Genomic DNA, 71,005 nt, shown 5'->3' on the forward strand with positions numbered 1-71,005 from the left:
AGGGCCGGCGATGATGCAGTCATGATGATGTCATTGACATACGGAAGAAGGTACGCAGTAGGGGTTCCCTGGCGGTAAATGAACAGAGAAGTATCAGATCACGTGGACTGGAACCCCTGTTGCTGAAGGTAGGCCGCAATCCACTGGTACCAAGCCCGAGGAGCTTCCTTCAACCTATAAAGAGAACGGGAGAACATGCACACATGGTCCGGAGAAGTGGCATCGACGAAACCAGTAGTCTGCTGGCAGAACACCTGCTCGTCGAGGTGGCCATGCAAGAATGCATTGGACACGTCAAGTTGATGAACCGGCCAAGCACGAGAAGCAGCGAGCTGGAGCACTGTGCGAATGGTACCCGATTTTATAACCGGGGCGAAGGTGTCGGTGAAGTCCAGACCGACGCGCTGTCAAAAACCACGAACCACCCAACGCGCCTTGTAGCGCTCGAGAGAACCGCGAGGGCGAGTCTTGTGGCGGAATACCCACTTGCCGGTAATGACATTGGCATGGGGAGGCCGTGGGACAAGCTGCCATGTACGGTTGTGCTGTAAGGCATCGAACTCCTCATGCATCGCAGCGAGCCGGTTCAGATCCCGAAGGGCTGCGCGAACAGAGGTGGGTAGTGGTGATGTAGTCGTAGTGGACGCCGAGGTAGACGCTGTGCAAGCGTACTCAGCCTCGGGGTAGCGCGTGCTGGGACGCAAAGTCCCAGTCCGAGCCCGAGTGACCGCACCGGTGAGGGGCGCAGGTGCTGCCGGCCGACCAGAAGGGGAGCTCGGCGAGGTGGATGTCGAGCCGAGCTCCAAGGACGCCGAAGTGGCGTCAGCGGGGGCGGAACCTGGGGCGTCCAGGAGGACGACCGCGCCGGCGGTGCCGCTAGGGGGAGCAGCCGAGCCCGGGGCCACCAAGTCCCAGAGGAGGAAGGTGCAGCCGGGGCGGTGGGGGTGCTCGGCGCGGGCTCGCCGAGGATGATGGCAGGGGCGAGCCTGGCCGCGGAGGGCACCGTGGTGAGCTCGGGCGATGGCGGGACCTGCTGGAATGGAAACACAAACTCATCAAAGTAAACGTGTCGTGAGGTGTAGACACGATGGGACACTGGGTCATAGCACCGGTAACCTTTGGTGTTGGGAGGGTAACCAAGAAAGATGCAAGGAACCGAACGGGGAGCAAGTTTATGTGGGGTGCTGGACGCGGTGCTAGGATAACAGAGACACCCAAAAATGCGAAGACCATCATAGGATGGAGCCGCACCGAAAAGGAGTTGATGAGGAGCATAGTTCCAGCGAGGACGACACGGGCGGATGTTAAGTAGTAGGCTGGCGGTGGCAAGAGCATCCGGCCAGAATCAAGGTGGCACGTTGGAGTGGAAGAGAAACGTGCGGACACGGTCATTGAGAGTGCGAATGACGCGCTCGACGCGACCGTTTTGCTGGGAGGTGTAGGGACAAGTGAGACGGAAGACAGTGCCGTGAGAAGCAAGGAGGTGGCGAACGGCGGTGTTGTCAAACTCTTTTCCGTTATCAGTTTGCAAAGCGAGAATAGGACGACCAAATTGTGTAGTGACATAGGAATAAAAGGCGGTAAGTCTGGCGGGTGCGTCGGATTTACGACGGAGGGGAAATGTCCACATGTAATGAGAGAAATAATCCAATATCACTAAATAATATAGATAACCAGTGTTGCTAGCAACAGGGGATGTCCAAACATCACTACGCAATAACTGAAACAAAAAGGTGGAAATAGTTGTTGACTCACTAAAGGGCTGACGAACATGCTTGCCGAGACGACATGCCTCACAAGAATGATTGTCAACCTTATTATAGGAGAAAGCAAAACTATGAAGAATTTGACGTAAAACTGTGGAGTTGGGATGACCAAGGCGAGCGTGCCAGAGGTCAACGCTGCCGGCGAGGACGGCTGGACGGGTGGCCATGGTGGAGGTGGAGTGATGCACCGGGTAGAGATCGTCGGGGCTATCACATCGGTGTAGAACCATCCGGATACGGGCGTCCTTCACAGAAAACCAACAGCGTCAAATTCGACAGTAAGTGGATTTTCACGAGCAAGACAACGAACAAAACAAAGGTTTGAGACTAAGTCAGGAGAAACCAAGACGTTAGACATGCTAATGGGAGTGGAAGTAGAAGGGAAAGACGTATGATCGACATGTGTAATGGGTAAAGAAGCGACGTTGCCGACGATGATGCGAGTGGGGGTGGAGACAAAAGTAGCAGATATGAGGTTACCGGGATGAGATGTCATATGAGGAGTGGCCCCCCGAGTCCATGTACCAGTCGCCGCCACCACCATAGTTACCAGGCGTCGGTGCCGAGTGTAGAGCGGCGAGGAGGGAGGGATCCCATGGGGCGGCACCTCGGGCGGGTAGAACCCGTCGTATGGTGCCGCGGGGGCGTCGTAGGCCCCTGGAGCCGGCGATGCAGGGAGGGCCGGCTATGGCGCGGCAGCAGGGCGGCGCCTGGCCCGACGAGGTAGGCCTGATGGCTCGGCGGAGGTGGCCCGAGGAGGCTCAGAGTAGGGGCCCACGGCACCGGCATGGAGTATGCGTGTACAACGCCCTTCTATGGGTTCGTGCCGTAGGTCCAGGGCGGAGAAGGGTGATGCTGACGAGGCATCCCCCCGGATGCGGAACCGGCGCAGGTTTTGCTGCTGTTGCTGCTGCTTCAGGCCGCCGCCACGGCGGTTGCCGCGCCGCCCACCACCATGTTGCTGTTGGGGAGCAGTGGGGAGAGCGGGGGCCGCAGGGTAGAACCCCGGCGGTGGGTGAGGCGACTATTGGCGTGGCGCGGGAGGGGCGGGATGCTGCGGTGTGCCGCGGGTGGTGCTAGCTGCGAGCACCTGGTGCTGCACCCTCTTCTTCACGCCTTTCATCCGGCGTTCCTCCAACTGCAGGAAACGACGAACTTGGGGAAGGAGGGATCCGACATCAAGGTGAGGTTACCGGCGGCGTTGCCGAAGTCCTCGTTGAGGCCAGCGGTGAGCGTGCTGAGAAGGAGATCATTGTCGACCTTGGCGCCAATGTCGCGGAGCTCATCGAAAAGTTGTTTGAGACGGCGACAGTAATCTTCGATGGACTGGTCATCCTGATGACAGGAAAAGAATTCCTGCTGCAGGAAAACACGACGCTGAAGCTTGCTGTCGGTGAAGAGTCCGTGAGCTTTCCCCACACGGTGCGAGCATCATCACCATCACTCACGACCGTGTAGAACAGGTCCTTGGAGATGGTGGTGAAGAACCACCGGATGAGCGTCGCTTCGATCGCGGTCCACTCGGGATCGTCTCCGATGGCGCGCGAGTCGAGCGTGCCGTCGATGTGATCCACAAGGTTCTTCTTCTAAAAGAGAAGCGAGAAGTAGGTCTTCCACGTGTAGTACGTGGAATTGGTGGTGTCGAGGATGACGGGGACGCGGTCCTTGATGTTGATGTCGCGGATGGCGGCGGGATCAGGGCCGGCGAAGGGGTTGGTGTGGGACGAGGCGATGGACATGATGGTGGCGCTGCAGAGGAGCGAGGAGCGGCGGTGCGTAGGGAGGAGCGCGACGGCTAGGGGAGATGGCGGCGGCGTGGGACGGCGACGGCAGCGACCCAAGGCGGCGGCTAGAGTAGATGGCGGCGGCGTGGGGCGGCGGCGGCGGCAGCAGATGGCGGCGGCAACGGCCCGAGGTGGCGGCTAGGGTAGATGACGGCCGCGTGGGGCGGCGGCGGCAGCGGTCTGAGGTGGCGGCTAGGGTAGGTGGCGGCGGTGTGGGGCGGCGGCGGCGGCTACAGATGGCGACGGCGGCGGCGGCCCGAGGCGGCCGCTAGGCTAGGGTTACGGAAGCTAGGGTAGGATAGAGACGGTGAATGATACCATGTTAGTTTTGGAGAGAAGGAATTGTGCATCGATAATTCTCATTGATCGTGCAACGGGCACATATATAGGTACAAGGGGTGCGACCGGTGTCTTGTCTCCCAAGAAAGAGATAAATACAGAGAAGAGGTAGACACTACATGTACGCCGTACAAATCCGGACCTACATACGTACAAACATGTTTAACAGATAGAATATAATATTTGTGACAAAGCAAAGAATGTTTTTTGTGACACCGCATCAGATTTAGCACAATTAATTCTTTTTATTTTGAAACACATTTTTCAGGTTGAAGCGTGTCTTTTGTGTGTCACAGCATCAGATTTAACAGATTTTTAGTTTGCCTTTGACTTTATAGAACTGGCTCACATACCAATGTATTATGGCGATGACATGTGGAATGTGGACTGACCAATTTTAACAAAATTGTTGCATTTTGTTAGGGCAGGGTTGGGGTTAGCTTTTCCTCTTCCGAGTTCCAAGCGCAATAAGTTTTTTAAGAAAAGGAGGAATGCCTCCTGTCTCTACATTCGAAAGATGCATACGGTCCCTTTATTAAATAAATCAATCAAATAGTTTGCGATCCAACACAAGCTCAAAGAGAGCTATGAAATAATCCCCAAAGTAAAAAAGTTGCCACAACTTGTCATAGCACACCTCCCATAATCTTGAGAATCGACCCTTCATCCAGCTTCTTCCAGAATCTTGTATCCGTGTGTTCTTTACAATCCTAGTTGTTCACATTCTAACTAGTTAGGATTGTAAAAAAAAAGATGAATTCAAGATTTTGGAAGAAGCTGGATGAATGATCGATTCTCAAGATTATGGAAGAATCGGCCAAAAGAACTGGACCTATATCAAATAAGCACCCCGGTTATTGCGACGGAAGTGTTTCGGTTATCAGGAATCTCATTTCACTTAGATGGTCCTCGCGATTTGTGCCGAGTGGCAACATGTTAACTGATAAGGAAAGTGTAGCACAGTCACATCAAATCAGCAATTGACAACCTTCAAATTCACTGGCAAATCTACCGGAAAAACTACAATGAACACACAAACAAATCAATGCATGTTGCAGTACACCGTTCTGATGGATCTAACTCTGTACAAAACTGTCATACACAACACATTTGTTTCTGCCGGAAGGAGGAAGCTACAAACGGTAGCTCTCCTCTAGTATGTCCTCCCAGAAAGAGTCACCCTCCAGAGAGCACAGCCCGGGCAGCTCCATCATGGGCTCCAGCAAGCCGCCGAACTCCTGCGCCGGCGACCAATCGCCGGCGGGTGCAACATCATATGATGCGGCAGTGTTGCAGAGCTGGTCAGCCGGTTCAGCTGCTGCAAAGGAGCTCGTTCCCGGAGACGTATCATTGGTCAGCTGCTGCTGCTGCACCACGTGCTGCTCTGCAAAACTGGGGGTGTTGCAGAGATAATCCGGCTGCAGGTAGTCCATCTGGTTCGGAACGATGCTGCTGCTTGAGTTCAGCATTGTGTTTGCTGCAGCCAGGTTGGCTATGAGGCCGGTGGTGCTGTTGTTGGAGCCGATTGTCCGGAGGAGCTGCTGCAGAAGCTGCGCCTGCATGAGAGCGCCAGTGTCCAGGCCGCCCAGGCTGGCGACCGCCGCCGCCCAGAGGAGCGCCTCGGGAAGGTGGTCGTGGCTCTGTTCAGCAGGTGGCAGCTGCTGGTGGGTGACGGGGTCGACGCCCATGCGCATGAGCTTCTTGCGGATGTGCGTGTTCCAGTAGTTCTTGATCTCGTTGTCTGTCCGGCCTTCCAGGTGTGTTGCGATCGTCGACCACCTAACGTACAACAATAATTTATCCAATCAGGGTCACTTCATTACTAACAACTATGGCAAAAGGTCTAGCTGGAGGAAACTGACGGTGCATCGTGCATGCATGGGGCATGGCGGCTAAGCTATGTGAGTGGAGTAGTTGAACTTGACGTGAACAACGTACTTGTTGCCGAGGCCGGCGTGGAGGGTGATGATGAGGCGCTCCTCGTCGTCGGAGAAGTTGCCGCGCTTGATGTCGGGGCGGAGGTAGTTGGTCCACCGGAGGCGGCAGCTCTTGCCGCAGCGGTTGAGCCCGGCGGCCTTGGGCAGGCCGCGCCAGCGGCCGACGTTCCCGCCGCGCTTCTGGATGTACTCCACCAAAGTCTTGTCCTCCTCCTCCGTCCACGGCCCTTTCTTCACGCTCGCGTCGCGGCAGCAGCACGGCGATCTCCCCATCAGATCAATTCGCGGATGCACGCTCTGCTAGGTTGTTCCTCAGACGTCAGAACTCAGAACTCAGAAGTGGACAGAAGTCAAGTCAGAACTCTGAATCTGTTCGTGTACTCTTCCGTTGGTCAGGTATATATAGAGGAGGAGAGGACGCAGCCATTGGGTGGTCGTAGTCCATGACAGGTTGACGGGGCACGCGCGAGAGGTGCAGTGGAAGCTGCGAATTTTCCTTCCATTTTGCTCTCGTGGCCACTAGTGTTGAACAGTTTGCGTATGTCGGATACTCTAAACGAAAGGCGTGCGTACGATGTAAGTCAAAGAGGGCGGTTGCTCCGGAGATCTGGCCACGTAAGATCAGACATATTCTGCATGCTTCAGTTCACACACGTTGCTTCCTCTGTGGCTCTGTACATTCATGCGCTGCTGCCGCTGCATGTCACGAGGCAACAAGGAGGACTAAGAGCATCTCACACCTCCTCACCCATCCATAAAATAATCGTTAAAATATAGATTCATAAGGAAAAAAAGTTGTCTCATTAGACCCCTTTAAACACGTCGGATCCGTAAATATTTTTGCGGCGCACGGAAAAATTTCCACCCCAACCCGCGAAAACGCAGGTTCTCCCCCTCGCCCCGTCAGTGCCCTGTATATAGCGGGAGCGGTTGGCGGGTCGGACATTTCAGCCCGTGCTTTTCCCCCACCCACCTTCACCGGGTTGCCGCCTACGATTCCAGCCATACCAGTTGCCCGGATCACGCCGGCGGGCCGCCACACGCCCGGGATTGATCTCTACCCTTTCTTGCTGCCTCGACCGACTGAAAAGTTGCAGATCGGCGATTGTTTGTCGTGTCTGTCGGATCTGGCATTTCCGGCCACCAGCGGTTGCGCCAAGCCACAGATTGGTCGGGGATCACCTCGCACAGCTCTGGCAAAGCGCGAGCGTCGCGTTCAGGTACTGGTCCGTCCTCTAGTCGCCGTCGTCGGTCTGCCGGCAAGGACTCGGCCGACTGTCGACCGGGCTCGATGCTCGCACAGCGGCTCTCCGGCTTGCCGATGCCGCTCATACAATGCAACGACTGCACAGAGACAGTGTTGCAGCTAACATCTAGCACGCGACAACACCTCAGATGGGTCAAATGCAATAACAACGGGGTATGTTCTTGTTTCCGTTCGGCTTTTTCAACTTATTTGGTTCAATTTCAGTAGCTTATGAAAATGTTCATGTGTGTAGGAAGATGGATGCTCATTTTGGTATTGGGAAGAAGAATACATCGATTTATTGATAGAAAGAAACTTAATAGATGTTCGTGCATTCCTTAGTATAATTGAGGCAAATGATACGGGTGCATGTGCAATTAGAAAAGAAATTAGAGGGGAAGCAACGTCTAATTCTTTAGAATCAAAGCCGAAGAATGAAGAATGTAAGATCAAGAATCTGTAGATCAACAATGAATGCATGGAGAAGATGTTGGTCCAACTAATGAGAGCAATTATGAAAGTTGGATATCTTCTAAAATGGTTAATTGTGATTCTTGTTTTCTTTAATCTTGCTATTTTAGCAAAGATTTGATGAATTATTATGTATTAAATACATTTGAAGAAAATAAAGGAGCAAAAAAAAAAAATGTTTTCATGCTCGAAATTGAAATGCACATTACTGATTTATGGGTCGACGGCGGGCGACGGCCGAACAGACCCCACAAACTGGACCCGTAAAAAAGGATATTTCAATATTTCAATATTGAAATATCCTTTTTTACGGGTCCAGTTTGTGGGGTCTGCTCGGCCGTCGCCCACGCCGACCCATAAAACCGCTTTTTCGCGAATTGTAAACGACTTTTGAGGATCGACGATATATGAGGTATGCTTGAGATGCTCTAAGAGCATCTACATCCGGACCACTGAAACCCGCCTCAAACGTTCGGGCAACCGGTTGCCCGATCACTGACAGGTCACAGAAAACAATTCAGTCAGACCCTTCATACCCATCTCAAACGCATGGACTGACCGACATTCTTCATATCCCTCTCAAATATGAGGACGATATGAGGGCTCACACACGTGTCCGGGCACGTCCGGTCAATCCGCCATGTAGGACATGACCCCATCCCGGACCACCTTTTCTCTTTCTTTATTCATTATTTTCTCTTCCTCTTTTCTTCTTCACCAATCACGTGCAAGGGACCAGACATATGAGAAAAAAATATGAGAGGTGCGGCTGCGCAGACGAAAAAAATAAGGGTTTAAAATAGACACATCCGGTCATTAACTGGTCGTGTGTGAAAACGTTTGAGGAATCGAATTTACAAGTTCCGGTTGTATATGCTCTAAGGTGATCCTCATCAACAAGTGGCATGCTGCAGCATAGAAAATGTGTTATGAGGTCAGTCTGTGTAGTGTAGCTTGCACCTAATTCAGGATCTGGTGAAAGTACGCGTAGCTAGGGCTAGTGCCACGCACGAATGAGGTAACCAGCCCGGGACTTTCCTTCAAGGAGGAACCTTTCCCGGTTCCTTCCTCTGAGTGCTGATGGACACAGTGATCTCCCTGCCGAATAATGCAAAACTTTGTCGCAAAATAAAATTAAAAATCCAAGACTGCAATTCTTATACTACAACTGTATACGGTAGTACTCCCTCCGTTCTTAAATATAAGTTATTTTAGAGATTTCATTAGGGGACTACATACAGAACAAAATGAGTGAATCTATACTTTAAAATATGTCTACATACATCCGTATGTAGTTTTCTAGTGGAACCTCTAAAAAGACTTATATTTAAAAACGAAGGGAGTATTTCTTAACTAATCATAGTGGCGGCATGATTGAGATTTTGGCAGATGACTTGGGTCGTGAATTGGTGAAGAATCCCATTAGAAAATACCCATGAAATAACCGCTCCCAATGGTTAGTCAGGCCTGCGTTGGATGAAACATGACGGATGTTTATCGAGCAAACGTACGGCACCGTGGCGCTTGTAGCTCCACTGGTGCTTCTGAATCTCTTTTTTTTCTTTTCTGGAACACACGAGAGCTTTACGTAATATACAAGATGTCAAATCCGGTTACGTATTGATTCATTAAGAATGGAGCAACGTTTACAAGATGTCAAATCCGGTTACAAAGAGTCATAGAGGGTGCTTCTGAATCTGTGTGCTCATGACCATTTGACGAGCGTTCTTCCACGGGACTTGAGACCATGGTTCACCGGCCATTTATTCCCATGGAAAACCACACGTTGCCTTCCCGTTCAGACCGCCACCTGATCCACTAGAAATTCTCGTGAATGAATGAGAGCATCCATCTGCCCGCCTGGCTCCACACTGCCATGGTTAGGGGATTGGCGGATCCGCTAGAAGAGCCCGTGAATGAGAGCCTGTATCTGCCCGCCTGGCAACTAGCTGGGTTGAGTGGCAAAATCGACAAATTTGATCCCTCGATTCAAAAAAATCACAAACCGGACTACTTCGAAAAGATTTCACCTGAATGATCCTTTTGTGTGGCGTCGGACACATAGATATCATATTACACTGTTTGACGTCTTAGACATAGACGTCACACTTCCTGCCACGCTGGCATCGCAGACCCCACCTTCAACAGGGTGACGCCTAAGCCTCAGGCGTTGCACTTACGGAAGTGTGATGCCTAGCGCTTAGGCGCCACACCCACGCTGGCGCCCGAACTCGCGTGTGCAGTACATGAGGTTCGACGCATGCCCTGCTCCCTTGCGATCCGCCCATGACGCAGAGCCATGCACGGGCCAGGATGGGCTTGATTGTTCCGGACACCTCTCGCCGTGCAGTCACCACCGGCTGCCTCTGCATGCGTCGCGTCGCCAAAGCCGTAGGAGATGTTCGATGACACCGTGCAGAAATGACTTGTTGATCCATCCTCTGCATGCATGCATGCTCTTTCTCATCCATGAGCGATGGTGTAGCAAAAACTAACTCTCTCTCTTTCTCTCTTGACGGCGCGGCCACGATGAGCCATGAGACACGGGGCGATGCACGGGGCGACGCGGGTGAGAGTGTGCGGCGCTGCTCGGGGCGATGCGCGTGTGTCCTTGGCGCGTGCATCTATGCGCCTGATCTTGCAGCTACGCGCCATGGCAGCAAGCAGAGGGTAGAGCTAGCGATGTTGATCGGCAATCGGCAGAGAGAGGGTGAGAGGGATACGACGCTCATAGAGGGGGCTGGAGGACACGCTTGACATAGGCCGAGGATGCTGTCGACGACGACGCGGGCGCTTGCATCTCCCACCTGCCCGAGCCGACGGGGATGACGGGGACAACGGGGACATCGACCTCGTCTCACATTCTCGGCGAAAACGGCACTGGCGAGGTGCAGCGGAGCTTCGGGACCAGACGGGGAGGACGGGACGAGCTGGCCGATGGAAAGTTCACGGCCGACCTGGCCATGGCGACGGCGACGCGGGGCAGCTCGAACCGACGGCATCATGCTAGTTTCCAAGATGCAGCTGTTTTCTATGCAGCCTAGAGAGCCGGGACTGAGAAGGCAGCAGGGCATACATACCACGACCCTTCTTTCTTTTTCATATCACATGAGCTCTATGCCTGTAGATTGGGCAAAGAACAAGCGGCTCCACGATCTTTTGCAAAGGTGCTGCTGCCATCTTTGCTGGACTGGACTGCAAGTGCAACGCCTAAAGTTTAGGCGTCACACTGTTGAAGGTGGAGTCTGCGGTGCCAGCATGGCCGGAAGTGTAGCGCCTACGTCTAAAGCGTCACACAGTGTAGTGTGACGCCTTAGCGTCGGACGCCACACAAAAGGGTCATCCGGACAAAATATTTTTGAACGTAGTTCAGTTTGTGATTTTTTTTAGACAGAGGGATCAAATTTGTCGATTTTGCCGGGTTGAGCAGCTGAGCCGTGCACACATACCGGACCATGGCGGCATATAGTCATCTGCCATGGTCGTCTTTGTTCATTGATTGACGACCGCCGGCTCCACGTCGCCATGGTTAGCCACGAGAACGTACATCAGCGGAGAGCAGCAACGGGTTGTGCGTGCGGCAAATGGCCAGGGGAAGGTGAGGCAGATAGTCATGTCGAAACTGTATATCATGGAAGGACACACATCTCACATATGTTGTAAAAATTGCTTGGAGTAAAATATAGGGAACAAAAAGAATGCTTTTTAGGACACGCCAAACTCCGCGTCTTGAACAACTGCCCTAAAGTGGCATCTTACTATTTTATTTTATTTTAGAAAAAAAGGATGACCCCCGGTCTTTGCATCTCGGAGATGCATACGACCATTTTATTGATTATTTCCGAGGACCTTACAAAGTAATACAATAATATGTCTGAATCCGCCATCTTGATAACATTTTTCGCTACTCTTATCCATATGATGAAGGGGTGCAAGGTAAGCCAAATACCCAGACCTCTCACCTAAGCCTAACATCTAAAGCCGGAGGCCCCGACCGAGCCATATACCGGGTCAGAGGCACAAACCGGTCTGACGCACTCACATGTGTCGCCGCCATCATCTTCCACCGGTTCATTTTCAGAGCCGATTGAGGTATCAGCCTTGACAGGTGCCTCCGCCATCGACGCCACCATGACGCCAAACGACGACCTCCACCTACGCGAGTCCATCTCCAAGCAGCGGACGTAGATCCATGCTAGCATAGGACCGCACCACCACCGTCGCCCACCACACAAGCGCCACCTAGCCCAAGGTTCCCAAAACGACGCCTTCAAGAAGGAAACAACGTTGTGAGCGCCGCCGCCGCCCAACAAAGTTAGGGCTTTCGCCCGGTAGACCTAGGGGAAGGGGAGGTGAGGGGATCAGTCCATACCGACGCCTCCAAGGAGAGGAACGGCGTCCTCAGGCGTCACCGTCGACGCGGCCGGCCATGGCCGGCTAGATTTCGTCCGAACTAGATCCCCGTCACCAGAAGCGCCTCCTGTACAGAACCGGCGACCCAAGGAAGTGTGGCCCGACCAGGCTAGCCCGCACGCCGAACATGGGAGGAGGGGATGCGCCAGATCGCGCACACCGACCACCGCAGAAACCGTCGCCGGCCGCCAACGAGCACTGGATCCCGCCGCCCGCGTGGCCCGAACGCTAGATCCACCACCCGCACAGCTGCTAGCTTGTCGTGCCTCGTCCATGGAGCCGCCACTCCAGATCCAGAATTCCCCACGCAGAGGCACGGCAGCCAAGGCCCCGCCGCCACGATCCTTGGCGCCCCAGGCTTGTCCAGCGGCCGCCTCACGCGACAGCGAGGAAGGGAGGGAGAGGGAGTGGGGCGGCTAGGGTTGGGAGGGGGAGGGAGTTGGGAGGAGCAGGAGGTTGGCGCTAGGTTTCGGTGACCTTCTGAGAGATAGCCGGGCTCTGCTCCCGCGACAGGCGATCGCTAGGGTTCCGTCCTCCTCCCGTCCACCGGTCAAGCTTCCCCGCCCCCGTCCCCCTCCTCCCCTTCCTGGATCCGCCCTCGTGCCGCCTCCCCGGGAGGTGGCCGGGGCGGCACTCGAGCTCCTCTCCTGCAGGCGTCCTCCTCCCCCGTCTCCCTCCCCCTCCCCCCCCCGGTCGTCGCCGACGGGCGCCCCCGGCACTGGTCTGGGTGGCGTCGGCGACGGTGGGCCCTCCTTCCCCCCGAGCGCATTCCTCCTTCCTGGGGCAGGGGACGGCGGTGGTGGGTGCGGTCCGGTGACCCGACGACGGTGGCTGACGGCGGGTGAGGTGGTGCCGCTACTCCTTGGCGGCAGGGCGACGTGGTGGTGCGGGGTGGCCGACGGCACGTCCCCGACCCAGATCTGTGCCCTGCGGGCCCCATCTGGGTCCTAACGAGGGCGGATCCAATGGACATCCAAACTAGTATATCACCCTAAACACTACTACGATCGACTCCTACGTACACCCTACAGGTTGTCCCAACATCTCATCGTCGGACTCGTCACTCTTGCTACCACCACTCTCACACTCAATGGTGTCTCTGTCAATGCCGAGACCCTTGTTGTCGAACTCCACCTTCACCACCGATGAAGGCCCTGCCTCATCCACCTTCACTCCCTCCTTCTTCTCGTGGTCACGCTTCCAGAAGAACATCATCTCCTTCTATATGAGGTATAAATTATGAATTTGTGATGTACTACGAGATCAACAGATTTATGGTTTATTTTTTGGCCCTTTAATTCGAAATAGGGAAACTCATAACCCTATGGAAAACAAATAAATACTCTCGATGAGGTTTTATTATTTATAAATAGAAATATTTATCTTAGAACTATCCAACAAAATATACGTCATGTGTCATACCCTAATTATTATCTAGCAAAATAATGTTTGAAAACAAGTTATAATACAATAATGTAAGATATCTACGCAAAATATTTTAAAAAATCCAAGACTTAGCAATGATGTTAATAGGCAAAAAATCATCGAAAAGAAAAAGATACCAGGTATGTTAGACCAGTGAATGCCATTACTTTAATAAGGCACAACCACTAGGTCTTTCTAACCTTAACTAAACTCTTACCTTTATGAATCCAACAATGCTTTTTTAAAATTTAGAATTTTGCAAATACAAAACCCAATGAAGGGAAATAATGTACTCCTTTACAAAATAACTACATGTGCTCATCTATTTGAGGCAGAAAAAGCTGATGTATAATAATATTGAAAAGTACATTTTACATACAGATCTTATATATAGTTTGAACCATGATCACACACTAATATGAATACGTAACATACAAATTTCTAGTATCGACAAACATATTGACTGGTTCAACGTGGTAGGCTCGATACTCACATGCTTTCAAATTTGAAGAGCTTAAATGAATGTCCAAGTTCTATATCATGGTTAAGACTAACAAGTTGAGTTTTCCTATGTTTTCTTCAATGGTCATGCATCATGTTCTATACGACTTATCCTTATTAAGGTGTGCTAGTTTTTGCAAATATAATGAAAGAAGAAAAAAAATGAGTTTTCCCGCAAAAAAAATAAACATTATGTTAAATCAGTTAAGAATCAAGGAATTTTTTTTTTTAAAGAACCAATGACACATCATATTTTTACACATTCCCTTTTTCTTCTGGTGGATATGGAAGAGGGGCGGGCCGTATGCATACGGGGTCCTGGTTGTGTACCTTTTCCGTCCAGTTTTGCTAAGTCTCAATTGACTTGAATGCTATATTCATCTAATCTTGCATGAAGATTCATATAATTCTTTCTTTAGTTTTTTTTCTTATATACTACTCTCTTTGTTCCATAATATAAAAATGTTTTAAATATTAATTTAATTAAAAACGTTCTTATATTATGAGACGAAGGAACTATATTATTTGACTAAGACTTGATTAACTCTCAATCGACTGAGATCTAGCCACATCCTTTTTCTTTTTGACCGTTCTTATCTCGTATTTGACCACGCAGAAAGTCTAAGCACAAGCAAAAGCCGAGGTGTTCTTGGAACTTGGAAGAAGAAGAGCGCCTTCGACTGTCAGCATTGCTTGTCTTATATATCCCCAAACACTGCCGGCGTTTCTCTCCGGCAGGTAGCGGCTGCAAGATCCTACAGGTTAAAAAACAAACGCACACCATCAGAGTCTTCGTCGAGCATAGGTCTTCGCCGGTGACCTTTTTCACATGGAAAATGCATCGCACGCATGACATTTCCCTGTGCAAGGGAGCCACCGATCGAGACTACCTCCGGCAGCCGGTACACATCGTAAATATCCAAAGGTTTTGGCTATTTTTATGACTGAAAAATGTTACCATAAAAAAATGGCCAAAGATGTAGCCTAGCTGCTGCATAGTGGTTTGGTTGGCACGTCGGCGTCGAGGCTTCGGTAAACGCGGCGTGCTTGCGGACGTAACTGATGAAATACTCTCTCGTCGCTTCACTTAGGGCGGCCTGCGTTTCCTCAGGGTGCATGCATGCCGATCCCTCTGGACAAACGGCAGTCAAATACGTTTCCCTTTGTGCACCAACTGATCCATCAGCTAGCTTGCTCCTGTTTGTTTGCCCGGCCTGATGATTGGTTCAGCGAGGCAGGGTTAGCTTCGCGTAGAATCTTCCTCAATTGCCCACGTTCACAAGCATTTAGCAGTTCGTATGTGGTTTCCTGATGGTTGGTTTAGATTCACCTTTTACTTCGTTGGCCAGAATTACTCAATATGACAAGCGGCTCAGAATCGTGTGAGTCCGCTCATATTCACGCTAAAAAAACGTGTACCGAGTCCAATTGTGCCACTCCGCTTCTTATTCAGCTCCAAGAACACAAATGAAACAACATCCTCAACTAGTAGCTTGGCTTGGCACGAGCAGAAATGTCAACAGAGTTCGTTTTACCTTCTACTTAAAAAATGCTACTAGTCATTATCCATTGAAATGACGCAAAGGACTTCCCTAAAGGTCCAAGATCAGAATAACCTAACGTTGATCATTGATCACTCACCTCGATCCTTCGTTAGTTTCCTTATTTTGTTGGCACAAGTCAATGGCTTCAAACACCGGGAAAGCCTTTAACCTACCTAACTGCTAACTATAAACGACCCTTTCGCTGCTCTTAGGGGATCGATCAGCTAGAGCGCCAAGTCATCGATAAGGAGTTATTCTGCGATACTCCAGCTTCATGAAATCTAAGAATCCGTGGGACATTCTTTTTCCGCTCCGTGATTTTTAACCGTTGCTTCATCAACTTTGGGAGTGAAGTTGCGGAGCGGAGGGCCTCCAAACAGGCCCTAAGTCATCACTTCTTTATGCTTGCCACATCTAGCTAGTCACTAGATTTAATCGATACTATTCCATGATCGGAGGTAAAACCCTTCGTGTAGACTTCCGTCTCGGCTCTAGAAGGCCGCGCGTCGGTCTCAAGGTGATTGAGCTAGCTCCATCACATTACATTCGAAGTCCAAGTCCAAGCTCCATCACCTTTCAACACTGCACAAATAACTTCCTACCCCATCTAATTAATAAGGTATCAGACAGAAACAGGACAATGCATCTGCGGGATGGTGTTACGTCCATAAAATGCAAGTCTATCAAATCATTAGGTCCTTCTTAATTAATATCTCGAGCTTTCCTGTAACATCGATTGGACTGTAAAATTGTCTAAATGTCGTCCTCTACATATGTTCCTGTCCATTAATTGTTTTTGTAGATCATTTTTCCACTAAGGTGCAAATATTTTAACAAAAGGAATCTAATATTTGTGGCAAAGCAACATGCTGAAACGTGTTTTATCTTTGTGTAAAATCACTACAATGGATTTAATATAATGTTTTTTTAGTGAATGGATTTAGCACAGCTAATTATTAATTAAGTGTCCAAACAAATTTAGCGGTTGTCCAACCAGATGCTCTAAGGGCTAAAGGCTTCAAAATCTCCAATTAAATTGGTAGAAAATAAATGATATTGCGCTAAAGGCTTAAAAATCTTGAAGGAACAAAATGTTGTCATCAGCATATTGTAAACTAATCACACCTCCAGAAATAACATGAGAAAGCAGACCAACAATCAGACCATGACCAGCAGCCTTAGACAACATTTTGGTAAACACATCAGCCATTAAGTTAAAAAGCAGTGGTGAGTGAGGATCACCTTGCTTGAGACCTCCTCCCCCCCCCCCCCCCCAACACACACACACACACAATAAAAAATGGCCCATTAGTATCATTAATCCTGACCTGAAAGGTCTCGTACAATGTCCTAAACACCAAGCCAATCCATTTTTCCGCAAAACCATTAGAAAGGAGCATCTCTTTGAGAAAGTCCCAATTGACTCTATCATAAGCTTTTTCATAATTTAATTTCAAAATCAATCCCCCCGAACTAGATCTATGGACCTCATGAATAACTTCAGGACTCATGAGCCATCACAACACCTTCAAGGAGAATCTCCCTTTGCTAAAAGCAATTTGGTTTGTAGATATGAGCTTGCTGTCACAAAGAGGAGAGACTCTTGTAGTCATAGCTTTGGAAAAAAAAAATTGACAACACAATTACTCAAGCCAATAGTTCAAAAATTCTTCATCTCCCTGGCTTGAGGAGTTTAAGGAATAAGACTGAGATCTAGCCACATCCTTTTTTCTTTTTGACCGTTCTTATCTCGTATTTGACCACGCAGAAAGTCTAAGCACAAGTAGAAGCCGAGGTGTTCTTGGAAGAAGAAGAGCGTCTTCGACTGTTAGCACTGCTTGTCTTATATATCCCCAAACACTGCCCGTGTTTATCTCCGGCCGGTAGCGGCTGCCAGATCCTCCAGGGTTAAAAATCAAAAGCACATCATCAGTCTTCGTCGAGCACAAGTCTTCACCGATGATCTTTTTCACATGGAAAATGCATGGCACGCATAACATTTCCCCGTGCAAGGGAGCCACCGATCGAGACTACGTCCGGTAGCCGGTACACAACGTAAATGTCCAAAGATTTTGGCTATTTTTATGTCTGAAATTTTTTACCATAAAAAAATGTCCAAAGATGTAGCCTAGCTGCTGCATAGTGGTTTGGTTGGCACGTCGGCGTCGTCGCTTCGGTAAACGCGGCGTGCATGCGGACGTAGTAACTGAGATATCTTGTCGCTTCACCCTTCACGTAGGGCGACGTGCGTTTTCTCAGGGTGCATGCCGATCTCACTGGACAAACGGCAGTCAAATACGTTTCCCTTTGTGCACCAACTGATCCATAAGGGCTAGCTACTGTTTGTTTGCCCGGCCTGATGACTGGTTCATCGAGGCAGGGTTAGCTTCACCCACTGTTACCCGCGCACGTTCACAGGCATTTAGCAGCTCGTATATACTCCTTTGTCTCTAAATATTTGTAGTTGAAAAAAATCAGACTAGTTTTTCTTAACTATAAATATTTAAAAACAAAGGGAATATGTGCTTAATGCTTTCGTCATGGGTAAGCAGAAAATCAGCATCGATGTTGTTAGGAGTTACCAAGTGAATCAACAACGATACTCTCAGCAGAAATTACTCAAAGGAAACAATATCCTCAACTAGCTTGGCGCGAGGTTTGGTGGCACGCTCCGACGCATCCGAGATGAATGTCAGGATCGGGGGAAACCCCTATCGGCCTGGCCGACACCGATGCGGTGGCGCCTGTGGGTACCGTCAGACCTTCCTGAAGGGCGTCGGGGGCTATTCTTCTTCTCGCCTCGTCATATACCGAGGAAAACCCTTGACAGCAGCGTCGTCATCGTCGCGGTCCTTCTTGAAGGTGTTGATTGGTACCGGTGCTTCAGAGCCTTGGAGCTTGGTGGGAGTTCTTTGGTGGGCGCAATGGTCGCGAAGCTTCTTCGTTTTTGTCGATCCGCCGTTGTCGGCATTTATTTCTTTTGTCTTTTCCCTTTTTTGTGTGACTGTGCTGCTTCTATCCCAGCACCTATCGTTGGTTGTATCGGTTGTTTGCTTTGTAATACAAAGCGCGAGGAAAATCCTTTTTCGGCTGACTAGCTTGGCACGAGCAGCGAATGTCAAGAGAGTTCTTTTTACCTTCTACTTAAAAAATCCTACCACTCATTATCCATTGAAATGACACAAATGATATCCTTAAAGCCTTGTTCGGTTACACCTCTTCTCAAAAGGATTGAAGGGATTGAAATGGATTTTGACTTGTAGAAGATTATATCCATCTCAATCTGTGTCAAACCACTCTTAAATCCCTGTCAACCGAACAAGGCCTGGAGGTCTATGGTCAGAATAAACCAACGATGATCATTGATCACTCACAGATTAATCGGCTGTTTCCTTGTTTTGTTGTTGGCACAAGTCAATGGCTTCAAACATCGGGCAAGCCTTTAACCTACCCAACTGCTAACTATAAACGACCCTTTCGCTGCTCTTGCAGGGGTCGATCAGCTAGAGCGCCAAGTCATCATTTCTTTATGCGTAGCACATCTAGTCATTAGATTTAATCGACGATGTTACATGATTGGAGGTAAAACCCTTCGTGCAGACATCTGTCTCGGCTCTAGAAGGCCGTGGGCCGATCTCAAGGTGCTTGAGCTAGCTCCATCACATTTCTTTTGATGTCCAAGCTCCCTCAACTTTCAACACTACACAAACAACTTCCTAGCCCAACTAATAAGGTAACAGAGAGAAACAGGACAATGTATCTATAATCTATTGGATGGTCTTACGTCCATAAAATGCAAGTCTAATAGATCATTAGACCACCCTTAATTAATATCTTGAGCTTTCCTATTACATCGACTAGGACTTTAACATATGTTGATGTTCATTAATTGTTTTTGTAGATCAACTTTTTCCGCTAGGGTGCAAATAATTTAACAAAATGAATCTATATTTGTGGCAAAGCAACTGAAGGATTTTTAATTTTTTTTGTAAAGTCACTACAATGGATTTAGCACATTATTTTTGAGTGAATGGATTTAGCACAATTAATTAATTATTATGTTTCCAAAAAGATTTAGTGCATGTTCAACCAGATGCGCTAAGGGCTAAAGGCTTCAAAATCGACAGTTAAGTAGGTAGAAAATATATGATATTGCGCTAAAGACTTCAAAATCGTCAATTAAGTTCGTAGAAAATATATGGTTCTTAGTGGAACTGTTTTTAGGAAATTACGGCAGGAAAAAACCATTATGAACCAATTTAAATCCAGAAATAAGTCTTTGCAAAAGGTGGCAATGGTATTTACAATAGCTATTTAATCTAAATCACCGCTTAAAACCATTCGGTACAAACGTATTTACAAGAAATTGTAAGGAAGGCAAATACATTATTGAAATCATAGGGTTCACTCCCGCAAAAAAAACATAGGGTGGTTTCGGCTAGTTCTCTTCAAAAAAATTGTCACATATCTACATACATCCTCATTTTCTTCTTATGAAAAGGTACTGTCCCTGCCGGTTGCTTGATTTTTTTTAAAACGAAATCTACTCAGGTTTTGACGACACCTTAGGTTCATTTGTGTATTAGCTAACATGGGCTGTGTAAACCAGTATAACATTCCATTGAAGTATCCATTGTTAAGTTCAACCGTAACCAAATTCTATCTAATAAACACCACGGTCATTGCGACAAGGTGTTTCAGTTGTCTATCATCCTAGTGGCAACATCTTAACTGTTAAGGAGCACGGGTCACATTAAATCAGTAACTGACCACCTTCAACTTCACTGAAAATCTATTGGAAGAAGCGCAATGAACACAAGCAAATCAATGTGTGTTTTATCATCTCATCTAAACCTCTACGATGGATCTAACACTGTACAAAACTTTCATACACAACAGATTTGTTTCAGCCTGAAAGAGGAACCTACAAACGGTAGCTGTCATCCAGTATGTCCTTCCAGAAAGAATCACTCTCCAGAGAGCATAGATCGGGCAGGTCCATCATAGGCTCCAGCAAGCCAGCGAACTCCCGCGCGGGTGACCAGTCACCCGCGGGTGCAACATCATGCGATGCAAATGAAGCTGCAGTGTTGCAGAGCTGATCAGCCATTTCAGCTGCAGTGAAGGAGCTCATTCCCGGAGACGTGTCATTGGTCATCTTCTGCTGCATCACATGCTGCTCTGGAAAATTGGGGGTGTTGCAGAGGTAACCCGGCTGTAGGTAGTTAATCTGGTCCTGGAGCAGGATGTTCGGAACGATACCACCGCTTGAGTTCTGCATTGCTTTTGCGGCAGCTAGGTTGTTGATGAGGCCAGTGGTGTCGTTGTTGGAGCCGATAACCTGAAGGAGCTGCTGCAGAAGCAGCGCCTGCATGAGGGCGCCGGTGTCCAGGCTTCCGAGGCTCGCGGCAGCTGCCGCCCAATGGAGCGCCTCCGGGAGGAGAGCGGCGGCGGTGCCGTTGAGGTGGTGGCTGGTCTGGTCGGGTGGCAGCTGCTGGTGCGTGACGGGGTCGACGCCCATGCGCATGAGCTTCTTCCGGATGTGCGTGTTCCAGTAGTTCTTGATCTCGTTGTCCGTCCGGCCCTCCAGGTGCGTCGCGATCGTCGACCACCTAATGCCCAAGAAAAATTTATCCATGCATGTCAGTGTAACTTCAAGACTAACACAATTACTGTATCTCAAAGGCAACAGAAGAGTCATGGCGGCTAAGCTGTTGCGCGAGTGGTGGTGGTGGTGCGTGGAGTAGTTATATTTTGGACGTGGACAGGGTACGTACTTGTTGCCGAGGCCGGCGTGGAGGGAGATGATGAGGCGCTCCTCCTCGTCGGAGAAGTTGCCGCGCTTGATGTCGGGGCGGAGGTAGTTGGTCCAGCGGAGGCGGCAGCTCTTGCCGCAGCGGTTCAGCCCGGCGGCCTTGGGCAGGCCGCGCCAGCTACCGACGTTCCCACCGCGCTTCTGGATGTACTCCACCAGCGCCTTGTCCTCCTCCTCCGTCCACGGCCCTTTCTTCACGCTGGCGTCGTGGCAGCAGCACGGCGACCTCCCCATCAGATCGGTTTCCTCGATACAACACAAGCTCTCCTAGCTAGTTGCCTAGTTGCTCTGATCGTTGTGATGGATATGTTGTCCAAATCAGGAGAACTCACAAGCTATGTTCGTGTCTTCCCTTGGTCAGGTATATATAGACGGGTAGAGGGCACAGCCATTCGGTGGTCGTACTCCATGACAGATTGACAGGGCACGCGCGAGAGGTGCCGCGGAAGCTACGAATTTTCCTTCCATTCTGCTGTCGTGACCACTAGTGTTAAACAGTTTGTGTGTGTCGGATACTGTAAACAAAAGGCGTGTGTACGTACTACGATCGATACAAGTCAAAGAGGGCAGTTGTCCTCAGATCTGGCCACGTAAGATCAGATATATCCTGCATGCCCTGCATGTCTCGAGGCAGGCAACAGGAATAAAAGCGATCACTCTCAACAAGTGGCAGGCTGCTGTATAGAAAATTCGTTATGAGATCGCTCTATGTAGTGTAGCACCTGTAATTCAGGATCGGGTTAAGCACGCTAGCTACATCCTTAATTTTGGGGGACGTAGGTAGCCGGGCCGGGGCTATCTCCAAGGAGAACCTTCCTCGGTTCCTTCCTTGGAGTGCTGATCGACACAGTGATCTCACTGCTGAATAATGTTCCAAATTACGTCCATGTTTTGGTCTCTCGATGCAAGACTACGATCATCATCCTACTACTATACTATAGCACTATTTTCTTAACTAATCCTGCTGGCGGCTTGGTTGAGGTTTCGCCAGATGATTTGGGTCGTGAATTCGGTGAAGAGCCCAACTAAAATACTCGTGGAAAACCGGTGCCAAAAGTTAGGCATGCGTTCGATGAAACATGACCTATATATGTTTCTGGAGTATGGACGTACGGCACCGTGGCTCTTGGTAGCTCCTGTGTTGCGTCTGAATCTGAGTGCTCATGAGTCATGACTATATTTCAGAGTCGGGAGTCGGGAGTCCGGATCGTGGCTCACCAGCCATTTCTTCCCGTGGAAAACCACGTTGCCTTAGCGCGCGTTCAGGTTCAGACCGCCACCTGATCCACTAGAAGAGGATGTTTGAGGCAGCTGAGTAGCCGAGCCGTGCGCGCGTACTTGGACGTGGTGGCGTCTACTAGTTATCTGACATGGTCGTCTGTTCATTGGTGTCGAAAATCTGTAATACCTTATGACCGCTCAACCTGAGCCAACCCTCTCTCGTCTTCTACGACCAGCTCCACATGGCAGAAGTGCGTGAGACGATCGAGCCTCGTGCGAACAGAGGAAGCTGAGACCCGACGGCCATGCCGACAGCGTATACCGGAGGAAGACACAGCATATGTTGTAATATCTCGTTTGTTTGTTGACTTGTGCGGTGGGGGTTGAGTTTAGGCATGAAACTTTTTTAACACAGTTTGACTAGCATATACTCCCTCCATCTTAATTTTTTTGTCTTCTACTCCCTCCGTTTCAAAATATAAGACCTTTTAGAGATTTCACTAGGAGACTACATACGAAGCAAAATGAGTGAATCTATACTTTAAAATATGTCTATGTACATCCGTATGTAGTTTATAGTACAATCTCTAAAAGGTCTTATATTTAGGAACGGAGGGAATATTTGTCTACATATGAATGTATCTAGTTACGCTTTAGTATTTTGATACATCTATTTCTAGACAAACCTAAGACAAGAATTTTGAAACGAAGGAAGTACATACAGTTATGTAACTTGAATGCAAGTCCTCACCCCTTCGGTTATGTCCACTAGATGTTCTTTTCCTCTTCAATTCATAGAAGCTTTTCCTCTATCCGCCGTCCACACAACCGTCTGCAGCACGGCACGACAAGCTCACTGTCAACACCCTCCCTGTCGGCGACCACCCATCAACGCGAGCTGCATCCTCCGTTGATGCAAAAGCACGCGCCCCCGTTGCCAAGGATGATTCCAAGGGGGGCGGGGGGCTAGAAACCCAACGAATATGTCTCCACTTTCTTTTGAGCTGGCTATGTCTCCACTTTAATGGCGATTAAGTAGATCGGCTAAGCACATGATTAATTCAGTTTTGCTAAGTCTTAGTCGACTAAGAATTTGTTACGTCTTAGTCCATACTTGATCTTACATGAAGATTTGTGTAAACAATTTCTTTTCATTTTTTTCTTTTTTCTTTTACATACTATATCATTTGACTGAGACTTGGTTAAGTCTAAGTCAACTAAGGCCTACTCACATCCTAATTAATTACTCCATTCTCACCCCCTGTGTCCCGTTGGCTGGTGTAACGCAACGTGAATCTCCCCTCAGGCCCAGCCCATGTGCGTACATGAGATAGCAAAATAAAACCCAGCAAAACAAAAGCCTACCATCGAAAAAATGCCAAGGGAGAGCAACTAATCAACTAGAGTTTCTAAAAAATAATCAACGAGAACTCCTTCAATAGCCTCCACAAAGGTTTTTTTTGTGGTCTAAGAGCATGCCGCTTTGCGCTTTCGGCCTCCGCGATGTGCCATGCTCTGGGCATTTTCTTCTAATTTAGTTTTTTATTTTTATTTTTTATACGTGTTTTTAGCTTTTAGATGATTTTTTCCTTTTTATGACTTTTCGGTTTCCCCTGTATTAATATTTTTTAACGGAAAAAAAAAATTCTTTCGTGAGAGACACAGGTTTACTTCTCGTGAAGGCACGGAATTGCTTCTCACAGAGATAGGGATTTGCTTCCTCTATGAGAGGCACAAATTTACTTTTTATGGAGGTGCAGATTTAATTCCGCGAAAGACATGGTCGTGCCTTTCGTAAAAGAAAAAAAATGAGTTTTCTTCTTTCCATGAGAGGCACAAATTAACTTGGATTTGCTTCCGGAGCGGACTTTGTCGTGCATTTCGTAAAAGGAAAAAATGTGTTTTCTTTTTTCCTTGAGGCACAAATTAACTTCTCATGGAGTCACGGATTTGCTTCCGCGAGAAGACGTCATCGTGCATTTCGTAAAAGAAAAAAACGTGTTTTACTCTTTCCATGAGAGGCATAGATTTATTTTTCGTGGAAGCATGAATTTGCTTCCGCGAGAGACATAATTGTGCCTCTCAGGAAAAAATGCATTTTTTCGGGAGAGCCACAATACTTTTTTTCTTCGATGAGAGGCATAAATTTACATCTCATGGAGGCATGGATTTGTTTCGGCGAGAGAAACAGTCGTTTCCAAAGTTATTAGAATCGCGACTCAAGTCTTCACAAACTATCCCCTCCGATTCTACGATTTTGCTGATAGAATTTAAGTTTCTACAATCCTGGTAGTTATAATTCTATGACTCATTATCTTACCAACGGAGCTCCGATCTGATTTAGAATCGCGATTCTGACAACTTTGGTCGTGTCTCTCGAAAAAAAAGCATTTTTTTCGTGAGAGGCACTGATTCACTTCTCGTGGAGGCACATAATTCCTTCCGCGAGAGGAACAATTGTGCCTCTTCAGAAACGAAGAAAGAATTGTTCTCCCGGTTCGGATTTTTTGTTTTTTATGAAAAAAATCGTCGAAACCTACTAACATGGTATTTAGTTTTGAAGATCTTCACACGATGAATCCAATGGCAAAAACAGTTTAAGATTGGGACGCAGAGTTTAAGAAATAAAAGATTCAAAATAAACAGATTTATGAAAAAAAAATCTTCCAAATTGCTACAAATGACGCACATGTAATACGCTGTTTGTCGTAACCTGAGGAGGTAGGAATGACCTTTACAAAAAATACTCCCTGCATAATGATTTTGATGCCAGGGTCCACGGTACACACGTGCTCGTTTCGTTTCTTGGCCGCTACGATCGTCATGATTTATTGCTCACAGGCACGGTGTTATGCAAGGGACAAGCGGCCTTGAGGCAGGCACGTTGGCTGAGGGCTCTAAGGGCAACCCACACCCCGAGCTCAGATGAGCCCAGTGAACAGTAACATAATTGATGATACAAAAAAGTTTATAATTTTTTTAAAAAAATATCGGGGAAAATGCTCATCTGCGTGAACTCCGTGTATTTTTTGTGAAGTTTGAACATTTGAGGAGCTCGCAGCAAAAAAGACAAAATCAGAGATAAACAGTGTGATCTTCAAAAGTTTCTCGGACATCTGAAATTTATCTTTTTTGCCACGAGTTATTCGAATGTCCAAACTTCACAAAACATATTTACTGAGTTCATACATAGGAGCATCTTGCATCACAATATTTTTTTCTTGAAATTTCGAACTTTTTTGTACCTTAAATTACATTACTGTTTATGCACAGGCTCATCTGAGCCCCAGAGTCAAATCGTTGCTCAGCTTCTATGGGTGAGTGTGGCGGAGCAGGAGCGCTCATGGCCTTGAGCCTTGCCACCGCCGCCGATGAAGCCATCTTGAGGAAACTTCTAATGATTGTATCCTCTACCCTGGATCATGTGTTCGTTATGGGATGAATGATTTGGACTTCTTCACTGTACCGCGACACCAATTAATTTGGACCCAAACCAAACATAGCTACACTGAAACTGGTCATGATTCTTGACGGTAACACTATCTATTAAATGTCGGAAATTGTTCTATATGTGATTCTATAAAGTACCAAAAACATGGCAGATTCCTGAAATTGTCAGTACTTGCCCATGGAAAAATTAATAGAAAATATTCTAAAAAACATGGAAAATATTAGTAACATGGAAAATTTGATGTTTCATATATGTCTGAAAAAATGTTCAGTGTGCTGATTTGCTTGAGTGGAGTGTGATGTCAAATCCTTAGAGCCAATCAAGATGTTAATGCTTACCTACAAGTTTTGCCATGTGTACCTACAGACATGACAATTTTTCTGAAAATATTTGTTATCATTGGTACATGGTAATTTAAGTTAAACTGCTTCTCAAAATTATTTCATTTTTTATATAATGGCATAGAAATTTTAAAAATAACCTTTTCAAAATTCAGAAAATATTATTTTCCGAAAAACATGGAAAGTTTAGATATTTTCTGCCATTTTCTATTGAAACTTTGTCAAAGTTTTTGCCATGTGTTAAAATGTTAGTTATAGAAAATTACAGAAAATGTTCTAAAAAACACATGGCAAAGATGTAATTGTATTACGTTCATTAGATGGAAAATTTATTTGCTTTATGTACAAACTAGCCATGGTATTTCTTATATATATTTTTGCCATGGGCACTTTTAGGTTTTTATACTGCATTTTTAAAATACTTTTTGTCATGGAAAATTTATTGCTTTGACCAAAGAAAATTTATTGTATTGACTGTGGCATTGTTTACTTGTTGCTACCATGGCAAGTTTTACGAACAATTGCATGCTATGTTATAGTAACATCGTGACAAGTAGTCTACATCTATATAGTTACAATAAAAAAATAAGATCTTTTTGCCAAGCCACCTTAAGTTTTGTATTGCATTTCAATAATTAATACAACACTTATCAAAGATAAACTTTCCCAGGAATCTTAATTTGTATTCGATGTATGCTTATTGCATGGAAAATTTACTTGTTTTATTAGCTATAAACTAGTCATGGTAAACTTTCTGATGTTTTGCCATGGCAACTTTAAGTTTCATACTACATTTCAATAATTGTTCTCATGGAAATTTTATTTTATTGACCATGGCAAATTTGTTTGTATTGACCATGGCACTTTACTTATGGCTACCATGACAAATTTATTTAAACACCATGACAATTGTGCTGTAGATACCACAACATTTTTATTGAACTTACCATGGCAAGTATTTGTTTTTTTAAATATACCATGACAACTTATTTTACACCTAAAATACATCCCGTGATTTTTTTTCGATGATTACACGACAATTAAGAACTTTTAACATGACAAATATTTTATTTTCACTTAAAAGATGTTTATTGTATTTGTATGAAATTTCTAATTTGGTACCTTTCTTAGCATGGCAATGTTTTCTCTATACCATGGTAATTTATTTTTAATGGCATAACAATTTTATAATTTGGATTATGCCAAATTTCTTTGTGTGATTTTATGTTATGATGACAAACAAACTACATATCACGGCATTTTTATTTTGAAGACGATTAATAAAATGAGATGGAAAATTTTATGAAATTCTTATATACTTAAAATCATTTTAAAACATTTTAAGGGTTCTATTCAGTAAATGGTTATTGGCCTTGGAGCCCTGGAAAACGCCTATTCGTCAAAAACATTCGTTGGGGGTGCTTCTCCCACTGAACGAATTATTCACTCACCCCTGCGCCCCTAGCTGCCATACGCCAGATATTCAGGTCCTAGTAATTTTTTTGATAAAAAATAAAATTTGTTTAAATAATAAAATAAGTAAATATATTCTTGTATTACAAAATATATTCTTCGATTTGAAATAAAAAATATGTACTTTTAGAAAATATTAGTTTATTCTGAAAATTGTTCATGAAATTTAAATAAGTGTAGATATTCTAATATATAGAGTAAAATAAATGTATCTACACTCTAAAATACATCTATATACATCTGTATGTGGTTCATATTGAAGGAAAAATCTAACGGGAGGCGTGCGCAGCTCGTCCTTCTCATGCGGCGGCGTGCTGCGATTCCCACCAGCCTAATTCTTGGCTTGCTACTCGCGCGTCCACTTGCATAATATAGAAAATAACAGAGTTGTACTTTTTTTGTCAGCCCGCATGCACGACTAGTTATAACAGAATCACTTTCCTCTGCACCTATCATCATGCGCTCCTAGCCCAAATGCTACAGGGTGTCATATAGTCAACACCACTATATTTTACTGTTATAGTAGATGTGACAGTGTGTTACATGCAACAGTACAATCAACCATGTGCTGGGGCTGGGAGTGTTGCGTTAGTGTACTAAACGACTTTCAGTCCAGGGGAGTAAAAAGGTTTAAATCTACAACAAGTATTTTGGAATTGACAGACAAAATATTATTTTTATAAAATTTGGCAACAAGTGCTTATGATCCGACAACTATATGCCCTCGTAAAAAAATAACTGGCAACTAAAATCATTTTTATTATTAGAAATAAGTACATTTAATCTGGCAACTAAGTTATTTTAAGTTTGAAAACCGAGTACCTGTAATGTGGCAAGTTAACTTTCTTAGCAACTAAGTACTTTGTATATCTGGCAAATAAGTTCATACAAATCTGACAACTAAATATGTATAATCTGACAACTAAGTATTTTTTTAGCAATTAAGTACTTATATTCTGGTGATTAAGCATCGGTAATACGACAACTAAGTACCTATAAGGCCGGCAATCACCTTCTGTAATTGGACAACTAAGTAATTGTAATGTGGTGACTAAGTATGTTTAGTATGTCAATTAAGTACTTGTAACCAGGGAGCTAATTACATAATAACTGACCACTAATTACTTGTAATTTGGCAATTAAATATTTTTTAAATTGGACAATATGTCAAGTAGAGCTGGTCCATATGACGAATAGTGTTATTTCTTTTTTGCCTTTTGCGGTGCTTTGAATGCATGCATTCTAGTGCGAGTCTGCCATCACTTGTATGCATGCACTTTACGGTTTTTCTCTTCTGCATGCATGCATGAGTACTACTTTCAGCCATTATAATTTATAACGAAAAATCAGACATAGCAGTCACGAGTACTACTTTTATGCTGACGCTAGAGTATTTAGCGGGTCATTTTTCTATTAATAAACGCGTGTAACGGGTTAGTAGCAGCCGCCGCACTGGAGCGCACGGATGCGGCGCCCCTACATAGTAAGGCCCCATATTGAAATATCTAAAAAGACTTATATTTAGAAACTAAGGGAGTAGTTTTCAAAACTGTTTGTGTCTTTGAAAAGAATGTTCACGTAATTTTACATATTGTTCATGTACTAATTGTAGGTGAAATGAAACTTTGATCTCCCCAAAAGGAGATCCTCGTACACATGGTCCCAGTGTTGAAACGGATGATTTCCAGAATTGTTTTCGTAAGAACATGATGTATATGATTTCACGTAAAGAAATCAGGGATAAATCCCTCCAAACAAAAAACAGAAAAACATAGCAATATAGGGCGCAGCAAGGATCCTCTCCTAGTGGTCCGTGGCCGCTGGCGCTATCTTCCTCACCGGCCGCGGCGCACCATGTTACCTCTGCGGCCTTGGAGGGCATGGCACCTCTTGCCTCTGGGAGATGCTCAATTTTAAGACCATGGAGATCATGCTGCTACCATATACGCCTTCCGTTCCTAAATATAAGACTTTTTAGAGATTGCACTATGAACCACATACGGATGTATATAAACATATTTTAAAATATATATTCACTTATTTTGCTCCGTATGTAGTCTTCTAGTGGAATCTCTAAAAGGTCTTATATTTTAAAACGGAGGGAGTATATGTTATCACTTATCAGGAACGGAGTAGAGTAGGCAAGGGAATTTGCTTTCGGCGCCAGGCATTCGTGATGGACCAATTAAGGGCAGTGCCTCAAACACTATACCGCCTTACCCTTGGTTCAAATCTTTCAAGAATCAATGAGAAAGAACGCCCCAGATCGCCGCGGCGAATCAACCAAATGTTTTTCGCATTTTTATACTGCGAGTCCAGCCTACACAGCATATTATGGTACTGTGGCTGAGACTGGTTTTCACAGGCTAATTAATTAAATCACCTAAACGGCAGCCGGCCAGCACATGAGGATCACAGTGACGTACAAATGATTGGCTTCCATGATAACAAAGCAGCAGTAAACAAATTATCGACGCAATCAGACATGTTAGCAAGAACCAAGTGCTTATAGGGGAATCAATTCTCCAAAAATAATAAAAAGAAAAGGGCTTGCAGGAGAATCGCTTTGTCCACTGGTCCAGGCAGGCCGAAATGCATAATATAGTACACTTCAGGCCTGCAAAACACGCAAATACTTTATTGGCCTTCAAGCCTTGAAGTTCAGGCCTTTGAAGTTGAAGGGAAACCACCCAATACTTTACTCGTGGCAAAACAATGCCAGGATAACTCCAGCCAAAAGCGTCCGCCTCGTCGTCGCCGTAGCATCTCCACCTTCGAGATTCCGAGCGAAGACTTAGAGAGAAACCGTGCCGGGTTATTATCATACCCTTGACCTGCCTATATATACAGTCGATCAGTAGTTGTACGCACAGTCACACACACACACACTCAACTGCTTCAGCTTGTTCTTGTTGGTTGACAGACACTTCCCTTGTCACACACAGTCCACAAGTCCATGGGGATGAGGAGGAACAAGGTTCACGAGTACGAGGCCGATGCGCCCGCCGCCGAGCTATGGGGACTCTACGGCACGCTCCGTGCGGCGGAGCTGCTGCCCGAACTTCTCCCGCAGGTGCTCTCCAAGATAGAGCTCGTGAGCGGCGACGGCGATGTCGGCACCATCTTGCAGCTCACATTTGCTCCAGGTGAGAGAGACATCCTGAAACCACCTCTTAGTTGAATCCTGCCTGACGACATCAATGGGCAAAGTAACTGTTTGCTGCTTTTCCTAGGGATCCCTGGCCTGGAGACATACAAGGAGAAATTCATCAAGGTTGACAATGAGAACTACATCAAGGAAGCACAGACGATCGAGGGAGACATTCTGAAGCTCGGGTTCCTCTATTACATGGTCAGGTTCGAGATCATCGCCAAAGGACCCAGTTCTTCTTTGGTAAGATCGACAATTGTGTACGAGATAGATGAGGCAACCCACCCCCATCTTGAAGCTATGGTCAGCACCGGACCTCTGGCTGCAACTGCTGAGAAATTTGAAGCATACCTCAAGGAGCAGAAGACCGCTCAGAGCAATTAATTCTTGCAACAGCTCAGAGCAAACTTCATCAATGCTTCGAGAGAAATAATGTCTGATTATTCCACGTTGTGTGTTTTCCCTGAAAAAATAAATGACCAATGATCGAACATATTAGGATAGTATGTTTGATCATATATTTATATCACATAGTTGATATATAGTTATTTCGTGGTCCATGTACCTTACCTTTATCAGTTTCATGAAAATGAAATTGCGAGCCCTGATGCTCCTTTTCTCGAAAAAAATGTACCCTAACTTTTTCTCGTTAATGAAGGTTTGATTGAAAAAGTAGTTCCATAATTTTCATTATGTATCATTACATACTTGGAATTTTGGAAAAGATTCTCATGCATATGCATTTTGCGGTTATGGCCAGTTAAGCCAAATAAAGACAAGATACAACTCAGATTGATGGCAACATGGCACCTTCTGGTTGACCATATCATATAAACACCAGATTTCTTTTAACGTAAATTGTCTATTCAGAATTGTAATGTTCTGGTGGTGACACATCTCAGCCTGTCAGCCACATATTCCAACAACTGCGATGACTTACGTTCTACACGGAAATAATCTATGTGGCGAGAGGCTAGAACTCACTGTTCGATCTTTGGCAAGCCACACAGAACTCACAGAAGCAATGAAAGGGAGCCTCTGCCATGACTTTGAGACAGGCCTCCCCGCGGCCGAGGTATGGGAGATCTATGGAGGCCTCCGTATCGGCCAGTTAGTCCCTGAATTGCTTCCCGATATGCTCAAAAAGGTTGAGCTTGTCGATGGAGATGGCGGAGTCGGAACAGTTTTACATCTCACCTACTCCCCTGGTTAGAACCTCAACGCATACAATTCAGTTATGCCCTTTTTTGGCTTTCATAATATATGCTTCAGCTTCAGGTAATTTCATTTTGGTGATTGATGTTGCTAGGAATTCCTGGATTCGAATATCAAAAAGAGAAGTTCATCAAGATTGACAATGAAAACTATGTCAAAGAGGCACTGGTAGTAGAAGGAGGCGTTCTGGATCATGGATTTCAGAAATGTTTGGTACGATTTGAGATTATAGGGCAAACAGACGAGACATCTACAATAAGATCAACCATTGAATATGAAATTGATGACGACAAGACAGATAACGCATCCTTCGTCAGTACCAGTGGTGTAGCTCATATTGCTGAGGCCATCACAAAGTATATCAAGTCACAGAAAAGCGCTGAGCAAGCTCATGAAGAAACGTTGTAAGAACAAAGCATCTCCACAGTGTAAAATAAGTTCAGAGCAACTTTCTTTATAGCTTGTTATTCGCTGTATTGCTGTTTGTAGTTCTGGGACTTGTTATTCACTGTATATTTATTGGATGATTATATGATTTTGTTGCAGTTTACAGTCATGTGTAGTCAACTTTTGTCTATGATTTCGATGGTTCTCAACAGGATGCAGTTTTGGGGACGCAATAATGGTGCATCAAATGAGTGCGATGCAAAAAGGGTTGATTACCAAAGTTCAGAAGGCCAGATTACCCTTTTGCCAGAAGGCCAGATTACCAAAGTTCCCATCTGAATGGAATTACACAATCAACCTTCAGCAAGAAATCTTGGGCCTAATCTAGTTATGTACATCAATATTCACATCCAAAATTCCAAAATATGATCTCACATACGAGTTTGCATGAAGTATTCAATTTTCTTTTTTTCTAAACTGACTTGACTCTGTGTATTTATTCAAAAAACAACAGCGATATTTCAGTATAAAACACTTAATATATTGTTTTTTAAAGAAGGTAGAGTTCCCTACGTAATATTCAGAAAAGCCGCAGCGGGTGGGAAGTACAAAGAGGGGCACAGACTGGGGGTCTGGGAACAGCCAAAAGATGGAACGAAGAACTAAACGGACAAGAGCAGAATAGAAACCACAAAAGAACTGGCCGAAGGCTGGACTGAAAACTGGAAAATATGCCCTATACGACCGTAAATTTGTTGACCCCCGCGAGAAGCGTGGTCTTTTCTGAATCCTTCCTTCGACGGCAGGTCTACAACCTGAGGGCTGAGGTTGTCGCAGATCCTGGCTTTGATCAATGCAGTGGGAGTCTGTATTCTGCTGAAAACTCTGTCATTTCTACTCCGCCAAAGTTTAACACTGCAAGCTGCAAACATGACTGGCCAGAGACCAGAGATGATGCTGCGAATGAGTATACTGGCCAAGTAACTGCTTGCTGTTTGCTAGGGATTCCTGGGCAAGGAAGCAGACACGAACGACCGTGACATTCTGAAGCTCAGGTCAGGTTCCTCTATTTTGATCAGGTTCGAGGTCATTGGAAAAAGATCCAGTTCTTCCAGAAGGCGTATGACCGTTTTGATTGGTCCTTTTTGAGATTGGTGATGCAGCGACGCGGATTTGACGAAAGGTGGTGTTCCTGGATCATGCAACTCGTTAGATCTGATAACACGACAATCAACATCAACGGCGAAGTGGGACCCTTTTTCCAGGCTTCCAGGGGTAAAGCAAGGGGACCCTGTATCCCCTTGTTTTTTAACATCGCTGTCGACGCCCTAGCCGGCATCCTGGATAAGGCCAAGCTAGCCGGCCATATCCAGGGGTGGTTGGCCACCTCATGTCGGGCGGTGGTGTTTCCCACCTCTAGTATGCGGACGACACCATGATCATGGTCGCGGACTCCGACTCAAACATTGTTAATTTTATGTTCCTTCTGCTCTGCTTCGAGGAAATGTCTGGACTTAAGATTAACTTTGATAAGAGTGAGGTTGTGGTCCTTGGCTATTCCGAGGTTGAGCAGCACAGGATCGCGGACAACCTTAATTGCAAGTTGGCTTCCCTTCCCATTTCGTATTTGGGGATGCCCCCGGCTGAGTCCAGGATCTTGGTTAGCGGGTTTGATCCGCTTGTGGGACGAGTAGCGTCCCGTGCGGAGCCCTGGTGCGGCAGGTTCACGTCGAAGGGCAGCAAGACCGTCCTCATTAGCTCTAACCTTGCGAGCCTCCCCATGTACATGATGGAGATGTACATCTTGCCCGAAGGTGTGCATAGCACCTTTGACAAGGAGCTGGCTAGGTTCTTCTGGCAGGCAGGGGATGGTCGACCCAAATACCACATGATGAAGTGGGCCGATATCTGCCTGCCGAAGGACCGAGGGGGCTTGGGCATCCTTGCGTCTCGCCGCATGAACGTTGCCATCATGCTTCGTTGTGCGTGGCGGATCCTTCAGGGAGATGGGGGTTTGTAGCTACAACTGATTGAGGCCAAGTACTTGCGGGGTAGACCCCTCTTGGCCTGCTCGCACTCGACTGGGTCGCAATTTTGGAAATCTATCCAGGGCATCAAGGACGAGATTAGGTTGGGTCTGCGGTTTTCGGTGGGCAATGGGTCTAGGACCCAGTTTTGGTTGAACCCCTGGCTTGATGGGGAACCGCTGCGCTTGCGGTTTCCGAGGCTCTTTGCTATTTGCGACGACCCATCTCTGCGGCTGCTTTGGAGGCGGATGGCATTTTGCGTTCCGCCGCTCCCTCGGGCCGGCCGAGGTCCAGGATTGGGAGGCCTTGAAGGCAGTGGTTCCTCTCCCGGACTCGTCGGTCAATGACAGTGTCTCTTGGAGTCTCTCTCCTTCGGGAGAATTCTCCGTTAGCTCGACTTATCTGGCGCTCTGCCGGGTGCCGGTCCTTCCATGGTTATCCCCACTTTGGAAGGCACCACTGCCCCTGAAGATCAAGATTTTCGTTTGGCAGCTTCTCCGCGGCCGTCTGCCTTCGGGGACCGAGGTGCTGAAACGCCATGGTCCGGGTAACGGCTCCTGTCCCCTGTGCCATGTCCCGGAGACAGGAACTCGCATTCTTTTCTCCTGCGTAGCGGCACAGGCCCTTTGGTGCTCCGTGCTTTGTGCGTGAGGCGCTGGGACCGGAGCGGGAGGCTCATGACCTTGCAGAGTTTCTGCAGGTAAGGGCCACCCAGGTTGGACGTAAGCGCCGACTATTTTGGCTGGTCTTCGCAGCTATGATGTGGACTCTTTGGACTACTCACAACAAAACGGTGATTGAGCGCATGTTTCAGCGGCGCGCATCTCACTTGTTCTTCAAATTCCTTGCCTTCTTGCAGCACTGGCATCCGCTCGCTAGGACTTGAGACCGAGACCGGCTTCAGCGATATCTGGACGTGCTGCTGACGTCCGCCCGGCGGCTCTCCGTCCGTTCGCCTGCTTCTTAGCTTGCCCCTATGATGGCATTGTTTGTACCTTTTTCTTTTTCTTGGGCGTGACTGTGTTGCGGCCCCAACAATTTTATGTTTCTGCATTTTGTTGGGTTGTGATTGTCCGGATGCTGAAATATTTACTTTATATATAAAGCGGGGTGAAAGTCTGTTTCGAAAGTACGAGATAAGTGAGGTGAGGGCGCCCCAAACTTGAAGCTATGGTCAGTACTGCACCTTTGGCGGCTACTGCTGAAAATTTTGCACGATGCGTCAAGTAGCAGAAGATTGCTCAGAGCAATTCATTCTTGCAATAGCTCAGCGCAAAGTGTGTCTATACTGACAGATAAATGTCTGATTCCACGTTATTTTGCTTGCACAAATATTATGTGCGAAATTGAGAGCCAGATCAGACTAATGATGAAGCATAATAGGATAGTATGTTTGAGCATATGAACGCCACCCATAGTGATACACAGATATTGTGCGGTCCATGTACTTTAACTTGGTTTCGTAAATGAAGCTGGGGTAACCCTTTTTGATGATATAATTTACCTTAAATTTCATGATGTATCATCACATACTAGGAAAAGAGTCTCAGTCAAGGGCATTTTGTTTTTTTTTTTGGAAAAGGAGGTTAAGAACCCCGGCTTCTGCATCAATCGATGCATGCAGTCATCTTTATTATTTATTCAACAAAGATCTGACAAGAACATACATCAAGCCACCCGAAGCCCCCACTCACACCTACAAAACACGATAATGTGGAGTGCTCTCACTCCCCATATCTAAAACCGGTGTCGTCACCGATCCATCCACATAACGTATCGGAACTAACAGCCGGTGCAGCAGACGTAAAGCGTACACCACACACACACACGTTTTAGAAGCCGCCATCATCATCGAACCGCTGACCCATCTTCAGGAGAGAAATCCGCATCATACATGCCAATTCGGCCATCCGTCGACGTCACCACGGCGCCCAACGGTGCCACCTTCCTGCGCTCATCCATCGAGACGCGAAGACTCTGTAAGATATGTCGTGCGTAGCACCTGCCGAACAGGCATGACAAAGCGTAGCACCTGTCGGTCAGGCATGACCTGACATCACCACCGAAGCTCCGTGCAAGACGAAGACGCTCCACCTCCTGCCTCTATCTTCCAGCGCTTCTCCACAAACGATGCTCCCTAGAGAGGAACGACACCGCAATGCCGCCATCGTTCGATCTGGAAAAACAGATCCTAGGGTTTCCCCTGGAGCAGCACGAGTGGATCGACCTCCCTGCGCTCATCCATCCAGACGCGAAGACTCGTAAGATCTGTCGTGCGTAGCACCTGCCGAACAGGCATGACAAAGCGTAGCACCTGTCAGCCAAGCATGACCTGACATCACCACTGAAGCTCCGTGCAGGACGAAGACGCTCCACCTCCTGCCTCTGTCTTCCAGCGCTGCTCCACAAACGATGCTCCCTAGAGAGGAACGACACCGCAATGTCGTCATCGTCCGATCTGGAAAACCAGATCCTAGGGTTTCCCCTGGAGCAGCACAAGTGGATCGACAGTAGTTACAGGATGAAGCCTTCATCAAGGTAACGGTGCAGAACGCCGCCATCGTCCGCCGTCGGCTCGGTTTTCACCGACAACTATGTCTCCCCGACTCGCAGCCAGTATCGAATCATGCGACGAGCCCGGTCACGAGATCCCAAGATCCACCGTCACTGGTGCCGCCACAAAGACCCACCACCTGGCCCGTCATCCCTGGCGGAGGGGACACCGCCACCACCATGGTCGGATCCGGGTTAGCCGTCGCCGTCACCACCGCCAAGACCGGATCCGGGCTGAACGTCGTCGCTGCCACCGCCACCGGCCACGCCTAGCTCCACCTTCATCTTCTAGCCACGTCCAGCCGACCGGCACGCCACGCCCAGCCAATCTCCACCCACGCCGCCATGCGTCGCCGTCGGGAGCTGCTGGGCCGCCGTGCTTTGGATCCGCATGACGCCATCGCCGAAGCCGCCGTCCCGCGCCGCACGACATCGAACGAGGAGAAGGGAAATCCCCGCCGCCGACCGGATCGGCAGCGCCGGCCAGGCTTTGCCCGGCCGCGTCCTTAGGCGGCGGCGAGGAAGGAGGGAGGGAGAGGAGGCTGCTGGAGGTGGTGGCTGGGGAGCCCTCCCCGTCGCCCACGGGAGCGACGTGGGAGGGTTAGATGCGATCTCCCGTGTGAGAGGTGGCTTATGGAAAAAGCTGGGAAGGAGGCGGTTTAGGCCAAATACACCACTAGTATTGAGCTTTGGCTGCAACAACTCTGGGCATTTTGTTTTTAAGGCGAGTTAAACCGAACGAGGACAAGATGTAACTTAGGCTGATTGGAATGGGAAGTATCATACACCTGTATTAATGCATAATATCATGCGTTAGTATCATATAACAGTTCATTTATTGTCATGCATGACACATATTCCCTCCGTCACAGTTTATAAGGCATGCACGTATACCTAGGTCGTCAATTTAACTTATATAAAATATATTATTTAACATAAAAATTATATCATTAGAAAATATAACATCTAAAGTTTCTAATGATATATTTTTTGTAATATATGTTTTTCGTTAAGTTGGTCAAATTAACGACCTAGATACACGTGCCGGCCTTATAAACTAAAACGGAGGAAGTAGTAGCACAACATTTAATATGATATGGTATCATAATATGATACTCAATCCTCTCTTTCTTCATTTAATTTCATGACACCTCATCAAATATGTCTAGTTGGCATGCATGATACTACTTATGATACTCCCATTAGTCTGCTCATAGTGGAGAGTAACATATAGTAGTATCATGCATATGTTATTATTGTATGATACTACCTTCATAGTGTATAGTAACATAAACTAGTATCATAGGTGATCTCATTTATTGACATGCATGACACATAGTAGCATAGCATTTAACATGTTACGGTATTTACCTATGTTACTCTAATCATCTCTCTCTTCTTTAATTACTTGCCACATCACCATGTTTGCTAGTCCCAAGACTATGTTACTAGCTATGATACCCCCACTATGGCCAGCCTTAGGGCATCTCCAATGATCGTATGATTATCGTTGGTAAAATTGCCACATAGATGGTTTTGATGACATGTCACATAATAAAAGAAGAGAGAGAATGAAACCGTATGAACTTGAAGCAACGGTTCATGCACAAGCTCCGAGGCAAACATGGTTATTTCTTCAACATTTAATGAACCCACTTAGTTATTTTGCATACAATTAACATACACTCTATTGAAGAGCTTGTATGATGTGTTGTTGGTTGATGATGCGGACACTTATAGCAACGATTGAACATACAGACTGTTGGAGATGCTCTTACGACCAGCCTTAGATTGATGGTGACATGGCACCTTATGGCTGGTTACATCATATAAACAATTAAAGCAGCGCTGCTGCTGCCTTTCCTTGAAAAAGATGTTCATGCATAGGCATTTTGTTGTTATGACCAGTCAAGCCAAATAAAGATAAGATGTAACTCAAATTGATGGCAACCTGGCAGGCCTGGCACCTTATCGTTAACTATAGCATATAAACAGCGGATTGTCTATTCAGACTTGTCATGTTCTGGGGGTGTCCCCTCAATCTGTCAGCCACATATTCTAAGAATGTAATGACCTATAAGTCTGTGTACCGAGAAGCTAGAACTCACCGTGCAATCTTTGGCATTCCACCCAGAGCTCACGGAAGCAATGAAAGGTAGCCTTTGCCATGAGTTTGAGACAGGCCTCCCCGCAGCGGAGGTATGGGAGATGTATCGAGGTCTTCGTATTAGCCAGGTAGTCCCTCAATTGCTTCCCGGTATCTTCAGAAAGGTCGAGCTTGTTGAAGGAGATGGCGGTGTCGGGACAGTTTTGCATCTCACCTTTTCTCATGGTTAGAACCTGAACACATGCACTTCAGTTATGCCTTTTTTTGGCTTCGTACTATATGCATCAGCTTCAGTGATTTCGATTTTGGTGGTTCGTGTTGCTAGGGATTGCTCCATTAGAATATCAAAAGGAAAAGTTCATCAAGATTGACCATGAAAACTATGTCAAGGAGGTCATAGTAGTAGAAGGAGGCCTTCTGGATCATGGATTTCAGAAATATTTGATAAGAATTGAGATTATAGGGCAAACCAAAAAAACATCTACAATAAGGTCAAGCATCGAATATGAAGTTGATGATGAGAAGACAGACAACGCATCCTTTGCCAGTACCGGTGCACTAGCTAACCTCGCTGAGGCAATCACAGAGTATGTCAAGGCACAGAAAAGTGCTGAGCAAGCTCGTGAAGAAACAGCGTAAGGACAAAGCACCACACACACCCCCCCCCCCCCTAACCCCCAGTGTAAAATAAGTTCAGAGCAAGTTTTTTGTATCTTGTTATTCACTGTATTACTTCTTATATTTCTTGGATAATTATATGATGTTGTTGCCATTTACCATCATGCGTAGTCAAGTATGCATATGATTTCGATGGTTCTCAAGAGGATGCAATTTTGGGGACACAACAATGGTGCGTCAAATGAGTGCAAGACGAAAAGGGTTGATTTTATGTTTCGGGGGTTAAAAATGGCTAGATGATAAAACAAAAGGCCAGGCTACCCCCTAAATTCCCACGTGAATGGAACTTTGCAATCTACCTTCAGCAGAATATATTGAGCCTAGGGCAATCATTTACATCACATATTCATATCCAGAATATGATCTCATACACAAGCTTGCAGTAAGTATTACACTATTTGTTTGTTCTAAACTAGCTTAATCCAATGTTCATATAGTATAAAACACTAAACAAAATTTTGGGGGAAGAAACCCAAAAGCATTGCTTTTTGCGTCGAGGGCGACGGCTCCACCCGCCACTGCGGCGTAATCGACAACCTAACACGCACAATCACACATGTAACAAACTCAGCAAGGGGCCTTCTTTTGTGAGGACCAAGGTTCGAGTCCTGGTTAGCAGTCCCAGTCCTGGAGGTCTTACCACCGTGCTATTCTCGGTATAAAACACTTTAAAGTGTTCAATATTTAAAGTGTAAAACATTTCAAAGAATTAAATGCTTAAGACGCTAAGCTAAATGTAGACAAACAATAGTGATGCAAGAAATTCAAGACAGTAAAGTTCAGGAACTAGAAAGTGACAAGAGAAGATACAAAAACTTTGTTTTGGTGCTCAGTCATTCTATCTCTTGTATTAAAAAAAAAACCTCATGAGAGCTCCCCAATTGGTAAACAAAACATCCAGCACTAGAAAACAAATACTCACAGCCAACACAGCATCCTTGGAAGGCATAATACCCATCGTCTCCAATACAAACGCATCCTTGAGTAGCAGTTTCATCAGCTTCAAGCCAGCCTTTGTATTAGAAAATGTATCTCATACAACAAACTATTCAGCACACTTATCCATTTAGACCTTGGCAAGTTTAACCTATTGCAACAGAACAACGGTCTCCAGGGATCCACGCAGACCACGCTGTTTCTACAACTCTGCATGCAGATGGTTGGTGGAAGTCCGAGCCATTCCGCACAAGGCAACTGGCGCCTCCTCGTGGCCACCTACAAATTGCAAACTGAAATATTGCCTGCGGATTTCCTATGATCAATCAACTCAGGAGATGGTGGATTTACCTTTCCAGGCCTCGAATTGTCCATAAACACTTAGAAACAGCTAACAGCCTAACGCGGCAGTGAGTGACAAAATCCTTTGGTATAGTGTAGTGCTTGCACAAATCAGTTGCGGCCTTCTCGCGGCCAAGGGCATCTTGAGGCTGAATTTTGGAGTACATTGGAGGAATTAAAATTTGGGTGTTTTTACCCTTTGGACTAATAAAAACATGACACAGTATTCTTATGGACATACCTCGGCAGGCCAAGTATCAGCTTCCTTCAAGCTCAAATTGGATTCAAGCTGATTCAGGGTATATGCATGCGCTCAAGGCATAAAAAGAACCTGCAAGAACGAGAAGCAGATTAGAACCAGTATGGGCTGCATAAAACTATGTGGAGTTGAGGTTTGTACTTGAAAAGCGGCTATGTGCTTTGCTAATTATAACAGGGCAGGGAAAAGCAGAGTTAATTGTTCAAATATCAAGGAAGCACTGTGGTTTTTCTTAAAGTGCAGTTTGCTACTAACGATAATTTATCAGACCGAAGCCTCAAAATAAGAGTTGGAGATTACCAATGCAAGCACAGTTCCATATCCTCTACCTCTGTTTTCTTCCCCATTTGCAGATACTTTAAGACATACGTACATGAAATGGACCATAATATTCATCCATATTCAGCTGGCATTAATATTCAAAGGGGATCAAATTTTGAAGGCATTAGCTTCAAGTTGTGAAAATGAAGTTGGGGCAATGCTAAAATCTTAAGGCGCCAAATTATAACAGCAGTACAAAAGGACCTTATCCTTAATTTAAGAAAGACCGGTGCCAAAAACACAGACAATGTGAACCAATTCATAAGTACAGTAATAAACTAATAATACTAACAGTTAATCGAGAAAGTATATCAACATAGAACTTCAATACGTTGAACATACCAACGACATGTTTGACATATCATGTCGGCAAGATTAAGGTGGAAACATGACTCAGTTTGGCCTCAGATGAATCAAGAATCACATCCAGTTCCCTCGCCTTGCGCCTCCGCCTCCTTGCAACGATGTCCGCCGACGCCGCGACGGAGCCCCGGCGGCTAGGGTTTTGGTATCGGCCAAGAATGTCCGCGGATGCGCAGCGTGACGATCACTTGGGTTTGGGCCATACCTGGCCAAACGGGCCGACCCGGCCGTAAACGGGGCGGGTCGTGTGCGCAGCCTCCCGGCCCAGGCACGACACGGGAGCTAAACGGCCCGGCCCGTCGACAAGCTAAACACGATTTTAGATCTCTTTTAAGTAGTTTTTGACTGATTTTGACCTATTTGGCCTATTGGACTATTTTATACGTTGTATACATATAAAAATATATAAATAAAAAATGTAAATGGGTCGTATCGTGCTTGCCCTCGTGCTCAGCCTTCAGACCCAAACACGGTCCGAGACGGGCTGCGTGCCTTGCATGAACCCGTTTAAGTCGTGCCATGTCAGGCCCGTGATGTGCCGTGCCGGCGGGCTTGCGGGCCAGCCTGTTTAACCTGACCCGTTTGGCCAGCTATAATTTGGGCCTCCACTTGTAGTGGCCTCGTGAAATTGAACTAATCGCCTGGTCCTGGCCCACATCCCTCACCCTCCACCGGAGCTATATGTCGCCTCAGGAGCTCCCTTTGTGGCTCGCCTAGTTGTGTGTTTTTAAAATATTTTGTTGATCGATATGAACCAGTTTTCAAACCTTTTGTGCGGGATTTTCTCTTGTGTTTTTTTCTATCAGGTTTCAGCATTTTTTGGGTTATTCTTTTCATTTTTTTCTCTGGTTTTCCTTTGGGTTTTCCTTTTTTTGTTTTTAGTTTGTTTCGCTGGTTTTCCAGTGTTTCTGCATCGGTTTCTGTGGATTTCTTTCTTTTCTTTTTTTTCCTTTTTCAGAGCATGTCTACTTTTTTTATGAACATGCATTTTGCATGTACTTTTGGAACTTTTTTATGCATGCTAAACATTTTTCTAAATAGATGATGAACATTTTTTTCAAATACATGTTTTGAATTTTTAAAAAATAAGTGTTAAACTATTTAAAATACACACTGAACATATTTTTAATGCCATTAAACATTTTGAAAACTAAGGGTACATGTTTTACATTGTATAATTTTTTCCAAAATATCAAGAATATATTTTTAAAATGTGTTGACATTTTTGAAAATTTCACATACATCGTTTTTAAATGGTACTGTTTTTGTTATTTTTGTTAAACGAGTTAACATTTTGTTAAAATGTCACTTACATTTTTTCACTATCAACATTTATAAAGTTGCAATAAACATTTTAGGCAAACATTTTTTTAATGTGTGATGAATGTTTTAAATAAGGTATTTTTGAAATATATAATTTAAAACTTTTGAAATGTAAAAAAAGAGTAAAAAGGGAAAAGAACAAAAAAACAAACCTAACACGACTGGGCTTGGCCAACCATACGCTCGAGAGTCGAGTAAGATATAAGAGCCGCCATTCCTTTCCGTGAGTTATGTTGGCCGAAAGAAGCTCCTTTATGTCTTGCGGCCGACAAAGACAACAAGCGTCGGCGTTGTCACGCAAACGACATGATCTCTACAACTTTGCATAAACAGGGTTGCTTTGGTGTGCGAAAACACACAAAACATTGTTGTTGTTGTTTACACTAGGTCACACAAGGGGTCCAGAAAAGAACCAAGACATGTCTCACCATAAACGTGATGTCATGTGAATCAGTGATGCACAGGCCACTTGTCTTGTGAAACTAACTATACTTCCCTTCACAATTTTTTTTCTAGATTGGCCTGCATGAAGTTAAAGTATGGCTAAAAATACTCTCTAAGTATACAAAATCAAGCCACTTGACAAAAAACAGATGTACAAAAACAATCCCTAAAAAGCATCTTTAAGATTGTTACAACATATTTCATCATATGTGGTTTTGGTAATTGATGACAATACCTATGGACTAATTGTTACCTTAAATTATATTCGAAGGATTTGTCCATAGGCACTTCTTGAAGTCCATCTGTTGATTTCAAAGAGTTTATATGATAACCAATGTGGTATTCAAGGTATTATTCAAAGAATGGTCAAAAAGTCACAAGGTTGATCAAGACTAAGAAAAAGATTAAATCAAGTTGATCAACATACAAATCGTACAAGATGTACCGAGAGGGATCAAGTGATCACATGGTATGATAAGCATTGTCCATTACGCTTTTGTGTACTAACCCTTGTTCTTTGTGAGAGTTCTATGTGGGGTTAGATGTGTTTCCATGGGCTTGCGTCAAGATAAAGATCTCATTCAACCCATGGAATATTGCAGTGTGCAAGTTCAAATTAAGCATCACGAAGATATCATGCTTGAAGATTGATGTCCATTATGGTGGCAATGAACTTGTGAAGATGTGCTGAAGAATGGCTCACCCATAGTGAGTATGGGGGAGCAATCAACTAGTCTTCATCAAGCCAACGCAATCAAGAAAGATGGTCTATCTTGAGGAAGTCAAGATCATCATCATCTAACTCAAGTGGACTAGGTGTAAGGTATAGGTTTGACCTTGATGGGTTTTTCTATTTTAGGATAGATTGTCGTACTGTCAAGGGGAAACCTCAAGTGAGTAGCTTGATCGTATCGTTCATTGAGAGCTCAAACCATTTGCATCCTTGCATCATATTTCCTGGTTTTTGTTTGGTGTTTCTCTTTGTGATTTTAGATCTTATGGTCATCTTTATGACAAGCTCGAGTTCATCGAAAACGGAGTTCATGTGCATCTTCTATGATGTTTTCGATGTTGGAGGCTTTACCGGTTCTTCATTCATAAAGGTTTCACATATCTATAGCATTGGAATTTTTGGATAGCTCTTGTCGTCCTGAATCCAACAAGCTCGAGTTTGCTCAATTCAGAGCTCGTATGCGAAAGTTATGGCAATTAACGACATGTTTTCTCTCTCAAGCGGAAGTACCGCTCAGGCAGAGTGGTAGTACCGCTCTGGCGGTACTGCCGCCCTCCCTTGTCGGCTTCTCTTCCGCTTATATTTTTCTTCTAGCATCTTTGGGGTCTTTTTCCATTTTGAGCGGTAGTACAGCTTGGGGGGAGCGATAGTACCGCTAGGGCGAACGGTAGTACCGCTCTGGCGGCACTACCGCCCCGAGATCTTTGCCATTTGCACGATTTTCCTTGAAACTTCTGTTCTAGTGGAAGTACCGCTCGCCTGAGCGGTACTACCGCTTGTGCACAGGTTGAGTGCATAACGGTTCGATTTGGGGAGGCCTGTAAAAGAGGGTCTTCTTCCCCAATGGTTATCTATCCGTAGAGCTCGTGTTCTTACCCCATTGTTGACCTTCTTAGAGTTTGCTAACTCTCAATCCATCCAACGATTATTGCTAGTTCTTGAGGGAAAAGAGAGAGGAGATTTAGATCCACATTTTCACCAATCACTTTTCTCCTCTATGTGAGGGAAACCCCTTGGATCTTGACTTTGGAGTTCTTTGTGAGCTCCTTGTTCTTCCTCTCATATTCCTCCATAGTTTTTATTGTTGTGGAGGGATTTGAGTGTGACGGACTTGACCACTTCGTGTGTTTTTGCCATTGCATTTGGTGCATCGGTTTGAGTTCTCCATGGTGATACGTGGAAGTGAAAAAGTTGAGAAGCTTATTACCCTTTGGTACTTGGTACCCTGGAGATTTTTCTTCGTGGATGCTTTGTCGTCCTAGAAGCTTGGTGGTGCCTCAGAGCTTAATCATTGTGGTGTATAGCTCCGGGCAAGCGTCGATGTCTCCAATTAAGTTGTGGAGATTGCCCCGAGCATTTGAGGTCATCATGAAGCCACAGTCCATTGTGGTGAAGCTTCATGGTGTCGTTGGGAGCCTTCAATTAAGTTATTGATATTGTCCCAAACTTGTTTGTACGGGTTCGGTGACCACCCTCAAGGGTCCCTTAGTGGAATCACGGCATCTTACATTGTGCGAGGGCGTGAGGAGATTATGGTGGCCTTAGTGGCATCTTTGGGAGCATTGTGCCTCCACACCGCTCAAAATGGAGATTAGAATCCGCAAGGATGTGAACTTCGGGATACATCGTCGCCTCCGTGTGCCTCGGTTATCTCTTACCCGAGCCCTTTACTTATGCACTTTACTTTGTGATAGCCATATTGTTTTTTGTTATATATCTTGCTATCACTTAGTTGTTTATCTTGTTTACCATAAGTTGTTGATGCACATAGGTGAGCCTAGTTATTTTAGGTTTTGTTCTTGACAAATCAAACGTTAGTTTTATTTCGCATTTGTTCAAGCCTAAACCGTAATTATTTCAAAGCGCCTATTCACCCCCCTCTAGGCGACATCCATGTCCTTTCAGAGATACTATGCTTCCCTAATATTTTTTATATTGGGGGTTGGCATACAAAAAAATTGCTCGAGCAGACCCCCTTTGTGAGAAAAACATATTGAGAGCTTCCAATAAAAATACCCAACTCGACTAGTATATTATACAATTTGACACCTCTCGGTACTAATTCTCCCAATAAGTACCAGGTCAGCTCGCCGCCGAGGAAGTCTGCAGCGTCGACACCGCTTACGTAAATACCCATCATGTTGTCGCTGCTCGAGTCCTCCATGCCACCCACGAGAGAGAGGGGCATCACATTAGCAAATGAGCATTGTAGCTCATATTAAGTACTGAATATGAGATTATTGGGGTTCTGATAAAGCACCCCACATACACCCCCCTAAATTATCGGGAGAGTGTCGAGAACCATTTATTAGGGGAGTGTTTCTAACCTCTTAGGATGCTCTCGGCATGTAATGAAAACTGCCTTCCAAGTAAACATAAAGGGGATTTTCTTGTGTATTTCACGTTTCAACTCAACCAAGAAAAATATTTACATAACTGGCATTGAAAAGGATAATGGAACTTCTTTATTCATCTCCCTTTCCATATAATATGAACAATACATTGACCCATGGATCGGCCAAGCCATTTGGTAACATATCAGAAAGATACACCATCAAATTTGTGCAAGAATAAGACGAACCATCTTATATTTTCACTCCTGAATCCAGATTATCCTTGTATCATGTTGTGTAACCGGAAGGGTGTTTGACTCGTGCAATCAAACTCGTCGACCAATTCTCGGGCTTTGAGTTTCCACCACCAGCTGTGGTGATGTAGTTTATGCCATTGTGCTTTGTGATACTCCTTGAGATAATCTAGATAGAAGGACATGATAACGAGCTGGTATGGCAGTAACCGCTCCAACCCCACACTTTCTTGAGGATGTCATGATACATCTTTCTCGAGGATATATGGATACACTACGATCTGTCTGGGTGGTACCTTGCGCACATTGCCCGAATCTTGCTGATATATGATCCATTTAGCCATAAAACCATTTATCATCTTCTCGAGGAGCGAACTCCTTTGATAGACTACTCATGGTTGCTCCCGATCTGATCTAATCGGATCGAGGGTATCCTTTTTCATACATGAAAGGGGAATGGAGACCGAATACCCCAGATCAGATCAGGATCATCATCCTTCTCCATCAGTTTATGGGCATGGCATAAATGGCGTCACAGAGCCTTTTTTGTCACCTCGATAGTTCATTCCCCCCAAACAAAAAACTTTATTGAATTCTTAGATTGATAAATTGGCTTAAATAGTGTGTTGTTTACCTGACATAATGGGAGCAACCCACTACACACTAATGGGTACATTTTTTTATTTTCTCCTATATATTAATGAAATTTATATTTGCTTTCTAAAAAATACCAGTTGGTTTAAAATAGGAAATATATTATGTGTTGCTAAGGCATACCAATTATAGTTTTCCTACATTTGAAAAGATCTGGGCATGCATTAAAAAGGATGTTTCTATATGTGAAACAATTATTCATATGTTTCAAAAAGTCATTCATGGTATGAAATGTAGCATAGATATTAATGTATCATGCATGTAAATAATAAGTTCACATGTATCAAATAAATGATCTTATATTTTATAAAATATTCATGTGTTTGCATAAAAGATAAGAGCAAAAAGGAAAATAACTAGAAAATAGAGAGATGTTCTGAGTTGTTTATGATGAGCCCGGATGCACAATGTCCTATTGCTGCATTATAGATTGGATATACTAGAGATGTGACATCAAATGAGTCATTAGCTGTGTTCTTGTGGAATCATCCTCTCTAACAAGCATCTTAACCATTAGCTAATGTTCTTAGGCGAGTGTATGCGCGTATGTATTAGCGTTTTCGTTTATACTATATTTAAAAAATAAAAAAATATTTTCATTATCAACTAAAAATGCTTCATTGAAAATTCACAGAAGTATCCAGTTTGTGCATGTTAGGATATCATAATAGACGCCTAGACCTTTCTTCGTTAGGCAAGACCGCAGGAAGAGATGTTTTGGCCTCATTTCAAAGGTATCATTCATGAAATAAATGTCTGTTGGAGTTGTCACTTCTCCTGAACCATCATTTTCTAAGGACCGGTCATTGTTTTTTTAATTATGTATTCTCTTTGTCCTAAAATAAATGGCGTTGATTCAATGTAAAGTTATACTCTCTCTGTATCTAATATAAAAGCATTTAAATTGTTAAAATAGTATTTTAAATGTTTTTATATTAGTTTACGGAGTAAGTATTAAATTAACAACATTTATTTTGAAGAGGAGGAGGAGGGAGGGAGGGGGTACTTTGTAAATCAGAGATAGCTTCCCATTCAAAAGTTGTTTAGCACACATACTGTGTGGCTTTTTCATGCGCACAACATCATTGAGTATCTCGGACTCATGCATGATGCCTTATTTGTACTCTTTTTCAGTATTATACTTCCCGTTTTTAAATACTTTCTTCGTCTCAAATTTTTTGTCTTAGATTTATCTAGATATGAATGTATCTAGTCAAATTTTAATATTTAGATACATCTATTTTTAAAACAAACCTAGGACAAGCCAAATTCTACTATTTGAGAAATGTCATCAGTTAAGCAGCAAGCCAAAGTCTGCCAGGAAAGCACAAGAGCCAATCACCACACTCCTTTAGTAAATACTCCCTCCGTCTCAAAATAAGCGGTTCAAAAATGACTCACTTTTGTACTAATTTTAGTACAAAACAGACTCATTTTTGAGTCACTTATTTCGGAACGAAGGGAGTATTAAACAATGAAACTGAAATCATACAACATTTGCTTTCAACAGTCAACGGCTTGCTCACCCTGGGCATTTGGGTGCCCTAACCCATTGCCCGATCCTGAACCAAGCCGAATTTACCCGAATTGTCGGGTAATTCGGGTGTCGGTTTAGGGTTCGGTTCTTATTTCTTGGTTATTAGGTTTTCGGGTTAGGGTTCGGATTCCAGTCTAGAAAACCCGAAATACTCATACTATCTGAATTATTCATACTACCCAAATTATTCATCATATTATTAGACTGTCATGTTACTCATAGTAACTAAAATACCCATATTATCTAAAATTATTCATACTATCAAAATTATTCATATTAAAACTTGATGTGTCCTTCGAGTATTTCGGGGTTTTTGGATACCCGAATTACCTGAAACAAAATTTTGGATAATTTGAATTCGAGTATTTTTTGACAGAAAAAGTTCCGGTTCCTATTTTTAAGTACCTAAATTAACTATAAACCGAACTACTCGGACTGAAATAACCGAAATACCCGAACACCAAGTGTGAACTGCAGCAAACTTGTCAGCTACTCTACGTCATGGCAGAGGCGGACGTGTCCGCTTCCCGTTGACCAACGATTGCATCGAACAGTGAACCATGTCCGGTCACTGCTGCCCGTCAAAAACGAAATAAAAAACGAAAGAGGAACCAAAAAAAAGAAGTGAAAATACGCCTTCCACATTTTCCATCGAGCGAAATACGCCTCAAACATACCCCTCGGTGTCCAGCGGCCCAGCTCCAGATAGTCCAGCTGCTTTAATCGCCCGCCCCGAGATTCGTGCCGGCCCGCGGCCGGCGCCCCCACCCCCACCGCCGTCAAATTCCGGGCCGCGCCGCCGCGAAACTCAGACCCCTCTCCCGCTTCTGCCCCCGACCTACGCGACCTAGCCCGACGCCGGCACCCACCGCCGCCAAGGGGCTCGACGGCGATGCCTCCTCGCAAGTCGTGGAAGCCCAAGGGCAGCCGCGGCCAGGCGCAGAGGCCCCACGGGAAGTCCGCCGCCGCCGCAGACCCTAACCCCGCCCACGAGTACCCCTACGACGCCTCGGCGGCCGCTGCCGCAGAGGCCCTGGAGCGCCTCGACGTCTCCGCGGCCGCCGAGGAGGATCCTCCGGTCGAGACGCCGCCGCCGCCGCCTCCTCCCCAGCCCGAGGCCCCCGCGCCGGCGCCGCCGTCTCAGCCGCCGGTGGAGGCTTCGTCGTCTGGGTCTGGGTCTGGGAGCGCCGCAGCGGGTGGGGGCCGGGCGGAGGGGGCCTTGAGGAGGCTGCGGGAGCTGGTGGGGATTGGTCGGGAGGAGGTGGAGTTGACTGAGGAGGAGGTGCGCGCCAACGATCAGAGGCAGGAGGACGAGGTGACGGCTTAATCTCCCCCTCTCTTTGCGACTCGTGAATTGTCTTGGCTGCTCAGTACATGGAAGCATCACTGAATAGCTTCATTGCCTTAGAAATAAATAAATAAATAAATGCAGTGATCAGCTTCTATCATAGACATGACACCCTAGTGAAGTTTATATTGTTTGCCATCTCTATGTGGAGTGGCTGCCAAAGGATCATGTGGTGCACACACACCGAGAGCCATGTAGTTTAAAAGTCATGCCTGGTCAATTTCGTTGTTAAATTTCTACAATCGGGTGAGGATCATGGGTTCATGGTTCGTGCCATTCATAGGAAATGAACCGGAGAAATTAAGACTGTGTTGTGCACATTCAATTGCCCAGGTGTACTAGTTGTCCAATAGCACCATTGAGAGGGAGTCTTCAGATGCCGTTAACTCTTATTTTGTCGTTATCTTAGTTTCTATTTGGACGTGCAGTTATCGCTTCTTTAAGTCTGATCGAATCTAAATCCAATGCTCAGATATGTGCCCTGGAAGCAATTTTTGGCGACACCGTAGTCATGTTGAATAGAGAGGAAGGCCAGCGGTCTTTCCAGGTACACCCCTCACGACCAATTGTCAGGTCATATTCTTACCTATAAGGGCGAGTGTTTCATCTGTTGTTGTAATTACAGGTTCACGTGCATATTGAGATCCCAGATGGCACAGATGTATCGGCAAGGCTCAGTTTTGGTGCTGGAACACTAAATTATAAGGGAGCGCATGATGAAGGTGCCTCTGATGATCTTGTTTACAAGTTTAGAGTTGAGCATTTACCGCCTATCCTGCTGACATGTCTCCTGCCTTCGTCATACCCAAGTCATCAGCCTCCCTTTTTCACTCTATCCACTGAATGGCTGGACAAAGTGATGCTTTCATCATTATGTCACATGCTGGATATGATCTGGGAAGAGCAATTGGGCATGGAAGTAGTATATCAATGGGTGCAATGGCTCCAAAGCTCTTCCCTTTCTTACTTAGGGTTTGATAATGAGATAGTTTTAAGCAAGGGTGATCTAACGTGTGTTGAAGACGGCGGGGATAACCGTGCTTGTCCAGATGACGCTCCACCTGATTTGACTATTCCAAGGATTATTAGATACAACGATGATAAGCGTCACGAAGCCTTTTTGCATGGTATCCATGACTGCATGATTTGTTTCAGCGAGCTTCCTGGTAACTCTTTCTTCCATTTTCAAGTAACCGTTTGCACTAGTGCTGTACGAGTCTTATGATGTGTTCTACTTGCCACAATTGTTTTATATTGCCACCTTGGAACTTCTCTTGGTTAGATATTACTATTCGTTTGGTTCCCAAAATATTCCTTTTTTTTCTGACAAGAAAATGACTAGATAGGGTAACCGTAACATAGTTATGTAGATGCCATGTTAGAGGTTCGCATTTGAGATAGCAATTTGTCCTTGTTCTGTGTGAAATTGTCTTGTTTGTAAGATTGTAAACTTTAGAATCATGATACTGAGGTCTTTGTGATGCATCACCTCCAGCTTGGATGTTCTCCATTTACATTTTTGTTAGTCCATGTTATTTGAATTAAGGGCGGCCATATTTCTGAGTCTAATATGTTATCTCATCAGGTGTCGATTTCATCAAACTTCCATGCCACCATTTCTTTTGCCAGAAATGCATGCAAACATACTGCAAAATGCATGTCAAGGAAGGAACTGTAGTGAAGTTGCTGTGTCCTGATACAAAATGTGAAGGTGTTGTTCCTCCCAATATATTGAAAAGGCTTCTGGGGGAGGACGAGTTTGAACGTTGGGAAGGATTGCTTCTTCAGAGAACTCTTGACGCCATGGCTGATGTAGTTTATTGTCCGAGATGTCAAACTGCTTGCTTGGAAGATGCAGGTGATGAAGCTGTGTGTTCAAGTTGTTTATTCAGCTTCTGCACACTTTGTAGAGAGCGCCGTCATGTTGGGGTGGAATGTTTATCTCCAGAAGAAAAACTTATTATTTTGGAGGTAGGTGGACTGTATCTCACATACATACATTTAGCAAATACTCCCTCCGTTCCTTATATAAGGTGTATTTTTTTACCAAAATTCCATATTGTAAGGTGTATTTCAAATTTCCCATGGGATTTCCATTTCTGCCTCTATCACTGCCTTCGGACTATTACGTGGAGTTCCAGTTCTGCTTCCTTTTGGTAGTTAATAACCTGGAATATCTTTCCGATTTATTTTTTCCATGTTGCATGCCATATGGCCATCCGGAATTATTGGAGATGTGAATGCCATGCATGGATCATGGTATGTATTACTGAATTAGGTTTTTTATAGCCGAATCAGTTAGGGGTACTATTGTCTCAAATTCAACTTTTTAACCTATGACTTGTTTACCATGCACAGAATAATACACATTACATTTAGGAACGGAGGGGGTAGTACAGTGGTACCCCCCCCCCCCCCCCCCCCCCCAAAATCTCACGCACACCTCTACCTGTTTTGCAATGTGTTTAATCATATCCAAATATGGTTCAGTAGGGCAAGATTGGCAAATCATGTCCTGCAGTCCCTGAGCGTGAACTTATAGAAAATGTTTACTAACACTAGCAGCAAGGTTCTCAATAGATACTGGCATGTAATTTACTAGAAGCTTCTAGAATCAGTACCTCTTGGATCCTGGCATACAACGAGGTTTTGATTTGAGCAATACATGATGAAGTAGATGTTTTACCCTGAGCTGAGTCTTTAATCCTGTCTCTTCTGTTCTTAAATCATTGGTTTCCATTCTAGGAATATAGGTTAGCACCATTCCAACGAACGACGAGATACAAGTTCATGCCAAGAAATTACTGATTTACTACATCCTAGCCAATGGTGAGACCTGGTAGGATGGAGATTGGCGACTGTGGTAAGGCATGTATGGTGGCTATCAGAAGCAAATAGGCCTCGGGTGCAGTTAAGGATCTGGGGATGTCGTATCTACTAGTGACTCGCATGGAAAGTTTCTAGAGTGATTGCTTTCCGATATGGATATGAGTCCTGAATCTAAGAGGTTACCTGGTGTTCTACTTGTAGGCTTGATAGATAAGTATGATTGTCTGAGTTGCCAACATATTTTATCGTGATCTGAATCTCTTTTGACCTTTAAAGAAAAACAGTTACTGCACTTCATGGCTAGGTGTCTGCAAGTATTAATGTACATGTGTTTTTCTTTTATCCATCCACTGGATGATTACGTTGAAAAGAATTTACATTTTGACCAACTTCAGTAACAATGACGCCATTCTTCCCGGAGAAAGTCATATATGCTTATATCTGGGGCCATTTTGTCGGGAATGCTAACTTTTATTTCACACAGAGACGTCAAAAGTCTGGGCAAGTGAAGGGAGATATCCAGAAGGTTATGGATGAAGTACGTAGCATCAAGGAAATTTTGAAGGATGCAAAACAGTGTCCACGATGCAAGATGGCTATATCTAAGATAGAAGGATGCAATAAGATGACCTGTTGGAACTGCGGGCGGTTCTTCTGCTACCAGTGTAATGCTGCAATCAGTGGATACGATCATTTCAAGTAAGTTCTTTTTCAGTAATATCTAATTTTGTTCATTGGCATAGCTGTGACTTGACAAATAATCATGTTGTTGCCTCCAGGGGTGATTGTGTGGTATTTGATCAGGAGGAAGTTGATAGATGGGAAATGCAAATGAATCAAAGGCAGCAACGCCAAGTAGTTGCGCAAGCGCAGGCTGAAATCTACGAAGGAGAATATGGTTACCCATGTCCCACTTGCCGCAATCCAATTCCAAAGGTACTGTCAAAAACTCAAAATCCTTTATTTGTAAAGGTATCTGAGGACCAGCATCTCTAGTAATAATGGGAATGTTGCAATTGCCTATCTTTTGCGTCAAGAAACCAAAATGTGGTATATCATGCACAACTACTTCTGGTCACTTTTTTCTTAAAAAGAAGTTTTAACCTCTAGTCCTGAGTATTTACTTAAACTGTTTAATTCCAATTCAGTTGCAAATAACTTCTATGAGTCGTATCTAGCAATTAAATCAGCATGGTGCTAGGTCACATACTTAGTGAGTTCGTAGATTTTTCTTTGCCGATGTGAATTCATAGATCTCATCCCTGTATTTGCTTTGGTAACTTGGTGCAGATCGGAAACAACAACCATCTCTACTGCTGGGCATGCCAACGGCACTTCTGTGCACTGTGCCGGAAGGTCGTCCTCAAGACGTCGCAGCATTTTGGTCCCAGGGGATGCAAGCAACATACCGCAGACGACTGACGCAGGCTCTCCCATATCTGCAGCCTCGGTGCAAGTGCAATTTCCGAAGGTTCTCTGTATGTGCATACACACTGGTCCGAAGGTGCATTTGCCTTGGCGTTACCAGCAATTGGCGGCAAACCCGGTTTCAACTCTCCTACTACATCCGTGTACTCGTGACAGCAGCTCAGTGATTTATAGTGTTTATTATGAACATAAATCTGCGTCTTCAGTCCGTTCATTTCCGTGTCCGTTGTTGAGAAGGATCTGCATATTCAGGATGCCAGTTGTCCCCTTGTATCATGAACGGAAATGTTGCAGTGAAACCTTGCAAAAGTCAATGATATTTACTAATATTGGTCGTTGTGTCGTGATTAGTTCCATGTCTATGCAAATAAATTTACAGTGTGCTAATGGCGTGTTTCTCTATAGTTCGGCAGTTTGACGTGTGTATGAGTATGATGCCCTTCTTTAACCCGTATTAGCATGATCACGTAACCTTAGAGCATCTCTAGCCGACCCCGTATAAAGACAACCCGCAAAGTCGTTTATAGTTCACGAAAAAAGAATTTTGCGGGCCGGCGCAAGCACGGATAGAGTCAGACCCCACGAATCGGACCCGTAAAAAAAGATATTCGTAGAAGATGTTTTTTTATGGATCGGTAATGCGGGATCTGCTCGGGCTCCATCGTGTCAACCCGCAAACCGAAGACCCCGTAAATTAGAATTACTAATATGCAATAGAAGTAAAATATTAATATTACAATACAATAATCATCCAAAATACAATAATTACTCAGGAAGGTATATACCATATGTAAGATAGTACCCTTTTGTGTATTCATATCCATTGATAGTGTACTTACAAGCTGGAGCATCATCACTAGCAAGCCTAGCAAACAAATGAGACCGTCGCAACACATTGATATCATTGAGAGTACCCGTCATACCAAAAAAGCAATGCCAAATCCATAAATCATGTGAAGCTACAATCTCTAGCACAATTGTTGCATCATGAGACTTGCCATAATACATTCGCTGTCATGCCTTTGAGCAATTTTTCCAAGTCCAATACATACAATCTATGCTTCCTAGCATGTCATGACAACCTCTTCTTTCATTAAATGCCATCAAATTTTTTGTGTCTTCCTCGATCGGTGCCCAAAGATATTCAGGACCAAAGACACGTACGATCACTTTGGCAAACCTACGCAGTGACTTAATTGTACTATCTTCTTCCCCAATGCGAAGGTACTCATCGGCATAGTCAGCCGGAACGCGTATGCAATTACCCGCATAGCTGCCGAGTTTTTTATATGCACTAAATCCCTTCAAGCCCGCCACATTTTTTGCTTTGAGTAAAATATCGACAATTGGCTTCGCAAGCTTGAATAAATTTTCCAAAGAGTGAAGATAGTACAGTGGCTCGGCGGAAGAGGGCAGGGGCGCCCCCGCGACATGATTCAGTACGCAGATTTGGCCGAAATCGCCGGCGGCGGACGGGCGAAACCAATGGCGGGGCAGCGACGGAAGGGGGTGGAGAAAGGGCGCGGGCTGAAGCGTCCCTCCCGCCAACCGCTTTTCTGGGATACAGGGCACCATATAGGCGAGGCGGAAACCTGTGTTTTCGAGGGCCGGGGAGGGGATTTTGCCGCGCCCCTCAAAAAAGTTTACGGGTCGGACATGTTTGCGGGGTGTGATGGAGCAACATTTTCCGTGCAGACCCGTATTTTGGCGGTTATTTTGCGGGTTGGTGCATTATACGGGGTCTGCTAGAGATGCTCGGTGTGAAATGACGTTAGTGTTCTCTATGACCGCTGCATGATTTACGATTAGAAAAGATAGCAACAATACGGTGAGAGATGCAACATCAGAGAATTTTAAATGACCGTAGTAGGTTAGAAAAATAACTAAAAACAAGATTAATTTAAGATGAAGTCGCATTTTTGTCTTTGTTTTTGTGCCTTCTACAAAAAAGTAGTGTATTTTTTTAATGATAGATTACACATATGAGTAAAGTAAGTTTGTTTATATATCTCTTGAAAGATTGCTTGTGGTTGTTGACTTCTTTTTAGGATTCGTGTCCATCGAAATAAGCATGCCAAAGTCGTTAGAACTTAATGGTGGAAGCTCAAAGGGGGAGGTAACTCACGCATTCAAGAAGAGAGTCATTAAGGAGGGCCCTTGGGAGGAAGGAGGTGATGCATACAATATGTGGATGAAGATTGTGACTTGCATTCATAAGGTTGCATCACAGGAGTTTGGAGTGTCCAAGGAAAGTAGAAGCGGAGCTAAAGATACCTGGTGGTGAAACGATGATATCCATAAGGCTATTAAGGAGAAGAAAGATTGTTTCAGACGCCTATACCTGGATAGGAGTGCGGACAACATAGAGAAATACATGATGGCAAAGAAGTACATAAATCAAGTTGTGAGTGAAGCAAGGGGTAGAGTGTATGAGGACCTCTATCAGCAATTAGATGCTCAAGAAAGGCGAAAGGGACATCTATAAGATGGCCAAGATCCGGGAGAAGAAAATAAGGGATGTTAACCAAGTCAAATGCATTAAGGATGGAGCAGACCAACTTCTAGTGAAGGACGAGGAGATTAAGTATAGATAACGGGAGTACTTCAAAAAATTGTTCAATGGGAAGAATGAGAGATCTACCGTTGAACTGGACGACTCCTTTGATGATACTAGAAGGCACGTTGTGCGGCAAATTCAAGAGTCGGAAGTCAAGGAGGCTTTAAAAAGGATGAAAGGAGGCAAGGCGATGGGCCCTGCTTGTATCCCCATTGATGTGTGGAGAGGCCTCGGGGACATAGCGATGGTATGGCTAATTAAGCTTTTCAACCTTATTTTTCGGGCAAATAAGATGCCAGAAGAATGAAGATGGAGTACATTAGTACCAATCTTCAATAACAAGGGTATGTTCAAAGTTATACTAATTACCGTGAAACTAAACTGATGGGCCATACAATGAAGCTATGAGAGAGATAGAGTCATTGAGCATCGCTTAAGAAGAATGACAAGCGTGACCAAAAATCAGTTTGGTTCCATGCCTAGGAGGTCGACCATGAAAGTCATTTTCTTGGTATGTCAACTTACGAGGAGATACATAGAGCAAAAGAAGGACCTGCATATGGTGTCCATTGACTTGGATAAAGCCTATGATAAGATACCATATAATTTCATGTGGTGGGCCTTGGAGAAACACAAAGTCCCAGCAAAGTAAATTACCCCCATAAAGGACATGCACGATAATGTTGTGACAAGTGTTCGAACAAGTGATCGCGACACTAATGACTTCCTGATTAAAATAGGACTGCATCAGGGCCATCCTTGAGCCCTGATATTTTTGCCTTGGTGATGGATGAGATCACAAGGGATATACAAGGAGATATCCCATGATGTATGCTCTTTGCGGATGATGTGGTTCTAGTCGATGATAGTCGGACTCGGGTCAATAGGAAGTTAGAGCTATTGAGACAAACCTTGGAATCGAAAGGTTTTAGACCTAATAGAACTGAAACCGAATACACGAGGTGATGTTTACTAGGCACGATGCGGAGGAGGTTAGCCTTGATGGAGAGGTGGTCCTTCAGAATGACACATTTTGATATTTAGGGTCAATGCTGCAGAAGAATGAAGATATTGATGAAGATGTGAACCATTGAATCAAAGCCAGATGGATGAAGTGGCGCCAAGCTTCTGACATTATATGTGGCAAAAGAGTGCCACAAAAGTTAAAAGGCAAGTTCTATAGGACGACGGTTCAGTCCGCCATGTTGTATGGCGTTAAGTGTTGACCGACTAAAAGACGACATGTGAAGAAGTTAGGTGTGGTGAAGATGCGCATGTTGAGATGGATGTGTGGCCACACAAAAAATGACCCAATCTGGAATGATGATATACAAGATAGAGTTTGGGTGGCACCGATTAAAGAGAAGCTTGTCCAACATCGTCTGAGATGATTTGGGCATATTCAGCGCAAGCCTCCAAAAGCTCCAGTGCATAGCGGACGACCAAAGCGTGTTGATAACATCAAAAGAGGCTGGGATAGACTGAACTTGACATGGGAGGAGTGTGTAAAGAGAGACGCAAAGGACTGAAGTATCATCAAAGAACTAATTGTTTGACATGTGTCCTGGAATTTGATCTATATGGGCCAGCCCAATAACCATTTTCAGAATTCTTAATAAATCCTAGAGGCCAACTTAGCCCATTCGTGCAAGGCAAGAGGTGGGACTAAAGTTTAGTCCCACATTGCTAGTTTGATAGGAGTTGGACCTCCTTATAGGGGAGGATGTTTCCTCACATGTATGAGCATGAGAACAAGAGAGACATACACGCGCGTTGAAAGGACGTGGATGTCACCTAGAGGGGGGGGGTGAATACACGCTTTAATATAATTACGATTTAGGCTTGAACAAATGTGGAATAAAACTAACGTTTAATTAGGCAAGCACAAAACTTTAAACAACTAGGTTCACCTATGTGCTCCAACAACTTATGCTAAGCAAGATAAACAAATAAGTGATAGCAAGATATATAACAAAAAATAATATGGCTATCACAAAGTAAAGTGCATAAGTAAAGGGCTTGGGTAAGAGATAACCAAGGCACGCAGAGACGACGATGTATCACGAAGTTCTCACCCTTGCGGATGCTAATCTCCATTTGGAGCGGTGTGGATGCACAATGCTCCCCAAGAAGCCACTAGGGCCACCGTAATCTCCTCACGTCCTCACACAATGCAATATGTCGTGATTCCACTAAGGGACCCTTGAGGATGGTCACCGAACCCGTACAAACATGGCTGGGGAAATCTCCACAACTTAATTGGAGGCTCCCAACAACACCATGAAGCTTCACCACAATGGACTGTGGCTCTGTGATGACCTCAAATGCTCATGGAAATCTACACAACTTAGTTGGAGACCCCGACGCTTGCCCGGAGCTCTACACCACAATGATTGAGCTTTGAGGCACCACCAAGCTTTTAGGACGCCAAAGCACCTAACAAGAACAAGCTCTAGGGTAAGCACCCAACAGTAATAAGCTTCTCTTGGGTAAGCACCCAAGAGTAATAAGCTTCTCAAACTTCACTTCCATGTATAACTGTGGAGAACTCAAACTCATATAACTAATGCAATGGCAAGAACACACGAAGTGGTCAAGTCCCTCACACTCAAATCCCTCCAGAACAACAAAAGCTATGGAGGAATATGAGAGGAAGAACAAGGAGCTCTGATACGTCTCTGTCGTATATACTTTTCCGAACTCTTTTGCCCTTGTTTTGGACTCTAATTTGCATGATTTAAATGGAACTAACCCGGACTAACGTTGTTTTCAGCAGAATTGCCATGGTGTTGTTTTTGCGCAGAAATAAAAGTTCTCGGAATGACCTGAAAATTTATGGAGAATTTTTCAGGAATTTATGAAAAATACTGGCGCAAGAACCAGCGGAGGAAGTGGAGCCGTTAGCCCACAAGCCCACCAGGCGCGGCCCCCCTGGCCGCGCCTGGCAGGCTTGTGGAGCCCACGACGCTCCACTGCCTCCAAATCCAGCTCTATTTAGTCCGTCTCGCCCGGAAAAAAATCAAGGAGAAGAGTTCATCGCGTTTTACGATACGGAGGCGCCACCACCTCCTGTTCTTCATCTGGAGGGCAGATCTGGAGTCCGTTTTGGGCTCCGGAGAGGGGAAATCGTCGCCATCGTCATCATCAACCTTCCTTCATCGCCAATTCCATGATGCTCTTCACAGTTCGTGAGTAATCTCATCGTAGGCTTGCTGGACGGTGATGGGTTGGATGAGATCTATCATGTAATCGAGTTAGTTTTGACGGGGATTGATCCCTAGTATCTACTATGTTCTGAGATTGATGTTGCTACTACTTTGCTATGCTTAATGCTTGTCACTAGGGCCCAAGTGCCATGATTTCAGATCTGAACCTATTATGTTGTCGCCAATATATGTGTGTTCTTGATCCTATCTTGCAAGTTGTAGTCACCTACTATGTGTTATGACCCGGCAACCCCGGAGTGACAATAGCCGGAACCACTCCCGGAGATGACCATAGTATGAGGAGTTCATGTATTCACCAAGTGTTAATGCATTGGTCCGGTTCTTTATTAAAAGGAGAACCTTAATATCCCGTAGTTTCCATTAGGACCCCGCTGCCACGGGAGGGATGGACAATAGATGTCATGCAAGTTCTTTCCCTAAGCACGTATGACTACATACGGAATACATGCCTACATTAGATCGACGAACTGGAGCTAGTTACTTATCTCTCTGTGTTATAACTGTTGCATGATGAATAGCATCCGACATAATCATCCATCACCGATCCAATGCCTATGAGTCTTATACTACTGGTCCTTGCTACATTACTTTGCTGCTACTGCCATTACTCTGCTGCTACTGGTTACTGTTGCTACTGCTGCTATGATACTACCTTGCTACTTATACTTTGCTGCAGATACTAAGTCTTTCAGGTGTGGTTGAATTGACAACTCAACTGCTAATACTTGAGAATATTCTTTGGCTTCCCCTTGAGTCGAATCAATAAATTTGGGTTGAATACTCTACCCTCGAAAACTGTTGCGATACCCTATACTTGTGGGTTATCAAGACTATTTTCTGGCGCTGTTGCCGGGGAAGCACAACTATATTCTTTAAGTCACTTGGGATTTACGTCTGCTGGTCACTATGAGGAATCCGAAAGATCCAAGAACTAAAGTCTTGCCCTCAACTACGAGGACAGGTAGGGAACTGCCATCTAGCTCTGCACTTGATTCACCTTCAGTTATGAGTAAGTTTGCGACACCACCTCCTGCTAGAAATCTTGATATGTCGCATGTGCTTGATGATGCTACTTCAGCTGCCCATGATGCTTATTATTATGTTATGCTTGATACTGCTTTGACTGATGATGCTATGCTTGATACTTCTTTGTCACTAGGTGCATTCCTTGATGCACAAATTGCTAGAGTTGCTGCTAGATGCGATGATGCTTCTGAAACTGCTGATACTATTGAAGTAGAACCTGCTATTTTGCCTGCTAGAACTAGCCCTCCTAGATATGAATTGCCTGATATGCGTGAGCGTTTTGTTATGGAGGGAGAGATAGCTGAGGATTTTCTTGCGTGTAAGGATAGCTATGATGTTGAGAATTTACTGCGCAAGTGGAAAGAAAAATCTCTGAACGCTAGGATGAAATACGACCCGAAGTTTGCTACTTCGCCTATCTTTGTGACTGATAAGGATTATGAATTCTCTATCGACCCCGAGTTAATCACTCTGGTCGAATATGATCCTTTTCACGGTTATGAGTCTGAAAAGGTTGTAGCCCATCTTACCAAACTGCACGATATAGTCACCCTATTCACTAGTGAGGAAAAGATCCGCCACTACTATATCCTCAAGCTGTTTCCTTTCTCGCTAAAGGATGATGCTAAGACCTGATACGTCTCCATCGTATCTACTTTTCCAAACTCTTCTGCCCTTGTTTTGGACTCTAATTTGCATGATTTGAATGGAACTAACCTGGACTGACGCTGTTTTCAGCAGAATTGCCTTGGTGTTATTTTTGTGGAAAAATCAAAGTTCTCCAAACGTCCTTAAAATTTACGGGGAGCAGTTTTGGAAAATATCAAAAATATCTGCGCCAAGTTCCACCTCAGGGGGTGGGCCAGTGGGCCACAAGCCCCTGCTCCGCCACCACCCCCCTGGTGGCGGTGGTCAGGCTTGTGGGGCCCACAGGCACCTGCCACCCCCAACTCCAGCTCTATAAGTTGCCTTTCGTCGCAGAAAAAATAAAAAGAGAAGTTTTCGTCGCGTTTTCGAGACGGAGGCGCCGCCATCACCTGTTCTTCATCTGGAGGGCAGATCTGGAGTCCGTCTTGGGCCCCGGAGAGGGGAAATCGTCGCCATCGTCATCATCAACCTTCTTCCCTCTCCAATTCCATGAAGCTCTTCGTCGTTCGTGAGTAATCTATTCGTAGGCTCACTGGGCGGTGATGAGTAGGATGAGATCTATCATGTAATAGAGTTAGTTTTGATGGGGATTGACCCCTAGTATCCATTATGTTCTGAGATTGATGTTGCTACTACTTTGCCATGCTTAATGCTTGTCGCTAGGGCCCGAGTGCCATGATTTCAGATCTGAAATTATTATGTTGTCACCAATATATGTGTGCTTTAGATCCGATCTTGCAAGTTATAGTTACCTACTATGTGTTATGATCCGACAACCCCGGAGTGACAATAACCGGAACCACTCCCGATGATGACCATAGTTTGAGGAGTTCATGTGTTCACCAAGTGCTAATGCGTTGGTCCGGTTCTTTATTTAAAGGAGAACCTTAATATCCCGTAGTTTCCTTTTGGACCCCGCTGCCACGGGAGGGATGGACAATAGATGTCATGCAAGTTCTTTTCCCTAAGCACGTATGACGACACACATAATGCATGCCTACATCACATTGACGAACGGGAGCTAGCCACATATCTCTCCGTGTTATAGCTGTTGCATGATGAATATCATCCAAACAAATCACCGACCCATTGCCTACGAGTTTGTCCTACTGATACTGCTGTTACTTGTCTTGCTCTGCTGCTGCTACTACCGTTGCTACTGCTGTTACTTGTGTTGCTCTGCTGCTACTGTTGCTATTACTGTCGCTTGCTCTGTTGCTACTTGCTACTGCTGTCACTACTGCTGTTCCTTGCCACTGCTATTGCTCATTACACTGCCGTTACTCGCTACTTTGTTGTTACTACTTTGCTTGTAGATGCTAATCTTTTAGGTGTTGTTGAATCTGACAAATTCAGCTGCTAATACTCGAGAGTATTCTCTCACCTCCTTTAGGTGATCAACAAATTGGGTCGAATACTCTACCCTCGAAAGCTGTTGCGAACCCACGCGTTGGTGGGCCGTCAACAACATTCTTCTAGTCTCATTACTGGGGAGTCCTTTCAGCATTCTTCTGGTGCCGTTGCACGAGAAGGTTTGTTGTCATAAGCATTCATCTAGCTAACGCCAGAGATTGCAGATCAAAACCTGGTTCACTTCTCTTGCTCCTGGTTGTGTGCGTAGCCCCCAGGATATGGTCTACTACTTCTATGAAAAATATTTCCCTGCCCATAAGAAGCAAGCTGCCTTGCACGAAATATACAACTTTGCACAAATTGAAGAAGAGAGTCTCCCACAAGCTTGGGGGAGGCTCGTCCAGCTACTGAATGCTTTGCTTGATCACCCTCTTGAGGAGAATGAAATACTTGATATCTTATATAATAGACTTACCGATGCTTCTAGAGACCACCTAGATAGTTGTGCTGGTTGTGTTTTTAGGGAACGAACCGTAGAACAAGCTGCGATTTTAGTGAATAACATCTTGTGCAATGAGAATGCTTGGACTATTCCCGAACCACCTCCTAAGCCAACTCCGAAGAAAAGAGGTATTCTATTCCTCGGTCCCGAAGATATGCAAGAAGCTAAGAAATATATGAAAGAGAAAGGCATTAAATCTGAAGATGTCAAAAAATCTACCACCTATCAAAGAGATCCATGGTCTTGATAACCCGATACAGGTAGTAGAAGTAAATTCTCTGCGTAGATTCGATGAGAGTGATATTCCTTTTGATAAACCTGCTAGCTTATGCTTGGATGAATTTGATAACTTTGTTGCCAAACAACAGAGTTTCAATGCTTATGTTAGCAGACAATTGGAACATAATGCTCGTATGCTTAGTCATTTAAGTGCTTGTGTGGACAGAAACGTCAATGATCTTAAATTGTTGAGTAAACATGCCTCTATGGTTACTACTCAGGTAGAACAAGTACTTAAAGCTTAGAATGACTTGTCAATGAGTTGAATGACAGTTCTGTCAGAGTCGTCACTAGAGGAGGTAGAATGACCCAGGAACCTTTGTATCCTGAGGGTCATCCGAAGAGAATTGAACAAGATTCTCAAGGAGTTAGCACTGATGCACCTAGTCATCCTAGGAAGAAGAAGAAAGATGATAGGAACTTGCACGCTAGCAACCCTGTTGCTGCTACACCTGAGAGTCCAAACAATGTCTCTGCCTCTGATGCCGAAACACAATCTGGTGATGAACATGAGCCAAATGACAATATCGATAGTGATGTTCATGATGATGCTCAACCTAGCAACGATAAGGATTTGGAGATTGAGCCTGTTGATCTTGATAACCCACAACCTAAGAATAAGAGATACGATAAGAATGACTTCACTGCTAGGAAGCATGGTAAAGAAAGGGAACCATGGGTTCAGAAACCCATGCCCTTTCCTCCCAAACCATCCAAGAAAAAGGATGATGAGGATTTTGAGCGATTTGTTGAAATGATTAGACCTGTCTTTCCGCAAATGCGTTTGACAGATATGCTCAAAATGTCTCCATATGCTAAGTACATGAAGGATAATGTGACTAATAAGAGGAGGATACCTGAGGTTGAGATTTCCACCATGCTTTCTAATTATACCTTCAAGGGTGGAAATCCTAAGAAACTAGGTGATCCTGGAGTGCCCACTATACCTTGCTCCATTAAAGGCAACTACGTTAGAACTGCTTTATGCGATCTTGGAGCCGGTGTTAGTGTCATGCCTCTCTCTCTTTATCGTAGACTTGAACTGGATAAGTTGACACCCACTAAAATCTCTCTGCAAATGGCCGACAAATCAACTGCTTTCCCTATATGCATTTGCGAGGATGTGCCTGTTGTGGTTGCTAACGTTACTATCTTAATGGACTTTGTTATTCTGGATATTCCCGAGGACGATGCCATGGCGGTCATCCTCGGAAGACCCTTTTTAAACACTACAGGGGCTGTTATAGATTGCAACAAAGGCAATGTCACTTTCCATGTCAACGGTAATGAGCATACGGTGCACTTTCCAAAGAAACAATATCGAGTACATTGCATCAATGCTATCGAAAAAACTTCATCGATTCTTATTGGGAGCTTTGAATGCCCTATTCCTCCTGTTAAGATGAAGTATGATTTGCTTGTTGGGGATATGCACATCCCCATTGAGGTAACCTAGTGGCTATTCGAAAATTCTCCATTTTCTTTTGCGATTCGAAAAGTTTGTCAAGGAGACTTGATCAACCTCATTGACAGATTTCTTTCGATGACCATGAGATGGATGAATCAAGGAGTCACAAACCTCTATTCCAAGCTTTCACCTTCGGTTGCTTAGAAGAAAAATGATAGATTTAGTTTAGTTTTCCCTGTTTTCTGTTTTAGCATCCCGTGGAAAAGTACCCCGAAAATAAAATCTCTCTGAATGCCGTGAAAATCAAGTATGATTTTTTCTGGAATTTTTGAAAAATACTAAGACGAAGAGCTAGTCTGGGGGCTGCACCAGTGGGCCACAAGCCCTGGAGGCGTGGGCACCCCCCTGGCCACGCCTACCTGGCTTGTGGGGCCCACGTGCACCCCCTCCACTCATTCTAGCTCCCATATGCTTCTCCTACCTCCAGAAAAAATCGTTTCGCAGCTCAAACCCGTGTTCTTGCTCTTCTTGGTGGGATTTTCGATCTCCTTGCTCAAAGCACCATTCTCCGAACTGTTTTGGGGGAAACTACTCCTTGGTAAGTGACTCCTCCATTGGCCGAATTAGTTTTTGCTCTAGTGACTTATACTTCGCATATTTTTGCTGCCTTGGTGACCCTGTTCTTGAGCTTTGCATGCTAATTTTAGCTGGTCCCTAGTAGTTTTGATGCGTAATATGGCATCTAGGCACTTGTGGGAGTAGTTGCTACAAGTTTAGTTGAGCCTTGTTCACTTTTCCTTTGGGTCACTGAAAATTTCAGAAAAGGAAGATGTTTAGGAGAAACTACCATGGTGGTTCCTCAAGCAAGAGAGGTCCCCGTCTTGCGATTCGGGAGCCCGATCCTTACCAATCGAGGAACACACAGGTACAACCATGTGAGTGGCCTTCTGATCAATTCATGATTGAGGTAGGTTTCAAAGACGAGGTTGATACGCTTGTTCACAACGTCAGACTCGAAGAATTCATCTCCGATAAATGTGAACAGTATGTTGCTCTCAGTGCCTCTTTTGTTCGTAGATTCAAATTTTCAGTTGGCCGTGATACATCTGTACTGTTTGATCTCTATGGCAAATCGTATACCATGGATTTAGAGGATTTCAATAGAATTTGCAAGATACCTATTTGGGGTAGTCTCAATGATCCTCCTAAATCTTCGGTTAGAGATTTTTTCTCTCATATAACTGTTGGAGAAACTAGAGATATTACGCAGGCTACCATGGGGAGCATTCATTTTCCTGCCTTGCATTACTTTGCCCTCTTCACAGGCAGATGCATTAATGGCAAGATTGAGCATTGTCACCTCTGCGCACCCGACCTTAGTATTCTTAAGAGCGTAGTAAGGGGTGATAAAAGTTTCAACATGGGAGCTATTATAGCAAGGAGGCTGAATAATAATGCTAATGAAGGGGATTTCTTTGGTGGGATGTATGCCACCCGCATAGAAAATTTTCTTGGAGTACGTATCCGCGAAGGAGATCCCCTGCTCCATACAGCTTTCCTTGATCGCACCGCTTTGACACGCTATCAGTTCCTTGAGAGGGATGATGAATCCCTCCTATACTGTTTGATATTTAACCGGCAACATGTTTTCCATATTACCCTTCCTGCTCCTGCCTTCTTTGACTTTCAGGTAAAACGGAGATATTACATAACCAAAGGAGAGGCAGAGGAGTATGAGAGGGAGGCAAAGGCTGCTCGTCTCTGTGAGGCAGCTATTTAGGCAGTGGCTGCAACGCTCCCGTATAACCCCCATTATGATTTTGGGTATCGCCCGGACCATCCATGGGAGTAGACCAACTTAGGCCAAAAGCCTAAGCTTGGGGGAGTACGTGTTTCTCACCGACTTTACATTCTTGCTTATGCTTTCAGTTTGTTCGTCGGTGTTCACACTTTGCCACTGCATCATCCATGCTAGTTTATTTTCTTTTTTGAGTTTTCTTTTCGTGTGTCTGTCTAGTTTGAGAAAACCCAAAAAGATTTTCTTTTTCTTCTTTTGCTTGTTGGGAGCTTTCCCGTGTAAATAGTTTTCTTTTTCTTTGGGTCAAGGTAGAAGACCATGGTTACAATGTTTAGTGGCTCTCGCATGCATATCTGCTTATCTGTTACAGAGCCATATTACCTTGTCTTCTCCTTTGTGTTTGCCTGCAGATTCCAGCTTTAGTCCAATGCACGAGCACGCTTATTATTGTTCACATCATTCGGTTGTGCAAGTTAAAGGCAATAATGACGATATATGATGAAGTGACTAAGCCTGGAAAAGCTGGTATGAACTCGATCTATTTTGTTTTTGTAAATATGACTAGCTCATCGTTCCTGATTCAGCTTTGTTGTGAGAGAAACATGTTTGCAATGACAACTTAGAGATCATAGTTGCTGATACCATGCTTACTTAGCTAGGAGCTTATAATGGTTTGCCTTGGATGCCAACATGAATTTTGAGATGACTGTGATGTAGTATGATAGGATGGTATCCTCCTTTGAATGATTCAAGTGGCTTGATTTGGCGCATGTTTACGCATGTAGTTGAAACAAAATCAACATAGCCTATATGATATTCATGTTCATGGTGATTTATGTCCTACTCATGCTTGCACTCAATGTTGGTTAATCTCAATGCATTTTGATGACTATTGTCGCTCTCTAGTTGGTCGCTTCCCAGTCTTTTGCTAGTCTTCACTTGTACTAAGCGGGAATACTGCTTGTGCATCCACTTCCATAAACCCAAAGTTGTTCCATATGAGTCCACCATACCTACCTATATGCGGTATCTACCTGCCGTTCCAAGTAAATTTGCATGTGCCACTCTGATACGTCCATTTTGCATCATGCTTCCATGTTGATATTTATCGCTTTATGGACTTTTATTATACTTTGTGGTACCATACTTATGCCTTTTCTCTCTTATTTTGCAAGGTTTATTTGAAGAGGGAGAATACCGACAGCTGGAATTCTGGACTGGAAAAGGAGCAAGTCTGAGTCCTCTATTCTGCGCAACTCCAAATGCCCTAAAAATCAACATGGAATTTTTTGGGATTATATAAAAAATACTGGGCGAAAGAAGTGCTAGAGGGGAGCTGCGAGGGGCCCACAAGCCTGTTAGCCGCGGCCTGCCCCCCTGGCCGCGGCTACAGGGCTTGTGGGCACCCTGGTGGCCCACTGGCCCCCCTCTTCTGCTATATGAAGGGTTTCGTCTGGAAAAAAAATCAGGGCGGAGCTTTTTCGAGGAGGCGCCGCCGCCACGAGGCGGAACTTGAACAGAGCCAATCTAGAGCTCTGGCAGGACGATCCTGCTGGGGAAACTTCCCTCCCGGAGGGGGAAATCGTCGCCATCGTCATCATCAACACTCCTCTCGTCGGAGGGGAGTCATCTCCATCAACATCTTCGACAGCACCATCTCCTATCCAAACCCTAGTCTATCTCTTGTAACCAATCGCCGTCTCGCGATGCCGATTGGTACCCGTAAGGTTGCTAGTAGTGTTGATTACTCTTTGTAGTTGATGCTAGTTGGTGTACTTGGTGGAAGATTATATGTTCAGATCCATTATGATATTCATTACTTCTCTGGTCATGAATATATCCATGCTTTGTGAGTAGTTACTTTTGTTCCTGAGGACATGGGATAAGTCTTGCTATTAATAGTCATGTGAATTTTGTATTCGTTCGGTATTTTGATATGTTGTATGTTGTCTTTTCCTCTAGTGGTGTTATGTGAACGTCGACTACATAACACTTCACCATATTTGGGCCTAGAGGAAGGCATTGGGGAGTAGTAAGTAGATGATGGGTTGCTAGAGTGACAGAAGCTTAAACCGCAGTCTATGCATTGCTTCGTAAGGGGCTGATTTGGATCCACTAGTTTAATGCTATGGTTAGACGTTGTCTTAATTCTTCTTTTGTAGTTGTGGATGCTTGCTTGAGGGATTAATCATAAGTGGGATGCTTGTACAAGTAAGGGCAGTACCCAAGCGCCGGTCCACCCACATATCAAACTATCAAAGTAACGAACGCGAACCATGTGAACATGATGAAAATTAGCTTGACAGATTTCCCATGTGTCGTCGGGAGCGCTTTACTTGCTATAAGACTTTGTTCAGGCTTGTCCCTTGCTACAAAAGGGATTGGGCCACTTTGCTGCACCGTTGCTACTACTTGTTACTTGTTACTTTTCACCTGCTACGTTTCACCTCACTGGACCATCACTTGTTACCGCTACTTTCAGTGCTTGCAGTTATTACCTTGATGAAAACCGTTTATCAGAGCCTTCTGCTCCTCGTTGGGTTCGACACTCTTACTTATCGAATGGACTACGATTGATCCCCTATACTTGTGGGTCATCAAGACTCTTTTCTGGCGCCTTTGCCAGGGAGTGAAGCGCCTTTGGTAAGTGGAATTTGGTAAGAAAACATTTATATACTGTGCTGAAATTTATTGTCACTTGTCACTATGGAAACTATTCCTTTGAGGAATTTGTTCAGGGTATCTTCACCACGAACGGAAGCACGAGGAGTTGCTCCTCAACCTAAGGTACCTACTGAAAATATCTTTTATGAAATTCCTTCGGGTATGCTTGGGAAACTGCTGGCTAATCGTTTTACAGGAGATGGATCATCACATCCAGACTTGCATCTAATCTATGTAGATGAAGTTTGTGGTTTATTTAAGCTTCCAGGTTTGCCCGAGGATGAGGTAAAGAAGAAAGTCTTTCCTTTATCTTTGAAGGATAAGGCGTTGACATGGTACAGGCTATGTGATGATACTGGATCATGGGACTACAATCGGTTAAAATTGGAATTTCATCAAAAGTTTTATCCTATGCATTTAGTACATCGTGATCGGAATTATATTTATAACTTTTGGCCTCGTGACAGGGAAAGCATAGCTCAAGCTTGGAGGAGGCTTAAATCAATGCTATATTCATGCCCCAATCATGAGCTCTCGAGAGAAATGACCACTCAAAACTTTTATGCTCGGCTTTCCCATGAAGATCGTACCATG

The 71,005-nt window shown here is 44.9% G+C and overlaps 5 protein-coding genes and 1 pseudogene across 5 annotated transcripts; 4 read left to right on the plus strand and 2 right to left on the minus strand.

Annotated features, from left to right (window-relative positions):
• Window positions 1-4,869: 4,869 nt before the first annotated feature.
• Window positions 4,870-6,182, minus strand: LOC123430858 (transcription factor MYB41-like). Its single transcript, XM_045114693.1, has 2 exons — window positions 5,828-6,182; window positions 4,870-5,668 (listed from the first exon to the last, which is right to left on the minus strand). Exons 1-2 carry the CDS (start codon window positions 6,097-6,099, stop codon window positions 5,023-5,025), a joined length of 918 nt encoding a protein of 305 aa, XP_044970628.1. The 5' UTR covers window positions 6,100-6,182; the 3' UTR covers window positions 4,870-5,022.
• Window positions 6,183-20,214: 14,032 nt separating this feature from the next.
• On the minus strand, window positions 20,215-21,580 carry LOC123430859 (transcription factor MYB41-like). Its single transcript, XM_045114694.1, has 2 exons — window positions 21,204-21,580; window positions 20,215-21,038 (listed from the first exon to the last, which is right to left on the minus strand). The coding sequence occupies exons 1-2, from the start codon at window positions 21,473-21,475 to the stop codon at window positions 20,351-20,353; spliced, it is 960 nt and encodes a 319-aa protein (XP_044970629.1). The 5' UTR covers window positions 21,476-21,580; the 3' UTR covers window positions 20,215-20,350.
• Window positions 21,581-30,584: 9,004 nt separating this feature from the next.
• LOC123430860 (norbelladine synthase-like) lies at window positions 30,585-31,550 on the plus strand. Its single transcript, XM_045114696.1, has 2 exons — window positions 30,585-30,873; window positions 30,961-31,550. Exons 1-2 carry the CDS (start codon window positions 30,684-30,686, stop codon window positions 31,260-31,262), a joined length of 492 nt encoding a protein of 163 aa, XP_044970631.1. The 5' UTR covers window positions 30,585-30,683; the 3' UTR covers window positions 31,263-31,550.
• A 230-nt stretch (window positions 31,551-31,780) lies between these two features.
• LOC123428775 lies at window positions 31,781-35,737 on the plus strand (annotated as a pseudogene).
• Window positions 35,738-39,125: 3,388 nt separating this feature from the next.
• Window positions 39,126-39,988, plus strand: LOC123430861 (norbelladine synthase-like). Its single transcript, XM_045114697.1, has 2 exons — window positions 39,126-39,392; window positions 39,493-39,988. Exons 1-2 carry the CDS (start codon window positions 39,209-39,211, stop codon window positions 39,804-39,806), a joined length of 498 nt encoding a protein of 165 aa, XP_044970632.1. The 5' UTR covers window positions 39,126-39,208; the 3' UTR covers window positions 39,807-39,988.
• A 10,079-nt stretch (window positions 39,989-50,067) lies between these two features.
• LOC123427891 (E3 ubiquitin-protein ligase RNF14-like) lies at window positions 50,068-55,299 on the plus strand. The gene is made up of 7 exons (XM_045112030.1): window positions 50,068-50,659; window positions 51,165-51,239; window positions 51,318-51,858; window positions 52,278-52,663; window positions 54,006-54,220; window positions 54,301-54,457; window positions 54,812-55,299. Exons 1-7 carry the CDS (start codon window positions 50,237-50,239, stop codon window positions 54,941-54,943), a joined length of 1,929 nt encoding a protein of 642 aa, XP_044967965.1. The 5' UTR covers window positions 50,068-50,236; the 3' UTR covers window positions 54,944-55,299.
• Window positions 55,300-71,005: the final 15,706 nt, after the last annotated feature.

This window comes from Hordeum vulgare, chromosome 2H (genome assembly GCF_904849725.1).
Source record: "Hordeum vulgare subsp. vulgare chromosome 2H, MorexV3_pseudomolecules_assembly, whole genome shotgun sequence".
Lineage (NCBI taxonomy): Eukaryota > Viridiplantae > Streptophyta > Magnoliopsida > Poales > Poaceae > Hordeum > Hordeum vulgare.

What these genes read in the sequence shown, in the direction of transcription:
- LOC123427891 (XM_045112030.1), top strand. Translation starts at nt 50,237, where the DNA reads ATGCCTCCTCGCAAGTCGTGGAAGCCCAAGGGCAGCCGCGGCCAGGCG. An exon ending in AAGGCCAGCGGTCTTTCCAG is followed by an intron (nt 51,240 to 51,317) that starts GTACACCCCTCA and finishes TTGTAATTACAG; the next exon opens with GTTCACGTGCATATTGAGAT. An exon ending in AAAAACTTATTATTTTGGAG is followed by an intron (nt 52,664 to 54,005) that starts GTAGGTGGACTG and finishes TATTTCACACAG; the next exon opens with AGACGTCAAAAGTCTGGGCA.
- LOC123430860 (XM_045114696.1), top strand. Translation starts at nt 30,684, where the DNA reads ATGGGGATGAGGAGGAACAAGGTTCACGAGTACGAGGCCGATGCGCCC. An exon ending in GCAGCTCACATTTGCTCCAG is followed by an intron (nt 30,874 to 30,960) that starts GTGAGAGAGACA and finishes TGCTTTTCCTAG; the next exon opens with GGATCCCTGGCCTGGAGACA.
- LOC123430859 (XM_045114694.1), bottom strand. Translation starts at nt 21,475, where the DNA reads ATGGGGAGGTCGCCGTGCTGCTGCCACGACGCCAGCGTGAAGAAAGGG. An exon ending in CACGCCGGCCTCGGCAACAA is followed by an intron (nt 21,039 to 21,203) that starts GTACGTACCCTG and finishes CTTGGGCATTAG; the next exon opens with GTGGTCGACGATCGCGACGC.
- LOC123430861 (XM_045114697.1), top strand. Translation starts at nt 39,209, where the DNA reads ATGAAAGGTAGCCTTTGCCATGAGTTTGAGACAGGCCTCCCCGCAGCG. An exon ending in GCATCTCACCTTTTCTCATG is followed by an intron (nt 39,393 to 39,492) that starts GTTAGAACCTGA and finishes TCGTGTTGCTAG; the next exon opens with GGATTGCTCCATTAGAATAT.
- LOC123430858 (XM_045114693.1), bottom strand. Translation starts at nt 6,099, where the DNA reads ATGGGGAGATCGCCGTGCTGCTGCCGCGACGCGAGCGTGAAGAAAGGG. An exon ending in CACGCCGGCCTCGGCAACAA is followed by an intron (nt 5,669 to 5,827) that starts GTACGTTGTTCA and finishes GTTGTACGTTAG; the next exon opens with GTGGTCGACGATCGCAACAC.